Source organism: Diabrotica virgifera, chromosome 5 (genome assembly GCF_917563875.1).
Source record: "Diabrotica virgifera virgifera chromosome 5, PGI_DIABVI_V3a".
Taxonomy (NCBI): domain Eukaryota; kingdom Metazoa; phylum Arthropoda; class Insecta; order Coleoptera; family Chrysomelidae; genus Diabrotica; species Diabrotica virgifera.
This window is the reverse complement of record NC_065447.1, coordinates 216,056,755-216,128,843: the sequence shown is the minus strand read 5'-3', so window position 1 is coordinate 216,128,843 and position 72,089 is coordinate 216,056,755.

Here is a 72,089-nt window from a genome sequence, read left to right as displayed (position 1 = left end):
AAAATAGTAAGGTGTAGTAGGGAGTACGGACTCTCTCTCAATATCAAAAAGACGAAGTTTATGAAAATTAGTAAAAACAACCATTATACTAACGAAATCTTGATAGTAGAGGGCCAGCAGATCGAAAGAGTAAAAAAGTACACTTACCTAGGAACACTTATAACAGAAAATAATGACTACACTGCAGAAATAAAAGTCAGAATCGAAAAAGCACGTTCTAATTTTATAAAAATAAAAAAGGTCCTATGTAGCAAAGATTTAACATTAGCTCTTAAAGTACGCTTAACAAAATGTTACGTCTACAGTGTTCTATACTATGGAGTGGAATCATGGACGTTAAATGTAGAGACAATGAAACGACTTAACGCCTTTGAAATGTGGACCTATAGAAAAATTATGAGGGTTTCCTGGGTAGATAGAGTTACAAACAATGAAGTACTGAGAAGAATAGGTAAAGAAAAGGAAGTTGAACTTACAATTAAAGAAAAGAAGCTACAGTATCTCGGACATGTGATGCGGGGCGAGAAGTATGGTATCCTACGACTCATAATGCAGGGAAAGATAGATGGCAGAAGAAGCATCGGAAGAAGACGAATTTCATGGTTGAAGAACCTGAGAGAGTGGTTTGGATGCAGCTCGAAACAACTATTTAGAGCTACTGCCTCAAAAATTAAAATAGCTATGATGATTGCCAACCTCCGTAGCGGAGATGGCACCTGAAGAAGAAGAAGAAGAGAAATATACAGATTCTGTTTCTCTTAAAAAAGAAGAACCAATATCACACTGAACCCAATATTTCCGGTAGAATCCCACGCGATAAAACATTAGCTCTGTGCTTTACCTTTTCCCCATATCGCTATTGTTATCCTTTTTTAATTTTGGAGGATAGCACTACCTTCCGATTCTGCACAATATTTACAAAAATTATTTTATCTTTGATTCTCTCATCAATTTCCTGGGCATTTTTAAAAATGAGACGCATTTAACACGCAGGAGACAATATTGTTAGACGCATTTAACACGAAGAGAACAAAGGTTGTTGTTAAAAAATACAATGTGTAATATGTTTTCATCAAGTACAAAAGATTTGATAAGTATTACTCGTGGATACAAAATTCAGAAAAGGGAAAACGAGATACACTTTTTTCTTTTTATATTTTTATTTACACATATTCTCTGTATCTCTGTTTGTCTTCAATGTTACCTTTTATTATGTTAAAATATTATCATTCCATCTACCTGTGCTGACGATACAAATATATTAACAGTTAGCAGAAGAAATGGCTATCAAACTCAATGAGACTAAATCATTACATGTAGATTTCACTAACAAAAAATAAATGAAACACCAATAGTATTAAATGGCACTACTGTACCATATGCCAATACAGAAAAATGTCTCGGCATGAATCTAGATTTCACTCTGAAATTGAAAGAATACATAAAAAAGAAAAAAATTGAATTGAGCATCAAAAATCAAAGCTGTAAATACATAATATGCTCATGATATACAAGTACTGATGCCGGTATGGACATACGGCATAAAGCTTTGGGGATATGCCAGTGCGAGTAAGATTAAAATGATAGAAAATTTTTATAATAAAGTACTGAGAGACATTGCAAATGGATCACGATACACAGAGAGCTAGGTGTGGAAACGGTCGCAGATATGATTAAAGTATTTGCAAAGAAGCGTGAGAAAAAACTTCATAACCATGCAAACGTAGAGACTATTTAACTCCTGGATAAGCATGGAATAGTGAGAACACTCAAAAGAACTAAACCTTTCGAGTTAGTGTAAAACCTTTTGAGTTATTGCAAATAGTTTATATCTAAAAGTGATATGCGTGTTGTGAGCTATGTTTAAACCGTTTAAAAAATTAAGGAGTACCATTGGGAAGAAGTCCACAAACATTAGTTTTCAGATTGTTAATAGAGAAAATTGGCTCGTTAGTCTAATCTTTTGTGACTATACTAAATTTACAATCAAGATGCAGTAGAAATAAACAAACTAAGACACGGTAAATGCTACTAGGAGCATTCCCGAATGTATATACATTGTAAATCCCAAATCATGATTTCCAAAGTTTATCATTGTAAATTATGATTCGGGAGTGCTCCTAGTAGCATTTAACGTCTCTTGGTTTATTTATTTCTACTGCATCTTGATTTTAAATTTAGTATAGTTGCAAATAACCAAGGCAAACTCTTATATTTTTTTATAACACAAAATTCATCTCTCTGAAAGTCGACCTGTATTTCCGTCATCATCATCATCCATATCATTAAAACTCTTCTTTATCTGAGTGTCTTTGAACGAGCCTTTGATGATACTCACAGGGCCGCGCCGTCCATAAGGGCGTAGAGGGCCGGTGCCCCCCGGCGCCGAAGTAAAAAGGCGCCGGTAGGTGCCGAAAAAAAAATTTGACAATAATAATAATAATAATAATAATAATGACTTGTAGTATGCAGTTCGGTCTAGACAAGTGCCGTGTTTTGAACATAGTCAGAGGAAAGGTACAGCCCGGTGGATTCGATATGCAAAATGGCCAGAACATCGAGGCTATGGGCGACAACGATATGTACAAATATCTTGGAGTAAAGCAGGCGCGGAAAATTGACCATAAGCAAATGAAAACTGAGATAACTGCTGAGTTTACAAGAAGGGTAAAACAGCTGCTTCGTTCACAGCTTAACAGTAAAAATTTGTTTAAGGCACTAAACACCTACGCTTGTTCCGCGCTTGGCTATTCATTTGGTATTGTTAAGTGGACAAAAACGGATATAGAAAATCTTCAGCGAAAAGTACGAACACACCTCACAAAGGCACAAAAACACCACCCTAAAAGTGCAGTAGAACGAACGACATTACCCCGGTATTTAGGAGGAAGAGGACTTATGGATATAGGTGAGCAATTAGATAAACAAATTGCTAATTTAAGAACTTATTTTCAGATGCAGGCTGAGACATCTACTCTACACCGCGCAATTTGCGCAGTAGATGACACAACACCGATCAAACTGAGGGAACCAGAAATGCGCTTAAACCACCTTACTAAGGACGAAAAACTGCGCGCCTGGATGGGCAAACCTCTGCACGGGCGACATCCCAATGAGGTCAGCCAAGACTATGTCGACAATACAGCGTCGAACTATTGGTTGACATCAGGAAAGATGTTCCCTGAAACGGAGGGTTCATTACTGGCCATTCAGGATCAGGTTATACCAACCAGAAATTACCTGAAATATATCGTCAAAGACCCTCAGGTTCAAAACGACAGATGCCGATATGGATGTCAAGCCCAAGAAACCATCCAACATATTACAGGGGGCTGCCAGGCATTTGCTGCAACTGAATATAAGGAACGGCATGACGCAGTGGGAAAAATCATTCATCAAGAGATAGCTAACAAGTTGGGACTTCTCCAAACGGACCATCTCCCATATTATCAATACGTTCCTGAGAGTATGCTTGAGGATGGCAACTACAAGCTATACTGGGACCGCAGTGTGCTCACAGACCAAACAGTGGCACATAATAGACCGGATCTCGTACTAGTTAATAAATTAACAAGACAAACAACACTAATTGATGTGGCGATACCTAACAACAATAATCTACGTAGTAAATTTACTGAAAAGATCGCCAAGTATAGAGATCTGGAAATTCAAATACGGAGACAATGGAGAATGCAAAGTACCCAGACGATACCTATTGTTATATCTACTGTAACGGTCCACCCGTTATATTATCATTTTTAGCGCTGTAATTATTTTTAAAAAAATAATTATTTTCTCTTGACCTCCCATTTAAATTCTTTAATTTATCGTAAAGGACTTCTCATGTGACGTCACACTGTACGGAACATAGTTGTTGAACCGTTCCTTGTCGTTTAATTCGTGTTCCGTGAGAGTTTGACGTTTTCCTCGCTGACTGTGGGAGGAATGAGAGGCACTTGGCCGGTGGCTGCGAGGTTGACAGGTTGGTGTTGGTGGTTAGTACCGTAAATGGCGGTTAATTTCTTCGAAATTAATTTTTATTTCAACTAAGTTTGGAAGTATAGTAAAAAGTTACCACCACTTGTTTCCTGGAGTACGGGTTTCCTGGAGTAAGGATGGGAGTACCATCAGTGGAAGAGGAATAAAAAATTAACCGGTAAATCGTTTTTTCTACTAATGTTTTTTAGTTAACCTTGAATATATGAAATAGTTGGTTCATTGTTAAATGTTCTTAGCCAGTCCCTTAGGTGAAGGATGTAGATTATTTCGATCTTTATATTATCTTTATATCGATCTTTATATTAATGGGGTTTTTGGTTTTACATAACCAAACATTTTTGAAGTCCTCAAATTAATATTGGAAATAATTACCATTTCTCTGTACGTTTTAAACCGATTGAACATCCAATATATCTATAAATTTTCATGTCCAATATATCTATAAATTGTCATGTAACTATCTTTGTCTGGTTCAATACCATTTCATTAAGGTATATAATACTATCTTAATCTCATGTTATTTCAGATAAGTCATATTTTATATTCCTATTTCAAATGCAATGCCATTATTTGTTCATGTTTTCAAACTCAAAATAGTTCAAGGTTACCTGAGATTAGTTTTTGTTCCATTTTTAATGGTTGTTTTTTTATGTTATTGCTTCAAAAAAGTTTTCCTCGATTATTTCTTCTTCTCTTTACTTTTGTTTACCGGTTTATGTGAGAAATCAAACGAAGTATATGTTTTTAGCCGTTTGGAAGAAAACTAACCCTCATGTGATGTCGTACCCACCTTGACTACCTAGGGAAGCCACCTTGACCTTATTGCAGCTACCGCCAAGTCAAACTGGGAGTATGTTTTGGGAACAAGCTTTTTGGGGGACATTCCAGCTCCTTTTCGTCCTGCCACCTGGGCCTACGGGGGGGCATGGAGGTGCATCATAGTGATGCTCATTTTCTAGGATGCAACCGCAACCTCGTTTGGGGAACATTTAGTGAGGAGTTTGAGTAACTATTGGTTTTTTTTATATTTCAGACTATCTGTTAAATACACTATGTTTTTTTTCCAGATTTAGGTTACCTCTGTTTTTTTTTGACATATGTATTTGTATATTAGATTATTTGGTTCCCAAACTTTGTATCTACGGTAACTTCTTGTGCACAGGAATAAGCCTAGAGAAAATTAGGTTTTTAATACTTTATTATTGCTTTGATATTGGTTTATGTAATTCGGGTAAATTTATTTTGTAACATTACTTGCTTGTTTCCCAAATATTGTATTTATTCGCTTTATTTCGTTTGTTCGGTTACTTCGTCGTTACTTTATTTCATTGCATTTGCTCGGTTAATTTAGGTCATTTTGTCGGTATTTTTCTTAACTTCACTTCTATAACGTTTATTCATTTGTATATTTAATTTTGCTTTATTCAGTATTGTATTTTCTCTTAGTGAGGCTTGGGCCTATTTATTTGTATTATTTTCATCTTCGTCGGTTTCCTTTAGTTGTACGTAGCAGGCGTACTATAACCATTTGGTAGAAGACTTATGTAATTTTGTACCCTATATGTTAGTAAGAGGTACTTATATTTAAGTTTGTAACAGATAACATTATTGTTGTTATCTTTAAAATATATATATCTTCTTGTATAACTTATGTCATTTTAGAGTCACAGCATAATATGAACTTGCTTAACTCAGAGATTGTTAAAAATCTGGTAGTTATTTTTAATAAATATGTTTATTTATTTTGTATATCATTTATTTTTATTATTCCTTTATGTTCATTATTACAGGTTTGATATATTTAATATCTGACAGCAGTATAAGATACCTGGGAGAATGATCGAAGATCATTTTCATGGCGCCCATGATTAGTTAGTTTTATTTATTTTGTTCGTTTTTAGTCATTATTCATCTCCTTCCTTTTCAGTACCTTATTCTTATTTTATTATTTCATCTTCTAGTCATCATTACTATCTATATAGAGCTACTGTTCTTCGACAGGCATGCAAACGAGCCGTATCCATCCTTGAGTGTCAAGTTGCTCTCTTGCATCTATAGCTAGCCAACTCTATTCAGTTTGCCTCTGTCTCTTCCCACGTCTACTTATTATCCCTTCTAATTCCCCTTTCTTCAGTACTACTGCAAAGTAGTATTTTTTATTTTTCCTACTTCGGCTCAACCGCTGAAGCCCCTTCATTTTTATTTTCATAAGAGGCCCCAACTAGTTACCTTAGTCTTTTCTTTTCTTCTTTTTTTTCCTTACTTCTGTTGGAGTATATCTTTCTTTTTACTTTCACTCCAACAGAAGTTTTCTTATTTTTGTTACACTGGCGCCCAACGTGGGGCCAACCGTTTTATGGTTCTAAGACAGTAGTTCTTTTAGTTCAATTTTCTTTTATTGGAATTTTCTGTTTTATTAACTTTTTGATATCTTTGTATATATGTTATTTCTGATTTATTTTTGTCTTTAATTTTTATTAATAATAAACAGGTAGACTTATACTGCTTCTTTTGGTTTTGGTTAGTTTATTTTTGATACCTCATTTTCAGTTATAGTGGTACAGCTCATATTTTAGTTTGAATTTTGTATTTTTATTGGAAACTTATTTGTGTATTTAGACTGAGTATACATATCTGACATATGTTCTTTTATTATGGATTTTTAGTCCTTCTACCAATGGTAGTATGTTTGCACGTACAATTAATTATTGACTATATGCATATATTTTTTTTTTCTAGTGTGGTTATATTTTACACCTAACTAGAAATTATTTTCAGTATTTAGGTATTTTATTTACTTTATTGATTTGATTATTTATATATTTTGCTGGCATTTTGATTTGTTGGTGTGTCGCTAATATTTTCTCCATATGTATATTGTCTTACAAACTTTAGATTATATTTTATATTTGTTATTTTTGATATTTGGGTTGTTTGGTAAGACAGGCACACACCACAAAGCAATATCAGTCCAGAACATTAGCTTCTATACATGATACGTTGAATTCGCATGGTTCGGATGATTACAGATGGTCATCCAAATTATTTTTCTTTAATTGGTAGTGTTAAACATTACAATGATAAATTGTATAGTTAAGTAGTTCCACTATCCATCTCATATTCCAGTTTTGTTAAATTTTGGTAATAATATTATATCAGTGTGGGTACCATAATATAATGCTTATATGAATCAGATACTTTAGGTTGAGATTCAAATATAAATTCTTTATTAGTTAGGAAACATTGATACTACTTTTCTATTAAGTTATAGAACAATCTTCAGAAGAAGATTACCTTAACAGTGTTGTTCAAGCTAATCTCTTCTTCTGTTTGTCTTTAGCTTAGCTCAATCTTTAGTATGGTTATAACTTTTAGTCCAATATTGTTTTTTTATCATATGATAATGCAGGTACCCACATAAACTGCTTGATTTCATCTTTGGCTTAGTTTTGATGACATTTATTTATTACTTATTAATTTAATTATTATGTAGTACTTTATGTATGAGTTTATTTTTTTTATTATTAGGTATGGTGCATTTTAATTATTATTATGAGTCAATATTATTAATTGTTGATCCTGTCAGTAGGATTACACAATTGATAATAACTTCACTTGTATTTTTGTTCAGTTTTTGCACACCTAACCCCTAAGTTAGTAAGGTTGTTAACTTATTATATATTTATATAGTTGGATAGGTAAGCTCATACAAGTACTCTTGTTTAATAATGGATATTATGATGGAACTATGTTAACTACCATATCTCAGGTTACGTGTTATATTATTTTGAATATTTGATTACTTACTAATGTTTTTATTATTTTTGATATATTGTTATTGAATTTGCCATATTGGAAAGATGTGGTTTTTAATTTGTTATTGGGTTACTCTATTAACATTATTTGTCTCCAATATCTTAAACACTTAATAATTTATATCCTTCTATCCTACACACTATGATTCTGGAATTAGTTTGGAATGTTGATGTAAGTATGTATGAATTCTTGAGTCTTTCACATTTCTGCTTATGATTAGTCTGTCAATACTCTGATTTGTGAATGCGTGGGTTCGAAGTTGTTGCTCAGCAACTGATCACTGCTGTTTGACTGGCTTCGTAATCTTTGTCTTTCATGGCAGAGTAGGCAGACGGTTTACCATTATAATATTTCTTGTTAGGAAATGACGGTCGCATGTCCTAACCATTCTTCTGTAATTAGTCCAAGTATTCCAGTTTTTTTTTTACAATTTAATAGGGAAGTATTTAGTTCATATTAGGCCTTTTACTTCATAGTATGTTTGTACTTTGAGTTGATGAGTAAACATGGATAAATATCTTGCGCACTTGTTTATAAATCAATGCTTAGGCCATCCCTATACATAGTAGGTTCGTTAAGTCAGTATTTGGAGTGTTTAGACAGATGAGTTGTTCATTTGAGTATATTCCCACTTCTTTCCTTAGGCATTAGTTTTGTTATTTAGATTTTTGAACATTTCCTGAATAATTCCACGTATGTGAGAGCGCATGAATCTGCAGTTTTAATTAAAATTGGTTGCCCGTTCTCGTCAATTTTTTTTCCTATCACCTATCACATATTTTTTTTCCTATCACTTATCATAGTGTCATAAAACTTATGAGTTCATCATTTATTCTGTTTTCTTTCTTACTTATTCTTATATTAGTACCTTATCTGTGTCTGGTTATTCTCATACATCTGTTGTAGCAACATGCTATAGTTCGCGAATACCAGCATGAATTAAGTTATGTATTTTCTAGAATACTTTAGTCAATACACTTTAGGTATTTATCTTACCTTTGATTTAGTTTGGTTACATCTCTGTTACTTAGTCTGTTGGTAATTTTTTTTTGTGACTTATTTTGATTACTTAGTTTGGATAGGTTCATATTACCGGATGAGGGTGTATGTAGACCTAATTTATTTATTTTGTTCAGTATTAGTTACCATTGGATCCAATAATTTAGTTTATTTAGTATTAGTAAGAATTGGTCCATAAATTTGCCTGATCGTTCTTCTTTGGATATACTCCTATATAAATCTGGTGTCCATTGATAGTCCGATTCTGGATAAGTGTCCGATTCTTCATTTATTTTGTGTATTTAGTTGGATAGGTTCGTATTACCGGATGTGGGTGTACGTAGACCTGATCTGTTATGTGGTTTAGTATTGGTGTGAATTGGTCCATAAATTTGCCTGGTCGTTCTTCTTTGGATATGCCTTTTATGAATCTGGTGTCCACTGATAGTTCGACTTTGGATTAAGTGTCCGATTCCACATTTATTTTGGTTATTGAGTTTTGGATTCCTTTGGTATGTTTATTATTGGTATTATTTGACATTAGTGAGAATTGTTCCATAAATCTTCCTGATTGTTCTTCTCTGGATATACTATTATGAATCTGGTGTCCATTGTTAGTTCAGTTTTGGATAAAGTGTTCAATTCTTTACCTATTTTAGTTACTGATTTTTTTTATTCACTTTGGTACATTTACTTTTGATATGGTTCGAATTGGCTCACACCTTTTCCTGGTTGTTCCGTTCTTGGATATACCCTTTATAAATCTGATGTCCATGGATAGTTCAATTTTGGTTTTAGTGCCCAATTCGACACTCAGTTATTATTATGAACTTAAGTACAATATTTAGTTTTGTTTTGACTTTTGAGCAATATATGTTAATATTTGGTAGCAGAGAGTAACATAGTAACATTTTAGTATGAGTTTGAGTCATGTATTGATTTATTTTTCCTTGACCATTAGTTTATATTTAGAAGTAATCTTGCGAATCAACGTGGATTGTTAGACTATTGTAAATTTAGTTGTTAATATTTTGAAGTTTAAAAAAAAAAAAATTTTTTTTGGTTAAAAAAAATTTTTTTCCCGAGTAGGAGGGGATTGTAACGGTCCACCCGTTATATTATCATTTTTAGCGCTGTAATTATTTTTAAAAAAATAATTATTTTCTCTTGACCTCCCATTTAAATTCTTTAATTTATCGTAAAGGACTTCTCATGTGACGTCACACTGTACGGAACATAGTTGTTGAACCGTTCCTTGTCGTTTAATTCGTGTTCCGTGAGAGTTTGACGTTTTCCTCGCTGACTGTGGGAGGAATGAGAGGCACTTGGCCGGTGGCTGCGAGGTTGACAGGTTGGTGTTGGTGGTTAGTACCGTAAATGGCGGTTAATTTCTTCGAAATTAATTTTTATTTCAACTAAGTTTGGAAGTATAGTAAAAAGTTACCACCACTTGTTTCCTGGAGTACGGGTTTCCTGGAGTAAGGATGGGAGTACCATCAGTGGAAGAGGAATAAAAAATTAACCGGTAAATCGTTTTTTCTACTAATGTTTTTTAGTTAACCTTGAATATATGAAATAGTTGGTTCATTGTTAAATGTTCTTAGCCAGTCCCTTAGGTGAAGGATGTAGATTATTTCGATCTTTATATTATCTTTATATCGATCTTTATATTAATGGGGTTTTTGGTTTTACATAACCAAACATTTTTGAAGTCCTCAAATTAATATTGGAAATAATTACCATTTCTCTGTACGTTTTAAACCGATTGAACATCCAATATATCTATAAATTTTCATGTCCAATATATCTATAAATTGTCATGTAACTATCTTTGTCTGGTTCAATACCATTTCATTAAGGTATATAATACTATCTTAATCTCATGTTATTTCAGATAAGTCATATTTTATATTCCTATTTCAAATGCAATGCCATTATTTGTTCATGTTTTCAAACTCAAAATAGTTCAAGGTTACCTGAGATTAGTTTTTGTTCCATTTTTAATGGTTGTTTTTTTATGTTATTGCTTCAAAAAAGTTTTCCTCGATTATTTCTTCTTCTCTTTACTTTTGTTTACCGGTTTATGTGAGAAATCAAACGAAGTATATGTTTTTAGCCGTTTGGAAGAAAACTAACCCTCATGTGATGTCGTACCCACCTTGACTACCTAGGGAAGCCACCTTGACCTTATTGCAGCTACCGCCAAGTCAAACTGGGAGTATGTTTTGGGAACAAGCTTTTTGGGGGACATTCCAGCTCCTTTTCGTCCTGCCACCTGGGCCTACGGGGGGGCATGGAGGTGCATCATAGTGATGCTCATTTTCTAGGATGCAACCGCAACCTCGTTTGGGGAACATTTAGTGAGGAGTTTGAGTAACTATTGGTTTTTTTTATATTTCAGACTATCTGTTAAATACACTATGTTTTTTTTCCAGATTTAGGTTACCTCTGTTTTTTTTTGACATATGTATTTGTATATTAGATTATTTGGTTCCCAAACTTTGTATCTACGGTAACTTCTTGTGCACAGGAATAAGCCTAGAGAAAATTAGGTTTTTAATACTTTATTATTGCTTTGATATTGGTTTATGTAATTCGGGTAAATTTATTTTGTAACATTACTTGCTTGTTTCCCAAATATTGTATTTATTCGCTTTATTTCGTTTGTTCGGTTACTTCGTCGTTACTTTATTTCATTGCATTTGCTCGGTTAATTTAGGTCATTTTGTCGGTATTTTTCTTAACTTCACTTCTATAACGTTTATTCATTTGTATATTTAATTTTGCTTTATTCAGTATTGTATTTTCTCTTAGTGAGGCTTGGGCCTATTTATTTGTATTATTTTCATCTTCGTCGGTTTCCTTTAGTTGTACGTAGCAGGCGTACTATAACCATTTGGTAGAAGACTTATGTAATTTTGTACCCTATATGTTAGTAAGAGGTACTTATATTTAAGTTTGTAACAGATAACATTATTGTTGTTATCTTTAAAATATATATATCTTCTTGTATAACTTATGTCATTTTAGAGTCACAGCATAATATGAACTTGCTTAACTCAGAGATTGTTAAAAATCTGGTAGTTATTTTTAATAAATATGTTTATTTATTTTGTATATCATTTATTTTTATTATTCCTTTATGTTCATTATTACAGGTTTGATATATTTAATATCTGACAGCAGTATAAGATACCTGGGAGAATGATCGAAGATCATTTTCATGGCGCCCATGATTAGTTAGTTTTATTTATTTTGTTCGTTTTTAGTCATTATTCATCTCCTTCCTTTTCAGTACCTTATTCTTATTTTATTATTTCATCTTCTAGTCATCATTACTATCTATATAGAGCTACTGTTCTTCGACAGGCATGCAAACGAGCCGTATCCATCCTTGAGTGTCAAGTTGCTCTCTTGCATCTATAGCTAGCCAACTCTATTCAGTTTGCCTCTGTCTCTTCCCACGTCTACTTATTATCCCTTCTAATTCCCCTTTCTTCAGTACTACTGCAAAGTAGTATTTTTTATTTTTCCTACTTCGGCTCAACCGCTGAAGCCCCTTCATTTTTATTTTCATAAGAGGCCCCAACTAGTTACCTTAGTCTTTTCTTTTCTTCTTTTTTTTCCTTACTTCTGTTGGAGTATATCTTTCTTTTTACTTTCACTCCAACAGAAGTTTTCTTATTTTTGTTACACTACTACTGGAGTCATTCCGAAGACCCTCCTCGAAAGCATAAAAAAGCTGGGTCTCAATGAACATATTTATAAGACCATGCAGAAAGCTGTACTACTTGCGACGGCCAGAAGTGTACGAAAATTTTTGGGAGATACACCTGCGTTCCAAGTCACCTAGGGCTCGATAACACGGAAAGAGTCCCACCAGAGCTCAATCCTTTTGATACCGTAGGTATCTGGGATGAGTCAATTTTCCCCTTAGAGGGAGTGTGAGCCGTATGGCTAAATCTGGATAATGACTTTATTGCTTTTTTTTTCAAAAAAAAATACAAACTAGACAAACAGTAATAATTATAATAAAGCAAAAGGCGACGTTCGCTCTTAGATGATGTTCCTAGAAACACCAGCTAAGAAGCGCTCTTCCACATAACCGCAATACCGAAATTACCAGAAATATTAATAATATTTTATTATCTTGTAAAATTAAAAATTTACAAATCGTAGGTAGATATAAAAATAGCAGTTATTACCTATTACTTAGGTCCCCTAAGTGTACGAACGGTTATTTCTTTCAAAGGCCAACTGAGCAAAATTAAAAAATTTTGACCCATGTCAAAATTTTCAATGTGTTTTAAATGTATTCATTTTTTTTTCGAATCCTGAGAAAACTAATAACTATTTTTGAAAAATTTAAACGCAGAATGAAAGATTACATTATTACCGAGGGCCAAAAGTCCCTGAAAATTTCTATTACAGGGGTGAAAATAAAAGGAAAAATTTGGTGTGATTTTTAATTGAAAATATTTCATTCAAAAGAAACTGTTTATTTATTCTGAGGGACTTTCGGCCCTCGGTAATCAAGTAGTCTTTCATTATGCATTTAATTTTTTCAAAAATACTTATTAGTTTTCTCAGAATTCGAAAAAAATGAATACATTTAAAACACATTGAAAATTTTGGCATGCGTCAAAATTTCGCATTTTGCTCCGTTCACCTTAAACTGAACTATTACTCCATTCACTCACGGTAAAAGATTGCAAAACCTCTGAATTTTAAAGAACAGCTTGGATTAACATGAAATTTGGAATACACACAGCTAACTAGCTTTTGCCGTAGGAAAAACCACCAACTTTATTTTCAGCGTTACCGGCTTACTTTTGCTACTAGAAACTTTTTTAAAAAACAAAGATAAAGCTTTTTCTAAAAACTTAAAAAAGTTGTAATGATTTTTGCCCGAAAAGTGCTTCATTTTTTGGTTATATCACGTTGAAGTGTTCGATTTCTAAGTTGACGAATAAGAACCCACATTTCTCGAGCTACAACTCTTCCTCTACTAAATCTACTGACTTCATGCGTGCACAAGTTTTTTAAATTTTTTTATAAACTCTATTTTTGCTAAGAACATTTTTTTCAATAAAATACACACTTTTTGTTATATTTGCGAAAAACGGTCTAAAACCGTGGTTTTTATGTTGAAAAACGAACATACTCACTCGCAAATAAATGGAAAAATATTGACTTAGTAGAAAAAACTGTATATTACTATGGAACAAAAGTTGCTTAGAATTAGTCAGATTAGTCAGTTAATCCACTTCCGGACTTAATTTTAACGTATATTTTTTCATCCCCGACGACGCAATATCAATTTGTTTCTTTGTTATAAATTAGCTATGCGTACCTATGCCAAATTTCATGTCAATCCAAAATCCAAGCGGTTCTTGAAAATACGGAGCAAAAACCGTGAGCAAATTATGGAGTATAATAATATGTAATTATATATTTATTTGTTCTCTGACAAAGTAATCGTTGTTTTTTGTAAATACTTATACCTTTACGTAATAACTTATCAGTATATTACTTTCCTGCTGCTGAAAATCTAAGAGCAGAAAATAACGGTTAAGGTACGATTCCAACATCGACGGCAGGCGGCAGACTGCAACTGCAGACGGCAGTTGCAGTTGTCGCCGTGACAGGCGTCACTACTTTGCACTATTAATTTGTATGAGACTGATTCCGATATCTAACTTCAACTGCTGTCCGGCAGAACGTCAGTTGTTAATAATTATACAAATTAATAGTGCAAAATAAATATACCCTATTCCCCGAATATACGACTGTGTTGGATTATTTCGACAACCAATATTTTATTGTGCAAAATATGAAGAACGAAAATAAATTGCAAATTACAATTTTGTTTATTGGAATAATTATTAGAGCCATTTACTTTCGTACTTCTTATGTTGCACACTGAAATATTCGTTGTCGCGATAATCCAAAACAGTCGTATGTTGGTGGAATGAACCATACGTATGTCATGGTAACAACTATAACTACTGCAGTTTGCAGTTGCCGTCTGCCGTCGATGTCGGAATCGTACCTTTAACCAGAGGGCCATGCTAAGAATCACAAGGAGACAGAATACCAAATAATATCAGGCAAAGAACAAAAATCAAAGACATAGTAGAACATGTAGCAAAAAAGAAATGGAGATGTGCAGGTCACGTGGCAAGAACACCGAACAACAGCTAGACTAGAAGATTATTGGAATAGCGACCGCGGGCGGACAATCGGATAAACGAAGCAGATATCGACCACCAACGAGCTGGAGTGACGAAGCGCGATGTAAAGAAAACTGCCCGGAACTGGATAGCTGGTAGCTCAAGATAGGGAGACATGGAGAAATTTAAAGGAGACCTATGTTTAACAGTGGACGATAACGGTTAGATTATGATGATTATGATACTTTCCTAACACATAAAAAATAGTTTGTAGGTATACCGTATAACGATTCACTAAGCTACAAAAATCTACTTAAAAAGGAAGGAGGAAAGGGGCGCCTAAAATTACTTGTCCCGGGGCGCTTGAAAGCCTTGGCGCGGCCCTGGATACTCACACGTTCGTGATTACCGAAACATTTATAAATGTCACATGGATTGCATATGCGTGACATAGTGTTACATTTCCTATTACAGAAAAAGTTAAATAATTTTACAACATCCTAGCAATTTTCTATCATATTCTAAATAAATCATTTATTTTTGAGAGATGTGCAGAGAGATGTGTGAGCTTCTTTAATAAGTTGTTTAGTTTAAACTTTTAGCACAATAACTTCAGCGAGTGACTCAATTTTTTGCTCATATGTGTAAATTGATATACCATTTTACAGAAAATATGGATGATCTTAAATGAATAATTGTACGTGAAGTTTTGTGAAAATGTATGTGAAAGTGTCCTAGTTATTAGTCTACTGATTCTACTGATCCACTAATATGTCCACAAAGGAGCTAGAACTTTAAAGGGGTTTTATTGTTTCATATGGTCGATGGACCCCAAATATGAAAAAACCGAAAAGTGTTACCATTTAAAAAGGTGCGTTTGTGGGAAAGGGGTACATTATTTAAATTTCAGTTATTTATTTTTATCTAAAATTATATGGACTTTACGTACATATACATCTACAGGAAAGTTGTTCGGAATTAAATTTCCTATCGAAATGTTACCTCCTAAGGTCAAAACTATTTTTTCTGTGACAAAAATATATGCAAAAAACAAACCTTGTTCTATAACTGTTACTTACGCAATTTTTGGTATACGCAATGGTCCTCTTAGTATAATAATTAAACATCAGTTATCTTAAATATAATCTACTATAGAAGGCTCTAGGACAGCGGTTCTCAAACTTTTTGAGTCATGTACCACCTACAGTTCTTTTTATTAGTTTTGGTACCACATATACAGGGTTGTTCTGAAGCTATTTCCTTGTGGCATTTTTATGATTAATTATTTATATGGGAAATAAGCCACAATTAAAATGAAAAAAATAATTTTATTAACGTTTCGACGCCCAAATCGGGTGCCGTTGTCAAAATACAAAATATTACTAAAATAAATAAAAGTGTTGTTGCTAAGCAAAAAAAATTCTTCTAATAATTTTTTTAATCTCACTCATTTATATTGGCAATTCAGACATATATTATACATTTTAAAGTAGAAGACTTTAAAATGATATTGCCAATATTTATGAGTTGCGTTCCTGGGACGACTTACTGAAAGATAGTTCATTCGATTACATGAAATTAACCCCAACTCAAGAATATCCGTCATAAAAAATTATAGCATGTGATATGTCTTTAAAAAGACAACCAAATGCAACGACAGTAAAATTCTCGCGTTAGAGACTTCATAGTAAATCACAAGGGAAAACCAGGAAAAAACCCTGTGATACTATCCCGACATCGTAAGTATTTGGTCTTACATTAATTTACTCTCAAAAAATAATACCAAATTCTGACTTGTAACATGTTTAAATTATAAATATTATTAATAATACTAGATATATAAGTAATACTAAAATATAAAATATGTACTAGCTCGATATTATTGACTTACTAATCTTGGTATTTTTTCTTTCTATTGACTTCCTCTTTCAGTATGGGTAACCACATCCTACTGCATTCTACCGAGGAATTTGCGACACAATTGGTTTCATTTAGCATAATTAGAGCCGCTTCTTTGATTTTTCTCTTTTTACTATCTGATTCTTTCAGGACTATACTTGAATCTCTCCACTGAACTCTATGTTCATTATCCCATGCGTGTTGACATATTTGACATATATGCGTCGAAACGTTAATAAAATTATTTTTTTCATTTTAATTGTGGCTTATTTCCCATATAAATAATTAATCATATACAGGGTGTAATAAAAATACAGGTCATAAATTAAATCACATATTTTGGCACCAAAAATAGTTCGATTGAACCTAACTTACCCTAGTACAAATATGCAAACAAAAAAAGTTACAGCCCTTTGAAGTTACAAAATGAAAATCGATTTTTTCCGATATATCGAACTATTGGAGATTTTTTAATGAAAAGGATATGTGGCATGACTATGGCAGGAACATCTTAAAAAGAAATTATAGTGAAGTTTGTGCACCCCCTAAAAATTTTATGGGGGTTTTGTTCCCTTAAACCCCTCCAAACTTTTATGTACGTTCCAATTAAATTATTATTGTGGTACCGAGTTATGGAGATTTTGTGCTTTTATACCCCTCAAATGTTTGTGTACGTTCCAATCAGTGGCGGCTCGTGGTAATTTAAGGAGGGTGTTCAATTAAAGAATGTAATTATACGAACGGTGAATACGCGCCGCAGGCGAAAAATTTTTGGGGCCTCGCCAAAAGATGTTCTGTAAAATGAAACCTATCTTTGACCCGATTAGTCAGGATGTCACACACTTTTTTTGTTTTGTGCAGAATATGATACCTACTGAATGATGGCACTTCTTCGGTGGTGAAGGTGGAGGCAGAAGTTACGAATAATGAAATGGCTTTGTCAAAACTGTTTAAAAATCCGTTTATTTTAACGGTATCCAAAGACCGAGATTGAAATTATAGTTTTATTCTTTGAAAATACTAAACATGGAAAACAAAATAAAGAATGTAGTTTATCACACCCACATAATCACTAAGTTTTTCTATATTGTTCAACTTTAAAACAATGTTTAAACTTTTTGTTTCTTATTGCACATTCTTGTACCAAGTTTATCTCCGGCCAAGTTAGTCCATTCTTTTTATAAGAAGTCGATTTTCAAAACTATTTGCATTTTCTTTTATAAACCTCACTGAATAAGGCTCCACCATCCTAAAAAAAAACTACCTACCAATAGTGTATTTAATAAAATCCCACAACAGAAAATGCCAAACTGTGAATCGAAACGCTTCGCCCCGGTCTCTGTGTGCAGTGCACAAATGGTCAATGTTTTAAGATAGGAGAATCCCTGGTTCACGGATTTAAGAGCTCTCGTTCTTCTATAGGGTTATAGGCCTTGGGCCCGCATATACAAATATTATTTATGACCACACCGTTGAAACTTTTTGTACTTGTTATTTGGATGGAGTCGGACAAATTTTGAGCTTGGCGCATTATGGTAGTGGGGCGTTTGTCTGTCAAGCGGTGACGAAGTTGTCAATTTTATGCAAGAAAAAAATTTATTACCACATTGGTCATTCTATTTTAATCAATGGATTTTATCATATAAACAACGAAAACAATTTTGTCGGACAAAAATATTGGGGCATATGACGCGTCGGACACGCTAAATATGTCAAATTTATGAAAATAATAAATTTATTACCACATCGATAATTTTAACGGTATCTATCATAAAACCTTTTTACAATAATGTGGTAACCTTGTCGGACAATTTTCACGGGGCATATGCGCAGTCGGACGCGCCGAAGATGTCAATTTCCTGAAATTTTTTTATTTACAACCATTTTTCCGACAGCATTAGTAGGTTATAAGTAATTATATTCTTAATCAAAAAAACAAAGCGTCGGACAAAAATATTGGGGCAACTCGACAGTCGGACAAAAAATTTAATTTTTATTAGTAAAGTATACTTTCAAATTATGCTGGGTTCGTGCATCCCTTATCTTTACAACCATTTTTCCGACAAAAGTAGTAGGTTACAAGTAATTATATTCTTAAACAAAAAATGTAATTGTCTGACAAAAATGTTGGGGCAAACGAACAGAAAACTTAATTCTTTTAGGCTATCGACGAGGAGGTATTATCAAAAAAAAATTTTAAAACAGTGTTTCTCGGTTACTTTTGAATCGATTTAGCTGAAAATTGGTACACACACTTAGTAAAGCATTTAAAAGGGTATGACGTAGATCGGAACCCAAAATTTTCCCAAAAAAATTTCGGACAAGAGGGAAAATTTTAGAAAAATTGTGATCTGATATTTGCGTACATACTCCTTGAACAACGACAAACATCGTTCTGTAGTTTTTTTTCTCGAAATAAAAAAAAATTTCCGACACAAGTATCAGGTTATAAGTAGTTATATTCCAAATCAAAAAATCTAAGTGTCCGACAAAAATATTGGGTCAAATCCAAAGTCGGACAAAAAATTTAATTTTTATTAATAAACTGTCTTTTAAACCTTTCTCGGTTCGTGCAACCCTTACCTTTAAAACCATTTTTCCGACAACATTAGTAGGTTATAAGTAATTATATTCTTATCAAAAAATCAAAGTGTCGGACAAAAATATTGGGGCAATTCGACAGCCGGACAAAAAATTTATTTTTATTAGTAAAGTATACTTTCAAATTATGCTGGGTTCGTGCATCCCTTATCTTTACAACCATTTTTCCGACAAAAGTAGTAGGTTACAAGTAATTATATTCTTAAACAAAAAATATAATTGTCTGACAAAAATGTTGGGGCAAACGAACAGAAAACTTAATTCTTTTAGGCTATCGACGAGGAGGTATTATCAAAAAAAAAATTTTAAAACAGTGTTTCTCGGTTACTTTTGAATCGATTTAGCTGAAAATTGGTACACACACCAAGTAAAGCATTTAAAAGGGTATGACGTAGATCGGAACCCAAAATTTTCTTAAAAAATTTTCCGACAAGACGGAAAATTTTAGAAAAATTGTGATCTGATAATTTGTGTACATACTCCTTGAACAACGACAAACATCGTTCTGTAGTTTTTTTTCTCGAAATAAAAAAAAATTTCCGATACAAGTATCAGGTTATAAGTAGTTATATTCCAAATCAAAAAATCTAAGTGTCCGACAAAAATATTGGGTCAAATCCAAAGTAGGACAAAAAATTTAATTTTTATTAATAAACTGTCTTTTGAATCTTACTGGGTTCGTGCAACCCTTACCTTTAAAACCATTTTTCCGACAACATTAGTAGGTTATAAGTAATTATATTCTTAATCAAAAAATCAAAGTGTCGGACAAAAATATTGGGGCAACTCGACAGTCGGACAAAAAATTTATTTTTATTAGTAAAGTATACTTTCAAATTATGCTGGGTTCGTGCATCCCTTATCTTTACAACCATTTTTCCGACAAAAGTAGTAGGTTACAAGTAATTATATTCTTAAACAAAAAATATAATTGTCTGACAAAAATGTTGGGGCAAACGAACAGAAAACTTAATTCTTTTAGGCTATCGACGAGGAGGTATTATCAAAAAAAAAATTTTAAAACAGTGTTTCTCGGTTACTTTTGAATCGATTTAGCTGAAAATTGGTACACACACTAAGTAAAGCATTTAAAAGGGTATGACGCAGATCGGAACCCAAAATTTTCTTAAAAAATTTTCCGACGAGAGGGAAAATTTTAGAAAAATTGTGATCTGATAATTTGTGTACATACTCCTTGAACAACGACAAACATCGTTCTGTATTTTTTTTCTCGAATTAAAAAAAAATTTTCAGCACATGTATCAAGTTATAAGTAGTTATATTTCAAATCAAAAAATCTAAGTGCCCGACATAAATAGTGGGGCACATCCAAAGTCGGACAAAAAATTTAATTTTTATTAATAAACTATACTTTTAAACTATTCTGGGTTCGTGCATCCCTTATCTTTACAACCATTTTTCCGACAAGAGCAGTAGGATAAAAGTAATTATACTCTTAAACAAAAAATGTAATTTTCTGACAAAAATGTTGGGACAAACGAACAGGAAACTTAATTCTTTTAGGCTATGGACGAGGAGGTATTATCCAAAAATATTTTAACACAGATTTTTTCGGATATTTTTGAATCGATTTAGCTGAAAATTGGTACACACACTAAGTAAAACATTTAAAAGGGTATGACGTAGAGCTGTACCCAAAATTTTCCCAAAAAAATTTCGGACAAGAGGGAAAATTTTAGAAAAATTGTGATCTGATATTTGCGTACATACTCCTTGAACAACGACAAACATCGTTCTGTAGTTTTTTTTCTCGAAATAAAAAAAAATTTCCGACACAAGTATCAGGTTATAAGTAGTTATATTCCAAATCAAAAAATCTAAGTGTCCGACAAAAATATTGGGTCAAATCCAAAGTCGGACAAAAAATTTAATTTTTATTAATAAACTGTCTTTTAAACCTTTCTCGGTTCGTGCAACCCTTACCTTTAAAACCATTTTTCCGACAACATTAGTAGGTTATAAGTAATTATATTCTTAATCAAAAAATCAAAGTGTCGGACAAAAATATTGGGGCAATTCGACAGCCGGACAAAAAATTTATTTTTATTAGTAAAGTATACTTTCAAATTATGCTGGGTTCGTGCATCCCTTATCTTTACAACCATTTTTCCGACAAAAGTAGTAGGTTACAAGTAATTATATTCTTAAACAAAAAATATAATTGTCTGACAAAAATGTTGGGGCAAACGAACAGAAAACTTAATTCTTTTAGGCTATCGACGAGGAGGTATTATCAAAAAAAAAATTTTAAAACAGTGTTTCTCGGTTACTTTTGAATCGATTTAGCTGAAAATTGGTACACACACCAAGTAAAGCATTTAAAAGGGTATGGCGTAGATCGGAACCCAAAATTTTCTTAAAAAATTTTCCGACAAGACGGAAAATTTTAGAAAAATTGTGATCTGATAATTTGTGTACATACTCCTTGAACAACGACAAACATCGTTCTGTAGTTTTTTTTCTCGAAATAAAAAAAAATTTCCGATACAAGTATCAGGTTATAAGTAGTTATATTCCAAATCAAAAAATCTAAGTGTCCGACAAAAATATTGGGTCAAATCCAAAGTAGGACAAAAAATTTAATTTTTATTAATAAACTGTCTTTTGAACCTTACTGGGTTCGTGCAACCCTTACCTTTAAAACCATTTTTCCGACAACATTAGTAGGTTATAAGTAATTATATTCTTAATCAAAAAATCAAAGTGTCGGACAAAAATATTGGGGCAACTCGACAGTCGGACAAAAAATTTATTTTTATTAGTAAAGTATACTTTCAAATTATGCTGGGTTCGTGCATCCCTTATCTTTACAACCATTTTTCCGACAAAAGTAGTAGGTTACAAGTAATTATATTCTTAAACAAAAAATATAATTGTCTGACAAAAATGTTGGGGCAAACGAACAGAAAACTTAATTCTTTTAGGCTATCGACGAGGAGGTATTATCAAAAAAAAATTTTAAAACAGTGTTTCTCGGTTACTTTTGAATCGATTTAGCTGAAAATTGGTACACACACTTAGTAAAGCATTTAAAAGGGTATGACGTAGATCGGAACCCAAAATTTTCTTAAAAAATTTTCCGACAGGAGGGAAAATTTTAGAAAAATTGTGATCTGTTAATTTGTGTACATACTCCTTGAACAACGACAAACATCGTTCTGTAGTTTTTTTTCTCGAAATAAAAAAGAATTTCCGACACAAGTATCAGGTTATAAGTAGTTATATTCCAAATCAAAAAATCTAAGTGTCCGACAAAAATATTGGGTCAAATCCAAAGTAAGACAAAAAATTTAATTTTTATTAATAAACTGTCTTTTGAACTTTACTGGGTTCGTGCAACCCTTACCTTTAAAACCATTTATCCGACAACATTAGTAGGTTATAAGTAATTATATTCTTAATCAAAAAATCAAAGTGTCGGACAAAAATATTGGGGCAACTCGACAGTCGGACAATAAATTTATTTTTATTAGTAAAGTATACTTTCAAATTATGCTGGGTTCGTGCATCCCTTATCTTTACAACCATTTTTCCGACAAAAGTAGTAGTTTACAAGTAATTATATTCTTAAACAAAAAATATAATTGTCTGACAAAAATGTTGGGGCAAACGAACAGAAAACTTAATTCTTTTAGGCTATCGACGAGGAGGTATTATCAAAAAAAAAATTTTAAAACAGTGTTTCTCGGTTACTTTTGAATCGATTTAGCTGAAAATTGGTACACACACCAAGTAAAGCATTTAAAAGGGTATGACGTAGATCGGAACCCAAAATTTTCTTAAAAAATTTTCCGACAAGACGGAAAATTTTAGAAAAATTGTGATCTGATAATTTGTGTACATATTCCTTGAACAACGACAAACATCGTTCTGTAGTTTTTTTTCTCGAAATAAAAAAGAATTTCCGACACAAGTATCAGGTTATAAGTAGTTATATTCCAAATCAAAAAATCTAAGTGTCCGACAAAAATATTGGGTCAAATCCAAAGTAAGACAAAAAATTTAATTTTTATTAATAAACTGTCTTTTGAACTTTACTGGGTTCGTGCAACCCTTACCTTTAAAACCATTTATCCGACAACATTAGTAGGTTATAAGTAATTATATTCTTAATCAAAAAATCAAAGTGTCGGACAAAAATATTGGGGCAACTCGACAGTCGGACAATAAATTTATTTTTATTAGTAAAGTATACTTTCAAATTATGCTGGGTTCGTGCATCCCTTATCTTTACAACCATTTTTCCGACAAAAGTAGTAGTTTACAAGTAATTATATTCTTAAACAAAAAATATAATTGTCTGACAAAAATGTTGGGGCAAACGAACAGAAAACTTAATTCTTTTAGGCTATCGACGAGGAGGTATTATCAAAAAAAAAATTTTAAAACAGTGTTTCTCGGTTACTTTTGAATCGATTTAGCTGAAAATTGGTACACACACCAAGTAAAGCATTTAAAAGGGTATGACGTAGATCGGAACCCAAAATTTTCTTAAAAAATTTTCCGACAAGACGGAAAATTTTAGAAAAATTGTGATCTGTTAATTTGTGTACATACTCCTTGAACAACGACAAACATCGTTCTGTAGTTTTTTTTCTCGAAATAAAAAAGAATTTCCGACACAAGTATCAGGTTATAAGTAGTTATATTCCAAATCAAAAAATCTAAGTGTCCGACAAAAATATTGGGTCAAATCCAAAGTAAGACAAAAAATTTAATTTTTATTAATAAACTGTCTTTTGAACTTTACTGGGTTCGTGCAACCCTTACCTTTAAAACCATTTATCCGACAACATTAGTAGGTTATAAGTAATTATATTCTTAATCAAAAAATCAAAGTGTCGGACAAAAATATTGGGGCAACTCGACAGTCGGACAATAAATTTATTTTTATTAGTAAAGTATACTTTCAAATTATGCTGGGTTCGTGCATCCCTTATCTTTACAACCATTTTTCCGACAAAAGTAGTAGTTTACAAGTAATTATATTCTTAAACAAAAAATATAATTGTCTGACAAAAATGTTGGGGCAAACGAACAGAAAACTTAATTCTTTTAGGCTATCGACGAGGAGGTATTATCAAAAAAAAAATTTTAAAACAGTGTTTCTCGGTTACTTTTGAATCGATTTAGCTGAAAATTGGTACACACACCAAGTAAAGCATTTAAAAGGGTATGACGTAGATCGGAACCCAAAATTTTCTTAAAAAATTTTCCGACAAGAGGGAAAATTTTAGAAAAATTGTGATCTGATAATTTGTGTACATACTCCTTGAACAACGACAAACATCGTTCTGTAGTTTTTTTTCTCGAAATAAAAAAGAATTTCCGACACAAGTATCAGGTTATAAGTAGTTATATTCCATATCAAAAAATCTAAGTGTCCGACAAAAATATTGGGTCAAATCCAAAGTAGGACAAAAAATTTAATTTTTATTAATAAACTGTCTTTTGAACCTTACTGGGTTCGTGCAACCCTTACCTTTAAAACCATTTTTCCGACAACATTAGTAGGTTATAAGTAATTATATTCTTAATCAAAAAATCGAAGTGTCGGACAAAAATATTGGGGCAACTCGACAGTCGGACAAAAAATTTATTTTTATTAGTAAAGTATACTTTCAAATTATGCTGGGTTCGTGCATCCCTTATCTTTACAACCATTTTTCCGACAAAAGTAGTAGGTTACAAGTTATTCTTAAACAAAAAATATAATTGTCTGACAAAAATGTTGGGGCAAACTAACAGAAATCTTAATTCTTTTAGGCTATCGACGAAGAGGTATTATCAAAAAAAATTTAAAACAGTGTTTCTCGGTTACTTTTGAATCGATTTAGCTAAAAATTGGTACACACGCTAAGTACTACACTTAAAAGGGCATGACAAAGAATTGTACACAAAATTTTCCAAAAAGATTTTCCGACAAGAGGGAAAATTTCGGAAATTTTTTTTAAAATTTTAGAATGTTCTCTACAAGGCGGAACCCGACATCCGACGCCCTGAAGGGCACTAAGGATTATGAGAAAGAAGAAGAAGAAGGAATGTTCTCTACGTTACGTCCTTATAAATATTATAAGGTGTATTTCTACAAATTTTCAGTTTGATCTATGTAGATCTAACCGAGAAAAATTGTTTATAGTTCGCTTTAGTCTCCTTGATGCTTATTATTTTTTTATATCCCAGAGAACGGCTGTTCCCGTACATGCGACACTATATTATACAAGAAATTTTCGATTTTCTAAATGTGACTGAATTGAAAAAATTGGGCCAAATCCAATCTTAAAATATAGGAAAAGAGATATATGTCCACCATCCATTTTGGTCCAAGGGTGTGGATTTTACGTCCCATTTAGAGTCTGTTTTTCGTTCTCGTCCCCAAAACTCCCAAAAATTTAGAAAATTTAAGTCCGACTTTACAGCTTCCTTTAGTACTGAACATTACCTTTCCAAAGCATGTTTAATTTTGAAAATTCTTCTCTTCTTCTTCTTCTTCTTCTTCTTCTTCCTTTTATATAGACATTACTCTGTCTGTTTTTCAATGTGCCTCCAGTAAGTTGTCATTCCACCTTTTTCGTGGTCTTCCCACTGATCGTCTTCCTATTGGGGAACCTTCTCTGACCGTCCTTACTACTCTATTTGTTGTCATTCGGCTTATGTGGTCGTTCCATTCTACTCTTCTGCTTTTCACCCCATAGGCGTAACCAGGGGGTGGTTTTGGGGGTTATAACCCCCCTTTTGGATGTACTTTGAGCTCTATACGCTTAACACAATTATTATTCCATACCCCCAGAGACCTTCAAGTAGACGTAACTCCCCCTAAGGATCATCCTGGTTACACCTCTGTTTCACCCAGTTATTAATGTTGTCCACCTTGCATCTCCTTCATATATCTGCACTTCTAGCTCTATCCCACAGCGTCTTACCATCGATTTTTCGCAATGTTTTCATCTCTGCTGTTTCTATAGCATTCTTTTTGTCCTTTCTGTATCAGGTTGTGTTTCTGCCGCGTATGTCATTATTGGTCTGATGACTCTTTTGTAAATTCTGCCTTTCACTTCTTTTCTGATGTTTTCATTTCTCTATATTGTTTCATTCAGGCAACCTGCGGCTCTGTTTGCTTTATTCACCTGATCTTCCACTTTTGTTTCGAGCTTTCCGTAGCTGCATAGTGTGATGCCTAGATATTTAAAATCCATGACTTGTTCTATTATTTGACCCTCCAGCTCTAATTTACACCTTATTAGATCTGCTGTTATAACCATGCATTTAGTCTTTTTTAGGGAAATTTACATGTTAAATTTTCTAGCGGTTATATTAAATTCGTGCAGCATACGTTGTAAATCATCTTCACTTTGAGAGATTAGTATTGCGTCGTCTGCATAGCTGATTATTTTAAGTGGTTTTTCTCCCATTTGGTATTCTTTTTTTGTTCTTACTTTTTTTATTATTTCGTCCATGATCAGGTTGAACAACAGAGGACTCAGGGAATCTCCCTGTCTTATCCCATTGTAATTTTGAAAATTGTATATACCATTCAAAAGTTACCGATCTCAGAAATTTTATTCAATTTCTATTTAAAAAGGGAAAAATGTTTTTTCTCAAAGTTCGCATCACCCCGTGGAATATTCTAGCATCTATAAAATACTAAAATTAATACCTAACTATAGCCTCATTCCTTCTCAACATTCAGTTTTTTCATTCATTCGTTTATGTTGGATAATAAAAAAGTTAAGGACTTTAATAACTAGCCATGTTTTTCATAGACAAAGTGTGTTTTTAAATGGCAAACTTTAAGGAGTAATTGTGCATGACAGAATAAAGTCAGTTTGCTTTACGAGAAAAACGTATGTCCACAAATGCATCGTTTCCGAGATAGGGGGTGTTGAAGTTTTTCTGACAAACTGACGATTTATTTATTGCTTTAAAACCAGTTGAGATATGCAAATGAAATTTGGTGGGTTTTAAGAGGTAGTTATTGCACATTTTTAACTACAGTTAAGAATTTAATATTCACCATTGGCGCGCATACGGGTAATATGAGCCGAAAAATACGTAATTTAATATGAAGTCAAAAATGTATAAAAATTAATTTTTTTTAATTTGTACCAAAACGCCCCATTATTTTTGTCCGACAAGTGATCCAATATGCATTACACATGTAAAAAAACAGTACAAAATAAAAATAACATCTGTGGTAATAAATAAAAAAATTTCAGGAGATTGACATTTTCGGCGGGTCCGACTGCGCATATGCCCCGTGAAAATTGTCCGACAAGGTTACCACATTATTGTAAAAAGGTTTTATGGTAGATACCGTTAAAATTATCCATGTGGTAATAAATTTATTATTTTCATAAATTTTAAGTTATTTTTCGGGTGTAACTTCAATGATATTATGCTAAAAATGATGGTGTATCGCATATTTAAAATGCGTTTATCTCGAAAACGGTTGAGTTTAGGAAGATGAAAGAAGTATACCTTTATTAAGTAAAACTAATAGGAAAATAAAAATTTTAATGTCAAAATTATACAGAGTGAGGGATAAAAAAAATTGAACGTAATAAATGAGTGCTGAAAGGCATATGTGGCGCCCTCTGGGCAATGCATAATTTTTGGTAAGGAATTTAGATTTCTCGACCCAAGAAACCTCCAAATATAAAATTTCATGTTGTTATCTCATACCTATCAGGAAATATTAAATAATAAATAAAAAAAAAGTTTAACTTTGACACCCTGTATCTCGGCTATTATAAACTTTGTACTAAGGTAAGTTAGCTTAAATCGGCCTATTTTAACCTCAGGAACCTGAGGTTAAGCTATGGCCCATTCTTTACCAAACACCCTGTATGCATAAAAATTACTTCTTCTTTTAATTGTACCAAAACGCCCCATTATTTTTGTCCGACAAGTGATCCAATATGCATTACACATGTAAAAGAACAGTACAAAATAAAAATGACATCTGTGGTAATAAATAAAAAATTTTCAGGAAATTGACATCTTCGGTGCGTCCGACTGCGCATATGCCCCGTGAAAATTGTCCGACAAGGTTACCACATTATTGTAAAAAGGTTTTATGATAGATACCGTTAAAAGTACCGATGTGGTAATAAATTTATTATTTTCATAAATTTGACATATTTAGCGTGTCCGACGCGTCATATGCCCCAATATTTTTGTCCGACAAAATTGTTTTCGTTGTTTATATGATAAAATCCATTGATTAAAATAGAATGACCAATGTGGTAATAAATTTTTTTCTTGCATAAAATTGACAACTTCGTCACCGCTTGACAGACAAACGCCCCACTACCATAATGCGCCAAGCTCAAAATTTGTCCGACTCCACCCAAATAACAAGTACAAAAAGTTTCAACGGTGTGGTCATAAATAATAATTGTATATGCGGGCCCAAGGCCTATTACTGTATAGTGGCTGGGTTCAATTTGAATTCTGCACTTACCACGTGCATCTAGCGTAGCGGTGTTGTGTAAACAAATTATGTGATTAATAAATACAGTTATATTTTAATGATACTATGATATTTATGAGATTTAAGAAAAAATATTTTAATGATATTTATGAGATTTTTAAAAATATGTATTTTAATGAAATTTCATTGGGTGTTCACTGCACAAGTGAACCAATGGAGAAACCGCCCTTGGTTCCAATTACACTATTATTGCGGTACCATTAGTTGAACACAGTGTTTTTAAAACTTTTTTGCCTCTTAGTATTTTTCAGATAAGGCATCTTTTATCCAGATGTGGCTTCTTTTTTAATATGGTTCAAAATATACTTATAAAATCTGTAATTTATAAATAAATTTCCATATTATTATAGGGTCTCTATAATCGTACTTAACCCGGCACCTGCCACGTGGGGATCTACCAGCACCCCATAACATATTTTTATCAAATATTTGGTATTTCAAGTTTGGTAAGCGAGCTGTGCGTCATAGTAGCTTTCTATAATATTATATAGTATATATGTGTGGTTAGTAAAGTGGTTATTTAGTGTCATTCTGAACTTATAGCTCTACAGTCGAATTGGGGTGTCATCATCTGGCACTTTATGTTTTAAATTTTTTTGTATTTTTGATATAAACAGGTCAAATTTACATTTTGTATTGAAATAACTGATTTAAATTATTAATATAGACTCTATACTCACTATATCTTAATTTTTTTAGATATTTTACTTGACTTCATTTATTATGGTTTGGTACTTGCTAATTTGCTTATAACACCTTTTTCATTTTATTTTTCAACTTTTATAACATATTAGTGGCTAATAAGTTAATAAAACATGTTTATTTATATTCTTGTGTTACTCAACACATTATTTTATTTTTTAAACAAGTGGATCACAGAAAATTGTTAAGGGGTGCTGTGAGATCCCCACGTGGCAGTTGGCGCCTTGCAAAGCCATGTGGCAGGTGCCGGGTTAACAGTATACAAATATGTGGTGGATTTGACAAATATTCAAAATATCTCGAAAAAAACTAGTTAGAAAAATTACTACGAAGCAAAAAAGTTTTAATAACATTGTGTTTAACTAATGGTACCACAATGATAATTTAATTGGAACGTACACAAAAGTTTGGGGGGTTTAAAGGAACAAAACCCCCATAAAATTTTTATGAGCTGCAGAATTTTTTTTAAGATTTTCCTGTCCTAATAATGCCACGACATGTCCGTTTTCAATAAGAAAACTCAAATAGTTTTCGACATATTGGAAAAAATCGATTTTTATTTTGTAACTTCAAAGGGCTGTAACTTTTTTTGTGTGCTTATTTGTACTAGGGTAAGTTAGGTTCAATCGAACTATTTATGGTTTCAGAATATGTGATTTAGTTTATGACCTGTATTTTTGTTACACTCTGTATTTTTAGAGTGTATTATCAAGACTTACTAAGTACCACTATTTTAATTTTTTTGTCTTTTGTGTACCACCGCAAGTAATGAATTGTACCACCAGTGGTACATGTACCACAGATTGAGAATCGCTGCTCTAGGACTAATTTTAAGCAAGATATGGTTCTTTAAAACCCTCTACTTTTGACGATTTGTGCTAACTTATGCAGTATTTTTTAAAGTACCTTGGATAATATATGGATCTTAAATACAGCTACCGAATGTCATTTTGAAGAGGAAGAAATAGAAGTTTTTTTCTGCAAAGCAATGTGTATAGTGAGAATTTCGATGGGAATCGAATTTAGAATCGAAGTTCAGTAGGAAATTTAATTTTGGATAATTTTTTTTGTAGATGTATATGTACTAAAAGTGCATATAACTTAAGTTAAAAATAAAAATAAAACTTAAAATGGACCAATTCACCCCTTTCTCAAAAACGCCACTTTAAATGGTAGCACTCCTCGGATTTTTTCATATTTGGGGGTTAATTGACCATATGAAACAATAAAGCCCTCTTTTTCTGGACATAATTAACAGCCTGTAAGTAGAATACTTAACTTAATTTTGTTGGTTGAAACATTTTCTAATCAGAATGATTTATCTAATCAAAATTTGATTACGAAAAAACGATACCGATTAACATGTTGTCCTGTAAGAAAGTAGGTACCTAATGACATAAAACAATAAAACGTGGTTACCAGGGTAGGCTTGATATATAAGGACTTTTATTGTTTTTAATTTTATACAATAATTACATGAATTACACAATGTGAGTTTATATGACTAGATTGAATCAATCGATAAGAGTAAAAACCAAATATATAAAAAGAAACATATGAAGAATAAGAATAGATCGAATAGATAACAGATAGAATAAAATGAACATACGATACACGTATGCTGAAAGGGCTTAATTCGAAAATGGGGATCCAAGCCACGTCAAACAAGCAAATGACTACGATTGAAGACAAATCGAATGAAGAACAAAACATCCAACAGATAAGGTACATAAATAATTCTAACTGTAACGTAAAAACATTAACTGCAGATAAATTAATCAAGAAAAATCATGGATGAGAAATAAGAACTTGAAGCTGATGAACGAAAAAAGAAAAGCCAAGTATGAGCGGTAAATATGACAATAAGAAAGAAAATCAGAGAGGCGAAATAAAACGAAGCTATGGTAAGATGTGAAGAGATTGAAACTCTGCACTTGAAATCCAATAGCCACAATGTACATAGCAAAGATAAAGAACTCATAAGTAGACTAAGATGGAGACAGAACGTAAATCTAACTGATACTGAGAAAAACATTATCTTAACAGATAAAATAAGAACAGGGCAGGGTAAAATAAGAACTTAGAAAAATACCTAAAGAAATTATTTAAATACCAAAGAAATTTCACTTTTGAGCTAGAAGAGTAGGTAAATGATGGACCAAGAATATTGCAGTAGTAAGTTCATTCTGCAATAACACAGCTAAAAGATTGTAAAGCAGCATGCCCAGCAGTAAAATTATTCTAAATGTTTAAAATGGCAATAATACAGTATACAGTATCAAATTAAGCTGCCAGATGAGCTTGATATGACTAGCTTCGTCTTGCAAAAAATGTTATAAGGAAAATCCAAAGTGGACCTGCACTCTGACAACTGAAAACAAAGAAGGGTTATTAGCACACCGACTCGACGCTGACTCCGAAAAGACTACTTGGACGTACCCTAACTGGTATAATATGGCCATTATGAACGCTGGTTTTCCGCGCCGACAGTGTACAGCGTTGACTGATCAGTGTAATATGGAATACTCATCTGCGTCATACCTGAAACCAGAATGGGTTCATCCTGGTAAAAGTCTGAGTCAGACTACCAGCGCATGTGTACATTTTGGCCAGGCCCGCCTAAATACGATGGTTTCTCTCTCTATTATTCGCACATCGGCTGTCTGACTCCGAAATCAAGCGTTTTTCTTGACGTACCCTTACAATTGAACATTAAAAGTTTTTTGTAGCTTCCCTGTACAATTTAAATTACCCTTATGGTACGGGAGCCCAAGCGGGGATTTTTTCAGTAACTGGAGCGCGTCAGATTATCATATGGGGAGAAACCTGGTACCCTGTAGATGTACCTCTACCATATATTGGCTCTAAACACAGGGGCGTTCGTTAAGGGGGGGGGGCGAAAAAAAATCTATGCTTAGAAAAACTCGAAATCGTCAGATTAAGATAAGGTAAGTTAAGTATATGCAAAACAGTGTATATTTCAAAAATCTGACGATTTCAAAAATCTGACGAAAAAGCTAATATTTCGTGAAATGAACGATAGATTTAAAAACTAAAAAATGCGTGCTCAATATTTGTCAAAAATCTATCGAATGATAACAAAGACAACTCCCACGGAGAGGGGTGGGTGGTAAATTTAAAGTTTTAAATATGAATCCCGCGATATTTCGCGAAATGAACGTCAGATTGAAAAACAGAAAAATGCACTTATTCAATATATTTGGAAAATCTATCGAATGGCACCAAACGACCCGCACGGAGGTGGGGTGGGGGTTACTTTAAAGTTTTAAATAGGAGCCCCCATTTTTTATTGCAGATTCGGATTATTTACGTAAAAATAAGTAACTTTTATTTAAAACATTTTTTCGAATTATGGATAAATGGCGCTATAATCGGATAAAACGATTGTTGGAAATGGAAAATTAAATTAAAAGTGGAAAGTCCCCACTAAAATGGAAAACTTTACTTAACTTTTTTTGGTTTTAGAACCTACTCTTCACAACCCAATAGCACTCGAGTGCACTGCACATTTAGCATACTTTCCTCCCCTACTATTAATAAATATTAAGCCTACAATATAATGACCTAATATATCTACTCAAACATTTAGTTTTTGAGTGAATTGTGTGTGACCTTCCTAAAATAATATGGAGTTTTTATCAGACCGGTATCTAATTTTTGCGGATAAACGTCATCATTTAGGATTCTATGCAATATTATTTGTCATGGTTTCGCAGTATTTTGATTTCGCAGTATGTTTTGCATTTTTATTTTATAAGGGTGGAATTTAGCTTCTTTTAGGATCTCTAAAACTACTTTCTGATCTACTTCACAAACGTCAGCAACAGTTTTAGTATAAGTAGACTGACGAACTATGGTAGGGGAGCCCAAGCGGGGATTTTTGCAGTTACTCGAGCGCGTCAGATTATCATATGGAGAGAAACCTGGTGCCCTATAGATGTACCTCTACCATATATTGGCTCTTAACACAGGGGAGTCCGTTAAGGGGGGCCCGAAGAAAAAATCTTTCCTTAAAAATATTCGAAATTGTCAGATTAAGATAAAGTAAGTTAAGGACATGCAAAACAGTGTATATTTCGAAAATCTGACGATTTGAGCGGGGCGAGGAAATGGACGAATTAAAAAGTTTCACAAAAAAGCGAATAATTCGCAAAATGAACGTTAGATCGAAAAACTAAAAAATACGTGTTCAATATTTTTCAAAAATCTATCGAATGAGACCAAGCATGACCCCCACGGAGAGGGGTGGGGGGTAAATTTATAATTTTAAATACAAATCCCGCGATATTTCGCAAAATAAACATTAGATCGAAAAACTGCAAAATACACTTAAACAATATTTTTGAAAAATCTATCGAATGGTACCAAACAATACCCCCACGGAGCTGGGGTAGGGGGTTACTTTAAAATCTTAAATAGGAGCCCCAAAATTTTATTCCAGATTTGGATTCTTTACGTAAAAATAAGCAACTTTTATTCGAAACATTTTTTCAAATTATGGATAGATGGCGCTTTAATCGGAAAAAACGATTGTTGGAAATGGAAAATTAAATTAAAAATGGAAAGTCCCCACTAAAATGGAAAACTTTACTTAACTTTTTTTGGTTTTAGGACCTACTCTTCACAACACAATAGGTCGCCAAAGCGCTCGGGTGACTGCACATTTAGCATACCATTTTAAATCACCCAATATAAATATAATTTGTTGCTCAACATTTTTAATTTTCCTGATTCTTATATCATGGATTCCCTATAGGTAGATATTCACAAAAATCCATTTGAAAAAATTTTGTAAGCCATATTTTTTATTTGGCAGCCATTTTTAAAAGACGGCTTGGTGAATTTAATGAAAAAACGGGGTTTGCGGAAAATTTAATTGCCAAGTCATTTTTAAAGATATCAGCATAATCTAAACACCAGTGTGTTCAGCATGAAATTCCCTTCAAAAATATGTTATTTAAATTTCTCTATCATTAAAGAAAGTCAATAAAACTTTCTCCAAAACTTCGGAAAAAATTTAGCAAAATCGTTCATTTTTAAGACCATTAATTCTTAGGAAGGAGAAGTATCTCACAAATAATAATTTATTTCTGTGTTAAATACTCAAAATACTACCAGCAGCAGAAGTTGTAGTCTTGAGAATCAACTCCTTTTTTCCCTACAGTTTTTCAAAAATGGTCGAAAGCACGTTAATGCCAATTTTCAAAGGTCAATATCTGAAAAGGGACTGAATAAAAACAAGTGAAATTTTTATTAAATGTTCTTTATACTAATAAGAATATCTCACAAAAAAATTATGACTGAGCCTCAACTAAGTTTTGAGTTATAGTATTGTGAATTCCAATAAAAACGCTAACTTTTTAATACACTCGTGCAATGCTAAATTAGCAACTCAAGACTAAAATTATCTTAATTTTCAAAATTAAATGATGCTTAAATCTATATATTATTATTAGAGTTTTAAAATAACACCTGCACCTACATGTCTCTGCAAGGGGAGAAATGAACCCCCCCCCCATCACTCAATCTCCATTGCTTTGGTACTGATGAGGCTCAGTTGGTGATAGTTATTTGACTAGTGAACATGTCCTGTTAGTGCAGTTTTGGAATTGTATCACTACATTGATGTGCACACACACACACATGCTCGTATCAACCCCAGCCCCGGGGAACATGTGTGTTCCAATGGAAAAGTGGAACCCACATGTCCGAAGATCAAACCGGTCACACCCCGTAATGGAGTGGTACCTATCTGACCCCCAAGCTATACCTCCACCCCTCCCCATCGAAGGACATACCGAATGGGGAGGCGTTGATCTTAATGTTACTTTGGATGCCCTGGGTAATGGGACATCCTTTGTATTACTTCATGTGGTTAAGCCACCTGGTTTTAGGGGTAGCTAGAAGAGCTTTTCTCCCTATTAATGACTAAGTTAATTTTTTACTTTACTTTGGACTTGTGTCCTAAAAAAAATGTGTTCCGGACATCAAGACACCAATCTAAATCGGTGTCTTGCTGTCCAGACCGTGTGTGCTCGGTCACTCAGCCGGCGAATTGGCAAAATAAATTTTGTTCTCCTCTACGGCTGAGCGCCCGAAAGGTGTGGCCTTTCGTGTGGCCTTAATTGATGTGCTTAATTAAATTTACTTATATTAGTAATGTTATTTAATTGATTGTTTAATTATTCAGTATGAGTTGTTTTGTGGGTGAACTAATAAGTGAACAGTGTCATAAACAACACTACAAGAAAGAAGTGTCTTAAAATTTTATTAGTGTAAGTGACTTGCCAACTGAAGAACAATGTTTGCTCAAATTAAGAATTTCAAATGAAATTACCAATATCTGCCATTACCACAGAGATAAATATTTAGACAAGTACATACAACCACATTTTTTCGTTGTAACCCATTTAGTTGTCATAAAAGGCCAATTAAAATGTTTGCGTAAAATTCTAATTGAACACCTTTCCAAGAGTAAAAATGTGGGCGTTAAACTAATTCCTGGACAGTCTCTATGTCCAACCTGTGCAACAAATATATTTGTAGAAAAATTGCCCAAAAATGAGACAAAAAATGTTGAAAATGATCCTGAATTTCTTCCTGGCCCTTTTGAATTAGTACAGGAGAATCCGTTGCATCAAGTGGAATCCATTTATGAAACTTCGGGATTGTCTCCTTTATGTAAAATAACAAAGCTTAACAAAGAACAACGACTGTCAGCTTTGCAAAGAAAAACTGACAAAATTACAAGCACGGTCAAGGGAAAGTTGGAAGAATCATTCTACAATGACTTAGAAACTCAGAATTTAAATGCTGTAGAAACTTCAATTAGTGAGTATGACATACTCATTACTAAACTGAAAGAAAAATTTAAAGTGTCTAGTAAAGATGATAAAATTAAGATAATTAGTCTATTACCAAGCTCATGGTCAAAGAAAAAAATAGTTGAGGACTTTGGTGCATCTGAACACATGGTAAAGTTAACTAGGCAACTAGTAAAGGATCAAGGTGTCTTACCACATCTTTCAAAAAGACAGGTCAATAAACTAGTGAAGCTATTTTTAACTGTCTTAAAGAGTTTTACGAAGATGACCAAAATAGTCGCTTATGCCCTGGTAAAAAGGAATATGTTTCAACTGTGATTGACAATGTCAAGGTGCACAAACAGAAAAGGTTAATTCTTCTCTCACTAAATGAACTCTACAGCATATATAAACAGAAATATTCAGATCACAAAATTGGTTGCTCTATGTTTTGCGCTCTACGACCTAAGTGGTGTGTTCTTCCGGGTTCATCAGGAACTCATATTGTATGTTCCATTTTTTTTTTGAAAAAAAGAAGTAATTAAAAGTGTATTGGTAACTTAGTGATTTCAGCATAATTTAACTTTGTCAATTAAGATAATTTTAAGCCTACAGTTGCTAATTTAGCATTGCACGAGTGTATTAAAAAGATAGCGTTTTTATTGGAATTCACAACTCTATAACTCAAAACTTAGTTAAGTCTCAGTCATAATTTTTTTGTGAGATATTCTTATCAGTATAAAAAACATTTAATAAAATTTTCACTTGTTTTCATTCAGTCCCTTTTCAGATATTGACCTTTGAAAATTGGCATTAACGTGCTTTCGGCCATTTTTGAAAAGTTGTAGGGAAAAAAGGAGTTGATTCTCAAGACTAAAACTTATGCTGCTGGTGGTATTTTGAGTATTCAACACAGAAATAAATTATTATTTGTGAGATACTTCTCCTTCCTAAGAATTAATGGTCTTAAAAATGAACGATTTCGCTAAATTCTTTCCGAAGTTTTGGAGGAAGTTTTATTGACTTTCTTTAATGATAGAGAAATTTAAATAACATATTTTTGAAGGGAATTTTATGCTGAACACACTGGTGTTTAGATTATGCTGATATCTTTAAAAATGACTTGGCAATTAAATTTTCCGCAAACCCCGTTTTTTCCTTAAATTCGCCGAGCCGTCATTTTGGTAGGGGAGCAAAGTATGCTAAATGTGCAGTCACTCGAGCGCTTTGGGGACCTATTGGGTTGTGAAGAGTAGGTTCTAAAACCAAAAAAAGTTAAGTAAATTTTTCCATTTTAGTGGGCGCTTGCCATTTTTTAATTTAATTTTCCATTTCCAACAATCGTTTTTTCTGATTATAACGCCATCTATCCATAATTCGAAAAAATATTTCGAATAAAAGTTACTTATTTTTACGTAAGGAATCCAAATCTGCAATAAAAAGTGAGGGTTCCCATTTAAGATTTTAAAGTAACCCCCCATCCCACCTTCGTGGGGGGTCGTGTTTGATGCCATTCGATAGATTTTTCAAAAATATTGAATAAGTGTATTTTACAGTTTTTCGATCTGATGTTCATTTCGCGAAATATCGTGGGATTCGTATTTAAAATATTAAATTTACCCCCACCCCTCTCCGTGGGAAGTCGTGTTTGATATCATTCGATAGATTTTTAAAAAATATTGAGCAGATATTTTTTAGTTTTTCGATATGTCATTCATTTCGCGAAATATTCGCATTTTTCTTGTGAAATTTTGGGACTCGCTTATTTCCTTACGCCCGGCTCAAATCGTCAGATTTTTGAAATATACACTCTTTTGCATGTACTTAAATTACCTTATCTTAATCTGACAATTTCGAGTTTTTTTAAGGATAGAATTTTTTTTTCGGGCTCCCCTTAACGAACTCCCCTGTGTTAAGAGCCAATACATGGTAGACGTACATCTACAGGGTACCAGGTTTCTCCCCATATGATAATCTGACGCGCTCGAGTAACTGCAAAAATCCCCGCTTGGGCTCCCCTACCATTTTAAAAATGGCTGCCAAATAAAAAATATGGCTTACAAAATTTTTTCAAATGGATTTTTGTGAATATCTACCTATAGGGAATCCATGATAAAAGAATCAGGAAAATTAAAAATGTTGAGCAACACTGACTGGGTGATCTGATATGGATTGACCCTAAAACTTCGCTCCCCTCTACTACTATAAACTCATTTAACTCTGAAATATAATATAATAGAAATATAATAGAAATATTTCTATCTTCAGAATGAAGCTTTTTCCTGTCCGTTTCTTATTTTGAACACCTTCTTCTTACCCGTCGCTGTTCCTTACCATTCTTCACCACTGATTCCTGTCCATCAAGTACTCTTCATTTAAACCGTTATCTCTCGAATCCTCTATCAGCTAGTACTTCCATCTCTTCACCTCGGTTTTCTTCTACGTTTCTCCTAACTTCTAACAACTCTATCGTACCTTTCGTTCTTATTTTGAACACCTCAAATTAATTACAGTAGGAAAAATTAATGTAGGTCAAGATTAACTAGTGCTGAAATTTCCAGTAGTTGAATACGTAGATGATTTTAAATACCTTGGAACTGGCTGAACACTAACAGTGAGTTTTAGGAAAACCATATTGTAATGTATCAGAAATAATCCTTTGCATATTAGCAAAAAACTCTATCCTTGGTGAGTAATGCTATATTATATGTATATGTGAGACCTATAAGAACCAAGATGTCAATTCAAAAAAACCAGAATGTACCTCAACCTTGCACAATAAACGGGCAATTTTAGAAGAGGTCATTAAATTTAAGTACCTGGGGTGTTGGATCAACAGCAGCCTATAAATTCTGATCTACAAATAATATCGAGAATATAACAGGCCAGAAAATCTGTCGAAAAATTCAATAGACTGCTACGTGATTCTCGAATAAAACTAGAAATTCGACTACGTATATCAAAATGTATGTATTTACTAAAAAGCTTCTCAACAAACAGTATACTGAGGCAATACATGTAACTGATGACCGCGACCAGTGGAGAAATATTATCAATCAAACTGTCCGAGCTGCTGAAGCCCAATTATGAACCACAACACATCTACTAAGATGTTAATGACTATGATGATGATGATGATATCAAAATGCTACATCTGGTCGACTCTCCTTTATGTAGTTGAAATGTAAACCCTTAAAACAGTAACCGTAAATAAATTATAGGCCTTTGAAATGTGAATCTTCTAGAGAATCCTTAAAATTTCTTGGACATACCTCGAAGAGTGCTGCATATAATAGGCAAAAACGAGAACTTTTCAACACAGTGAAAGTTAAAATAACGTCATACCTAGGTCAAATATTGTAAAAAACAACAACTAGCAATATATTCAACTAATAGTGACAGAAAAGATCGAGAGAAAGTGAGGACTAGGAAGGAAAAGACTATCGTGGCTGAGAAACATTCGACAATGGACAGGGCTAAATAGGGAACTTGCACAATTTTTTTTATTACATAATAATGTTCAGTTTTGTTTAAAAATGAGATTTCCAAAATTTCACGCTTCAAAAACTCGTAACAGCTTAGAAATACGTATTTAAAGTCTTCAGCGGTATAAAATAGTTCAAACAACCCGTGACGTCACATAGTTTTACATTAGTTGTTATTATGGTTATATTTCGCTGTGTCTAGGTACACGCTAACGTGTACGCAAATAAAAAAGTCAGGTATGTACACGCGAATTAACCTTCATCAAGCCAGTGACGTCATTATTTAGCGTGCGCAGTGACTGTATATTTTGGTACATGCTATTTTGATATGTTTAGCGTGAGTTTGATAGAAAAATATTTGTTAAAGGAAGGGAAGCAGAACTATTCAGATGTTTCAAACTTAATTCTAATAAATCAATGTATATATAAAAGTATATATTTAGGTTAGCAAAATAAATATATGTATTTAGTTGACATGACACGTACAAAATATGTATTGTTAAAATAATTTTTATACGTAAGTTAATTATTATAATCAACTATTCTAAATGGGAAATAAGTCACAATTTAACTAAAAAAATGATTTTATTAACGTTTCGACGTCCAAATCGGATGTCATTGTCAAAATACAAAAAATTAGTCAGATTAAATAAATTATTAGAAAAATTTTTTTACTAAGCAACAACATTTTTGTTTAATTTAATAATATTTTTTATTTTGACAACGACGTCCGATTTAGACGTCGAAACGTTAATAAAATCATTTTTTTGGTTAAATTTTGGCTTAGTTCCCATTTAGAATAGTTGATTACAAAAATGCCACAAGGATAATAGCTTCAGAACAAGTTACTTATTATAGTGAAAGCTTTAGGTCTTCCTTTTATTTTAATCTTTTACGGTAATACTATTTCCTTTATAACTAAAAAAAATATATATTAATTTATAGTCTCTTATCTTTTTCGTACTGTTTTAAAATGTTCTTAAACTCATTAAAAGAACTAAATAATTGTCCACACTCCGTAGTCAATTTAAAAACAAACACTAAACAAATAAAAAATAAGAAATCACTGACACTCTAACTTTTTTATTTGCGTACACGTTAGCGTATACCTAGACACAACCTTATATTTAGGTATATTCTTCTTCTCCTTCTTTAGTTTATTGGCCTCCACCTACTTGGGTATTTGGCAAGCTCATCGTCGTGGAATAAGTCAAAAATATTTATATTCTAATGACATTTATCGTATGTCATTGTAATAATATATACCAGTTTGTTAAAATTGTAGTTTTATACTGTTTTTGAACGAAAGGAACGAAGGTTTACTATTGAAAATAAAACCATTTTGTAAAAGTACAAATTTTTCTATGAATAGTTCAAACGATCAAAAACACTTGTAACGTCACATAAATGTATTTTCTACTGACGTTTATAACGTCTAATTTAAAATTATGTTTACTTTATTGGAAAAATGTAAATGTAAAACCACGTGACGTCACGAAGCGTTTTGGACCACCTGTTTTAATTTGAATTTTTAATCGTCTTTAGGGGCCAAACGAAAGACAAACAAAACTTTTTTATCTTTGATACATGATTTAAATTATGTTCTGTTGTGATTTATAACATTTTTTTCGAATTTAAAAATTTATGCAAGTTCCCTATTTTGAAAAGCTAATAAGCATAGCTGAAGACAGACAAGCTGTAGTAGCCCCCCTCCATTGAGGAGAGGGCACTTTAAGAAGAAGAAGAGACATGTACTTTAATTACCAGTACCACTACCAGGAGGGTCATTTGAAATTTTGTTTGGGGGGGCAAGCACCATATAGACAATACATTATTTATTATAATGTTATGATGAATATTGATGTATTTTCTGTAAATTTCAGTCATTTTCAGGGCCAGGGGGCAAATGGCCCCCTGGACGCCCAAATGACGCCCCTGAGCACTACCAACTGGATGGTGCTTAAAATGATCAAAAAAAGAGTTTGCTAAATACAATTAAACGAAGGAAAACTTTGATCATACATATATGTATTTAGAGGGCCAAAATATCACCAACTATGATCCATTATTCAGAAAAACATCAAAGGAAGACGATGGATTGAGCATAAAAACTATTGAGGTTCTGAAACTTTTCTTGTGGCTTGTTTAACTTAAATATTGTTTTACAACATCGGATTAAACGGCAATAGATTGCAACGAAATTTACATTTATCTACTCTATGTCATATTATGTATAAGTTTTTAGTTTGTGAAAACTGTCGTTATAGATAGCAGTGCGTGAAGGGTTTAAAGTGTGCGTGAAGTAACAATGTATTTTAAATGGAATTTACTTTTTCGCACACTTTCAGTGGGTTTTTGGCACACTTTCATATAATCAAATATCCTTAGAAAATACATCACAACTATAACACGTCTTCGTTTTGGTCACGCCTGTTATCCCACACACCTGCATAAAATTCGTGTTCTCGAAAATGATCGATGTCAAAATTGTGATAAAAAAGGTGATTAGATCATATTTTTTTTTAATGCCAAAAATACAAGAATGAAACAGATCGATTTATTCAGCAGCTACATAGACTTAAGATACCAGCTCCGTTTAATATCGTTAGTATCTTAGCCAATGGACAAGAGAGTATGTATAATGCGTTGGTGATATTTCTATCAAGTACCAAAATAGTTTTGTAGTGTCAAGTATTAAAAGTATATGTGTGTACATGTGTATGTATGTATGTATATGTATATAGAGAAAATATGTTGAGAAACTTGGACAGTCCATAGCAAGGCGGCTTTCGAATTGAGTAGGGAGCCGCGGAAGATAAAAACAAAGAAAAAAACTTGCTATGGAACTTTGAGGACCGTATCGTCTTGTTTATTATTATTCTTATTTTATTATTCTTATCTTATTGTTATTGTTATTAAATTTTTGCAGATCGTTTTTGAACCAATGAACTGTCAACACCGATGGAATGGGCAAGAAGTGAATTTAATGACGCCAGGATGAGATAGCGCTAGTCAGGGAAGGAGGGAAGATAATGGCCATCTTTTGTAAACAAAAAATTTATAGTGGTAGTCAGCGTTGCCGGCTTGGGGTATTTTTCCATAATTTTGGAGTAATTTGAAAGCGTCTAGAGGAATTTTTCTAAGCAGAAATGGTTGGGGAGGGACAATTATGAGATATTTTAAGGGGTCATGGTAAATTAAATTTGCGTATATACGTAGAACTGTATAATTATACTCTCATATAATCGAAGACGATAGGACCTATGAATTATTTCCAGGGCCTTCTGTTGATAAGTAGTATAATTGTGGTTTACTGTTCTCTACATTTGCCTACTAATTTATTAAAATGCGGCAAAAATTTAAATTTAGGGGGTTTGAGCTTCAATTTGAGGGAATTTCAGTTTCTAAGTGGGGATTTATAAAATCACATCTGGCAACTCTGGTCATTATGATAATATCCAACCAATGAAGAAGTCAAAATTTCCCTGACAAGCTCTGTCTGTCTCTAGGACCTCTCACTTGTATGTTGGCCGCAATCTCGCTTCACTGTTTGAATGGGATGGAGCCATTCCATCCGTGTTGACAGTTCATTGTTTTGAACACACCTATGATGTTGAAAGGAGGCTATAATTAGCTTACCTTAGCTTAGTACCATCTCTTTATTTCAGTACATAAATTACCTCTCAACAGCTGTTGAACTAATTTTTCTTCGTTATTGATATTTTATGGACTTACGGTCTTTAAATATTTAATCTTCTTGATATAGTAGTCATGTTGTGACTGGCTGATTGACATAAAATCCATGCCATTAAAAACAAAACAAAAATTTCGCGTTGTCATGGTGATGAAAATATGAGCAATGACTTACAACAAAATTTTTGACAGTTTTGTGGTTTGAAAGTAGTTAGGATTTTTAAATGTCAAAGTTCTAAAAATTGTAGAATAGAAATGAATTCCAGTGACGAAGAGTTGCAGTTTTTTTATTTGTTTATCGTAGATAAAATATTGTATGAAACTGTGCGTGAAGTACTTTTTGCTTACTTACGCGATGTTGCTCGCTCCGTTGTCGCTCGTGCTCTAAAAATCGCGTGCGTTCGCAAAAAGCATTCTTTACGAACTGTTTCATAAATAAGTATTTACATTTGTTTACATTTACAATCGAGAAATTGTTTTCAAAAAATTTTATAAGTTAAGAAAAAAATTATTAGTGTTGACATGTAAAAGTAAAAGTTTATCAATTTTGCGCTGTGTGGCAACCAATTTGATAGTTGACTTACTTGATTTCGATCTTATAGGCAAATAGCCATATTTTAAGCCAAATTCTTAACCTAATGTATCCTCGGATTGAATTCTGATATTTTTGGGCTTATAAAGGAAGGTTTTCAGAATGATATTTGGCCCTCAACGAGATAATTTGACAGGAGATTGGAGAAGGTGACGCAATGCTGAGTTGGTGATTTTTAGGCCGCGGTTATATGTAAGTTACATATTTTTACATATATTACATATTTATAAATTTTTTGAAAAAAGTGCATATTTACGTGATAAATTTACATATTTTCGTCATTTTACTCTGCGATGGAAAACCCGAAAACCATTAAAATGTAATTATGCAGGGCCTGTCCGTTTATTTCTAGCATTAGCTGAATAGTTTTCAATCAATGTTTCTAGGTACTATTTACCTGAGATCTTAACAAATCTTTAATCTCCGCAAATTGAGTTGATCGACTTGGATGTGGGACCTGGCATTAACTAGAAATGGTCATAAAATCAACTATTATTTATTTTTCATTTATAATTTGAATAAACTTATAGCTCCCGGAACGAATCAGTATTGCTTTCTTGGACTTCAGTTCAGCGCTGCTTTTAGTTGAATGTAAACGTGTTTAATAAAGTGTTAAGAAAATTCCCAAAGTGAAATCTAATGTGCTGTGGATTAAACCGTACGCAGAACTTCAAATGGGAGGTGAAAATGTGTTCTGCACGTCATGTTCAAAAATTATAAGTAACTTTTAATGAAACAAAAGTTTGCATTTCGTTTATTTTTAATTCGCGTATTTATTAACCATATATCACTCTAAATATTTATTCAATTTCACCTTGCTTCAGATTAACGTCGATACAAAATTTCACGTGCATCAGCATGTCAAAACAGCCAAACATACTGCAAATATAAAAAGGATTAGAAATGGGAAAAAAAGTGAAAAATCGTTGAAAAAGATCTGTGCAAGGCAATGGTTGCTTCTAACATTCCATTAAAAAAATTGAATAGGTAACGTTAATCTAAGATCATTTTTGGAAAAATATTGAAAGTTTAATAACCTGAATGAATCCACGTTGAGGAAATCAAGTGTCGACTCTATATATAAATCAACAATGATCCAAATACGGGAAGTCATACGTGATAATTACTTTTATGTTATTGTGGACGAAACTACAGATGCCTGTGGAAGATATATTGTTCATTTGCTAATTGGCTCACTAGAGGAACATGGTCCAGGAAACTCATTTTTAATTTCTTCAAAACAACTTGAAAAAGCCAACAATTTGACCGTTACACGATTCATTCAAGACACTTTGACAAACTTCTTTTTGCCAGATGCCATTCAATTAAATAAATTTGTGATTTTCTTATCAGATGCTGCCCCATATATGGTTAAGGTGGGGCAGAATTTAAAAATATTTTATCAGAATCTTTTCATATTACTTGTTTAGCACATGGAGTTAACAGAGTTGCAGAGATTATCAGAACCCAGTTTCCTCTTGTGAACGAATTAATTAGCAATGTAAAGAAGGTGTTCCTTAAGGCTCCTTTGCGAGTTCAAATATACAGGGTGTTTCATTAATAATTGTCCATACAGTAACTGGAGAATCCTTAGCACAAAATACGAAGATTGAACCTAAAACACTTAAATAAAATGTGGTTCCTTACTGAGTTACAGGGTGTTTTATCTGAAAATTTAAAAACTATTTTTGCTCAGCATTTTAAAACTATCCGACGTATCCTTTTCATACTTGGCAGGAAGTATAGGTATTGTACAAACTACTAAATTATGTTAAACAAACGTTTCTGTCTATTACCAGAGGCGTACGACGGGGGAAAGTGAATGGTTGACCCTTTCCAAATTCTACGCCACTGGCGCAATTGCTATTTTAGTTCAATTTTTGGATTCTCCAATACTTTCCCTGAAAATAATATACTCTTCATTCGTAACGATAAAGTCATTAGTTTTCGAGATCTTTGAAGTTAAAAATGAAAAGACACGGTTATTTTGATTAATGTATTGTGTCCCTTCATTTTTAATTTCAAATATCTCGAAAACTAATCATTTTATCGTTACGAATGAGAAGTACATTATTACATAAAAAGTATTGAAAAATCCAAAAATAACACTAAAATAGCAATTTCGTCAGTGGTGTAGAATTTGGGAAGGGTCAACCAGCCACTATCCCCTGTCGTACGCCTCTGGTAGTAGCTATAAACGTATATTTATCTTAATTTAGTAGGGTGTACAGTACCTACACTTTCTGGAAAGTATTATAAGGATACGCCAAATAGTTTTAGAATACTGGGTACAAATAATTTTTAAATTTTAATCATATCAATCATATCATAAAATTAATCAAAATAACTGTGCCGTTTCAATTTAACTTCAAATATCTAGAAAACTAATGACTTTATCGTTACCAATGTGGAGTATATTATTTACGTAGAAAGTATTGGAGAATCTAAAAATGGCACTAAAATAGTAATTCCACCAGTGGCGTAGAATTTGAGAAGGGTCAACCATTTACTATCCCTTGTCGTACGCCTCTGGTAGTAGCTAGAAACGTTGGTTTATCATAATTTAGTAGGGTGTATAGTAGTCACACTTTCTGCCAAGTATGAAAAGGATAAGTCGAATAGTTTTAAAATTCTGAGCAAAAATAGTTTTTAAATTTTTAGATAAAACACCCTGTAACTCAGTAAGGAACCACATTTTATTTAAGGGTTTTGGGTTAAATCTTCATATTTTGTGCTAATGTTTCTCCAGTTACTATATGGACAATTATTAATGAAACACCCTGTATAAAGAGAGGCTTCGTGACGTACCGCTACCTCCCCAACCTGTATTAACTCGATGGGGGACTTGGCTAAGTGCAGCTATTTTTTACGCTGAAAATTATGATAGGACGTAATAAACGACATATCAGACTCTTCACAGGCTGTCACATCATCAAAAGCAGTTTTCGATAATAAGGAGGTGCATAAAAGTCTGATATTTATTAAGACGAATAGTTTTATCCCGGAAACAATTACGTTACTAGAAAAGAAGTCGCAACTTCTAGTTGATTCTGTGGAACTAATTGAAAATTTTCAGAAGGAATGTCAAAAAGTAAAAGACGGCATTGGTACAAAAGTTTTGGGGAAGCTTAAGCAGGTTTTAGAAAATAATGAAGGCATCAAAATTATTCAGAGAGTGTCATACATTTTTAGAGGCCATTTTGATATAGAAACGTGTATTGATGGAAACCTGTTGCCAAAATTAAAATATGCCCCTATTATGCATAGTATAATACGCAAAGCAGTGTCCATATTCGGAAATAATGTTAACTGTTTTTCATGAATGATTTTCAGATACTCCAAAAGTGTATTTCTCGGAGGCTTGGTATTCTTGTTGTCATGAGGTTCTCTTTTTTCATCAAATATTTGTACCTTCAACAAAGTCTTTGAACTGTACACACGCTTCTTCAATGTCACCATCTATGTCGATTCGATACTTTTAGTCAAAATAGAAACTTTTACCCTGATTTCTTCATTGGAGATTGACGATAAGTTGTTTAAAAATCCAAATTCTTTATTAAGACTGAAATAAACTTAGGACCTTTCATTCAATTCTGAATAAAGCGTGTTAATTACAACATTGAATGTATTAATCTTTAAGTTTTCTGTGCCATTAAAGTGGGGTTCAGTGGATTCATTTTCTTTGTCTTAGCCTGGGAGAGCTTTTCTTTTCGGGCGTCTTTTTATTTCAAGAATATAGGTTTCATTTTTAGACAACTCTTTCTCTCTTTTTTCATAGGAATCAAAGTTACCTCTCAGACTCAATGCGTACTCCTTTAGAGATTTGTATGTTGCAAGTCACATTCAAGTCTGTAGCAGTTTTTGCAATGTTTTACTACTCTTGCCAAAACGTTGTAAAATATCGTAGGTACCACGGATTTAGTAAAATAGCTATTCTATTATTTGAAAATTTTTGTACTGATTTCAATTCAATTAGTAAAAGATTTTTTACCAAAAAGTTTTTTTTTACAAAACGTTGCGGCCCCCTTTTGCTTGCGGCCCTAGGCCGCGGCCTAGTCGGCTTAATGGTAAATCCGGCACTGGCGAAGACTCACCCCGATTTGTAAAGCCAGTCAAGAAGAAGAAATACTAACATAAGTTATTAAAATTAGTACAATATGCAGGGCCCCCGTAAGGGTTACTGGCGCATGTGTGCAAAAAAGGATTTGGCGCCCCTTAATGCATTTTGGATCATGTCTTTTTATTCATTTTTTTTTTTGAAGGTAGGTAGGTGCTTGAAATAAAGCAAGAAACTGAACTTTAGAAGTCATATTTATAGTCAATTCACTCACGGTAAAATATTACAAAACCTCCGAATTTTAAAGAACCGCTTGGATCGATAGTAAATTTGGCATATACATCATAGTTAACATGTCAAATAAAAAAGTGATATTGTGCCGTAGTGTACTTAGTGTGGGGTTGTTGTTGAAAAATGAGCATGTGTATTGTGCATGTGCATTGAATTCACTCGCAAATAACTCGAAAAGTATTGACTTGGTGAAAAATTCTATAGAACCAAAGTTGCGTAAAAGTCATTTTATCCAATTCCGGATTTATTTTGAACGTATGTTTTAAATCGAGAAGGGGTGAAACTCACCCCAGGGGAAAGGCACACATCGACACAATATCACTTTTTTTTCATTGACATGTTAGTTATAGTGTAGGAAACAGAGGTTGAACCTTGCAAAATGGACACAAGTCCGGTTTTATTTTTTTTCTGGCATATCAAGGGGTGCTTATTATAAGACTAACTTTTTCTGAAAAAATTTCGCCCCGGAACCCCCCTTTTCACCCCTTTAAAGGGGGTAATTTATGGTTTTTGCAGAACGTAGCCCTTCCTGTACCTTTTACAAAAAATTTCTTTTACAGAAATATGAAGAGGACTATATTTTCTACGATTTATTTCCGACAGCATCTCTCTATCATCCGACGTTTAGCAAGGGTGGCGCCCCAAAGTTGACAAGTTTTTAAAAAAGATGTTTTTAAAAAAAATATATTTTTCCCTAACTGTAACGGAAATTAAAAAGAAATGCTGCGGAGATTATTCACAAATAGATGATTGATTTTTTGGTATAGGTTTCACTTAAGGGTAATTGCCCTTTTTTTAATTACAGGGTGTTACATTTTAAAAAACCCCTTTTTATACCATCTGAACCGTTTATGCTAGAGTAAAAAGACTTTTAGCGATTACCCATGTACTGGTGTTATTTACAAATTTGTATAATGCACCCCCATTTTTCCCCGGAACCACCCAAACAAAAAGAAGAATTAATAAATAAAGTGATTTTCTTGGAATCCTTCACACACAATGCCCTTCATTAATATGCTTCATATATCATTTTGTGCAAGTTATTATTACCCATGCATGGACACTAAAAGCGATTTCCTAGTGCAACCCCTGTAGCCAAAAACAATAAATAAAATGGGGGGTTGAAAATTTTTTTTTGTTTTTTGCTTTTTGATCCATATGGGCATATGCTTCATCAATAGTGCTTTTCAAAAACATATATGGTTATTGCAACATCCCTGCGCAAACCACCCCTATCCTTGAAAATATACTGCAGAAACTACCCCTATACCTTATCCAGCATGTTTTTACGATTTTCTCATTACCTATTCATTTTTTTTAAACAAAACTTATACAAGGTTAAAGAACACTATTTACTCTAAAAATTAGGTCCTATTCATTTTTTTCGTTTAAGCAACCGTTACGGCACAGTGGCGCCGTAAACCTCATATATGCTCTGACGGGCTCCAGTTTTTGTTTATTTTTTCGTCATCTGTTTGTTTTATTGATAAAGTACTTATGTAAAATAAAACAACACAGTGTAACCTACAAATCATGACCTATGCACATTTTACATTCTTTGCTCCCCAAAGCTACAGTGGTGGCCCAAAATAAATTTTTTCATATTTTCGCCACCTACACGCATTTTATTGCGTTAATGCTACCTTAATAGCACAATATTCACCCCTAAGTGGTCGCTAAGCAGTGGCGGATCCAGGGAGGGGTGATGGGGGCGATCACCCCCACCGCTCTCAAACCAAGTGATATTATATTTGAAGATTATAAAAATATTCATTTATTTTTATAGAAATACTTATATTATATTAATATTATTTTTATAAGAATGACTTTTTATGCTTTAGCGACAGTGGCGGATCCAGCATCGTTAAGAGGGGGGTGAAAATTGGTTAAATTTCTATAAAAATAAATGAATATTTTTATAATATTTGAATATAATATCACTTGGTTTGAGAGGGGGGGAGGTGATCACCCCCATCACCCCTCCCTGGATCCGTCACTGCGTAGCGACCACCTAAGGGTAAATATTGTGCTGTTAAGGTAGCATTAATGCAATAAAATGCATATAGGTGGCGAAAATATGCAAAAATTTATTTTGGGCCACCACTGTGGCTTTGGGGAGCAAAGAATGTAAAATGTGCATAAGTCATAATTGGTAGGTTACACTGTGTTCTTTTATTTTACATAAGTACTTTAGCAATAAAACGAACAGATGATGAAATAAAAAACAAAAACTGGAGCCCGCCACAGCATATATGAGGTTTACGGCGCCACTGTGCCGTAACGGTTGCTTATACGAAAAAATGAATAGGACATAATTTTTAGAGTAAATAGTGGTCTTTAACCCTGTATAAGTTTTGTTTAAAAAGAACACATAGGTAATGAGAAAATCGTAAAAACATGCTCGCCAAGGGATAGGGGTAGTTTCTGCAGTATATTTTCAAGGATAGGGGTGGTTTTCGCAGAGATGTTGCAATAACCATATATATTTTTGAAAAGCACTATTGATGAAGCATGTGCCCATATGGATCAAAAAGCAAAAAACAAAAAAAAAATTTCAACCCCCCATTTTATTTATTTTTTTTTGCTACAAGGGTTGCACTAGGAAATTGCTTTTGGTGTCCATGCATGGGTAATAATAACGTCCACAAAATGATATATGAAGCATATTAATAAAGGGCATTGTGTGTGAAGGATTCCAAGAAAATCAATTTATTTATTAATTCTTCTTTTTTTTTGGGTGGTTCCAGGGAAAAAATGAAGGTGCATTATACAAATTTGTAAATAGCACCAGTACATGGGTAATCTCTGAAAGTCTTTTTACTCTAGCATAAACGGTTCAGATGGTATAAAAAGAGGTTTTTTAAAATGTAACACCCTGTAATTAAAAAAAGGGCAATTACCCTTAAGTAAAACCTATACCAAAAAATCAGTCAATTATTTGTGAATAATCGCCGCAGGATTTCTTCTTAATTTCCGTTACAATTAGGGAAAAATATATTTTTTTTAAAAACATCTTTTTTAAAAACTTGTCAACTTTGGGGCGCCACTCCCGCTAAACGGTGGATGATAGACAGATGCTGTCGGGAAGTAAATCGTAGAAAATATAGTGCTCTTCATATTTCTATAAAAGAAATTTTTTGTAAAAGTTACAGGAAGGGCTACGTTCCGCAAAAACCACAAATTACCCCCTTTAAAGGGGTGAAAAGGGAGGTTCCGGGGCGAAATTTTTTCAGAAAAAGTTAGTCTTATAATAAGCACCCCTTGATATACCAGAAAAAAAATAAAACCGGACTTGTGTCCATTTTGCAAGGTTCAACCTTTGTTTCCTACACTATTATGTGTATGCCAAATTTCATGTCAATATAAGCGGTTCGTTAAAATTCACAGCAAAAACCGTTAGTAAATGAAATGAATGAATTCTTTGTAGACTAAAATATCAAAATGAAACAAACAGAACAAAATCATAACAAAGTAAATTAAAATGCCTGACTTCTGATATGTTCTAGCACATAAGAATCAGCAGTAACTGGATGATATTATACTAATAATAGACAAGGCGAAAACGGCGGGTTCGAAGGGAAAAATATTCCCATGAGATTTTTTTGCATAATCACATTCGTGAGATATCCCAGAATAAGGTTCAAGAAGTCGCCTACGTGAAAAGTGGGCCAATTTTTTTTAACAATTTTTTTTTAATCAAATTGCAAGAATCAATATTCTTGGCCCGAACAATTTTTTCTTTAATTTTTTGGACCATTCTGGACAAAAAAGGTCTGTTATAATTTTTCTCTAAAGTTGATCGTTTTCGACTTATAAGCAATTTAAAATTGAAAAAAACGAAAAATGGCGATTTTCAAGGCTTAATAACTCGGTTAAAAGTTATTATTATGAAAGTCAATATATCAATAAATCAGAGTTTAAAGCCCCTCTACAAGATCCTGAAGAAATTTTTGTCATTATTTTATTACTCAGCTGTTATTTTTAAGTAATAATAATCAGCACCATGCACGTGTGCGGCCTCTGTAAATTCTGAGTGCGAGAGAGAAGCCATTCCAGCAGTCCAATTGTGCATCTTACTCGCACTCATATTTACAGCGGCGTCAATACGATCTAACCGCTCATTGTTATTAATTAAAAATAACAGCTTAGTAGTAAATAAATGACACAGATTTCTTCAGGATCATGTAGCGGCGACTTTAAACTTTGATTTAGTCACTTTCTGACTTTCATAATAATAATTTTTAACCGAGTTATTAAGTCTTAAAAATGGCCATTTTCGCGTTTTTCAAATTTTAAATTGCTTATAACTCGAAAAAGATCAACTTTAGAGAAAAATTATAAGAGAGCTTTTTTGTCCAGAATGGTCCAAAAAAACCTAAAAAAAAAATAGTCCGGGGAAAAAATATAGATTTTTGCAATTTGATTAAAAAAAATTGTTAAATAAAAATTAGCCCACTTTTCACGTTGGCGACTTCTTGAACCTTATTCTGGGATGTCTCACGAATGTGATTATGCAAAAATATCTCATGGGAATATTTTTCCCAACGAACCCGCCGTTTCCGCCTTGTCTATAAAATGTCGTGTGTATTTATACCTTCTTCTTATTTAGGTACCGTGTCCGGATTCAGAGGTTGACCGTCATTATGTTTACAAGTTCCTGAAACCCTTCTCTATCGGCTGCAGAGCAAAATAATTCTTCTACTGTGGTTCCACACCATTGTCTAATATTACGCCACCATGAAAGTTTCTTTCGACAACTCCATCACTTTCCCTCACCTTTTCCTTGTATTATAAAGCGAAGAAGATGGTATTTAGGTCCTCTAATCACATCGCCGAAGTATTCTGTTTTTCTCCTCTTTTTCTCCTATTTATACCTATCCTATTTATATTTCTCAACTTTCATTTTAAAATTAATTTTTGGTTTCTTTGTTTGTTTTTTTGCAATTTTTGACCCCGGGTTTTGGCGCCCCTAAAGGATGGCGCCCGTGTGCATTACACACTTTGCACATATGGTACAGAGACCCTGACAATATGCCTCTAAATTATCGAAAAACTGATCAAAAGAAAAATAAATTGTAGTTCTTTATTATCCTTGTGAAACAAACTAAATACAACACTGTTCATAGATAAATTGATTTGTGAACTCTGTCTTCCTGCCGACCTTAGATATTTTTGGAGATTTAACCTTGTAAGAGATGGAGATATGATTGTAGCTATTGGTATTGAATTTGCTTTTTTCCCTTTTCTTTCCTGACATATTATTATTTTTGTTCACAAAAAAATCACTTTTTGGTCCTTTAGACAATATATTTACAATTATAACAAAAACAATTTGTTTTACCAGTATCTTTCGGTCATAAGGAAACCCAAAATAACAACTGATATTAAATAACACCTTAATACTACCATAAAAAAATGCAAGACACACAGTTTGGATTCATAAATACTCCAGGGAAATAAACAAAATTTAAGTGGGTTCAGGTATAACCTAAAACCGGTAAATCGGGTTATTTTATTGTTCCGGTTATAACCGGTTTTCAACGAAAACTTTTCGTTTATAAATTTGCAAAAGTCTGTGTGTTATTGCGTTGCCGCTCCTGCAATACTTATAGCAGATGTATCGATGGATTCTTATGTAGTTTTGTCTTCTGAATCCAAATCTGAAAACGGCATTTCGATATATCTAACCGTCTTCGAGATAATCGACCTCAAAATCTAAAATGTGACGTCACAATCCGGTTATTTCATACCACGCACGAAACGTCAGCTGAAATCTTTGATTAGGAAGTAGGCTACTTTTTCTAATCTGAATTTGTTAAGCAAAGCTAATGTTATTATTTACATTTGAGTTTGACACTTCGTGAATGTCAAACTAAATTTTAAATTATTTAGCTATTAATAAAATATAAATGACATTTTATAGTGAATTTAATTATTATATAAAATAATATGTGTAATAAATGTATAAAAATACAATTTGAGTATATTTTGAAAGCAGTAATGTATAACTTTCAAAAGGTTTGTACGAGTAAGTATACGGCCTCCCCTTTAATGATAAATAGATTGTTCCATAAGTACTACTACAGTTCATCAGTAAAAAGTATCTTTATGTATTATGTATTTCACAATATTTGAAAATTGTTCTTAAAATGTTGTTTGGAATAAAAAATTATAATACAGTCGAACCCGCTTATTGGAATAGCCTTTGTGCCAAGCAAAAGTATTCCTATAACCGGGATATTCTAATAACCGATCATTGGTTGCTACTATAAATGTTTCAGGACCTCAAATTTCTATTCCTTAAACCGGGATATTCCTTTAAGAGGTATTCTAATAAGCGGGTTCGACTGTATTTGACGAATTTTCTCAAATTATGGATACCAACATCATTTTCATTTATAAATCTTGTATTTTTAATTTGACGAAGAAAAGTTATTCTTCATAAAAAGCTCTTCTTGGTCTAAGATTTATGATGCAACTATCACGATTCAAATTTTATTAATTTTTTACGAGGTATATAAAAAATATGAATTTCGAGTAAAGTATCTTTATACACTGCGCGTCATAGAAAACGGGCACCCCAAAAAATGGGTCATGTTTGATGTCAAGTGTCTCCTAAACCTGTCGTCTAATTTAAGTAATTTTTTCAATATCTTATAGCTTTATTCTTTAACAATTTCGCTGTAATAATATTGTTGCTAAACACGTAAATTTTGATTGTATACCGGGTGTACGAATCAAACTGTGTCTTTTCCTCAAAGTTTGCAACACCCTGTGGCATATTCTAACATTTATAAAATACTGAAATTAAAATACAACTATAACCTCAGGTTCTCTTAACATTCTGTTTATTGATACATTCGCTTATATTGGATAATACAAAAGTTAGGTACTTTAACAACAAGCCATGTTCTTCATCAGTACAGGGTGTTTCTAAATAAGTACGACAAACTTTAAGGGGTAATTCTGCATGAAAAAATAATGACCATTTGCTTTATAAACATATGTCCGCAAGTGCTTCGCCTCTGGGATGTTGAATTTTTTCTTACAAACCGACTATTTATTTATTGCATTAAAACCGGTTGGGATATGCAAATGAAATTTGATGGATTTTAAGAAATAGTTATTGAGCATTTTTTGACATGCAATTAAGAATTTTATATTCACGTATGCAGGCCAATGGTGAATATAAAATTTTTAATTGTATGTCAAAAAATGTGCAATAACTACGTCATGAAACCCACCAAATTTTATTTGCATATCTCAACCAATTTTTAAGCAATAAATAAATCGTCAATTTGTAAGAAAAAATTCAACATCCCGTATCTCGGCAACGAAGTATTTGCGGGCATACGATTGTAGAGCAAACTGTCATTATTTTTTAATGCAGAATTACCCCTTAAAGTTGGTCGCACTGGTTCTCGCATTTAGAAACACCCTGTACTGATAAAGACCATGCCTAATTATTAAAGTACCTAATAAATTTTGTACTATCCAACATAAGCGAATGAATCATGAAACAGAATGTTAAGAAAACCTGAGGCTATTGTAGGGCTTTAATTTCAGTGTTTTATAAATACTAGAATATTTCACAGGGTGTTGCAAATTTTAAGGAAAAAACACAGTTTGATTGGTACATCCGGTAGGTATACAATGAAAATTTACCTGTTTAGCAACAACATTATTACTATATACAGCGATATTGTTAAAGAATAAAGCCATAAGATATTGAAAAAATTAATTAAAGCGAACCACAGGTTTACGAGATACGAGACATGAAAAATGACCCATTTTTTGGAGTGCCCGTTTTCTATGACGCGCAGTGTAGTTCACAACATTTAAATTAGAATGATATATTTGCACATTAAAACATAACTTTTAATTCTAAACAACTTTTCGTAATAGCAATTTTCCATATTATGAATTTAAATACGTATATAAACAAAGTTTTCGTTATGATAATGCTCGCATTTTCAGCTTGTTTCTTTTTAAAGCAATAACCGGTGAAATACCGGATAAGTTGCCTCTGGAAAAATAATTAATTCAGAGAAAAATGGGGAAGTTTTTTTTATATTTTGAGAGGGCCCGTATCCCATATGTATTAATTTACCCTAATATATTTACAAAGAAACGTCTATTAACTGATACAATGATACAAATGCATCTATTATAAACTAGACAGCTAGTACATATAATATCCTTCAAACCTACTGCTTTTCATCAATATACCAAAATTGTGAATTATTGTATATATAGAAGATATGTAAAAGATATCAGAAGATCAAATCTATATCAATCAAACCCTAGTAGAAAGAGGGATGAACTACAGCTACCTCGTCATCATAACGAGTGAAGAATGGACCAAAAACCAGAATAGTCTTCGTGTAATCTTTTTGTAGTCTTCGTCCTTTTCATTACTTTAAGGGCGCAGGCGCAAAATTTCGGCTCCAATGCTTTTTAAATGCCACTCATATTTTTAGAATCATGAGAAAACCAATAAACATTTTTAAAAATTTAAACGCACAATGAAAGATTACATTATTACCTAGAGCTGAAAGTTCCTTAGAATAACCAAAAAGTTTCTTTTGAATGAGATATTTAAAATTAAAAGTCACACTCAATTTTCTCTCTTTTTTTCACAACTGTACATTATTAAAATAAACATTATATAAGTTTTCAGGAACTTACGGCCCTCGGTAATAACGTAATCTTTCTATCTCTTAAAATACTTATTATTTTTCTCAGGATTCGAAAAAAAAATGAATGCATTTAAAAAGCGTTAGAGCCGAAATTTTGCGTCAACCCTCTTAATTGGGGTTTGGTGATGGAAAACGTATTAAATTGTGAGATAAAAAGAAATAAAACTAGTAGAGATGTTAACTTTAGCGATAGTAACATATAAACTGACATTACATTGATTGTTTCCCACCTTTAGACGTATCAGATAGTATTTCAACTAAAACTGTCACTGTGACAGTGGCATTTCTCAAACTCGTCCGATACGTCTAAAGGTGGGAAACAATAAATATAATGTTAGTTTATAAGTTACTAACGCTAAATTTAACACCTCTAGTAGGTTCATCTCTTTTTATCTCACAACTTAATATGTTTTCCATCTTTTGCGTTATTTTGCCGGTTATTAGTGTGCTCATCACTGTATACATTGAAAATGCTCTATAAGCGGACTATTCGAATTTTTCGAAAAAAAAATCCTTTTATAAACATAGCTCCTTTAGTCTAGGCGCCAAATAGAGGTCACCGTGTCATTTTCAATTCTGATGGACAAACTCAACGGTTTCTTATGGATTTTGGGCTGCTGATTACGAATTTCGAGGGGGGATTTCGATCCGAGTGGTCAAAAAATTGTTATAAACAATTTAATTGTTTATAAATTGTTTATAAGGCTCTGGCTCATAAACTAAAAGAGAAAAAAAAAAGTTTCAAACAAAATTTGTTCCCTAATAAAAAACGAGGAAACAACCGTTTACTAAACTTAAATCCGACAATTAGAACTCAAGATATTGTAAAATTAGTGCACAATGCAAATTGCAAATTGCAAAATAAGTATTTTTCGAAGCTTTACCGATCGTAACTCGGCTTCTACGCATGCAAATGAGCCTTATAAGGTGTCCTTTTAAAGCTTAATTAAGAGGCTTCCAAACAAAGTTTGTTAAATTATTTGATCTTCATTTGTTTTAAAGTTATACCCGTTTGAAGTTATAATTTTCTTAAAGAAATTGTACATTAATTTGTTTATAAAGGTTTCAAGCAAACTTGAGCTATAAACATTTATACTTTAATTAACAATAATGATAAAACAACTCAAAAGGAACAATTTGAGCTTACGAAAATGTTCGTAAGTTTATTTTTGGCTAAGATGTCGATATTTTAATGGCGCGCTATGAGGCGCAAGATTGGCTCACAGTCAAGTAAGTATGTATTCTTCGACGCTTTATCGATCGTAACTCGGCTTCTACGCATCATCATTGCATATAAAACGAGCATTTATGATGTGGCGGCACAATTGACGGGGCTTGATGATGCTGCAAAAGAACTAGATCCACTTTATATGGATATCACATAGATAATTAGACTCTGAAGCCTCAAAAAGTTTTAGTTTTACTGCCTACAAGAACAGACTTGTACCACCATGTAACTGTTAAAATTTCGCTAACTTATGCAGATGTAAAAAAGCTGATATTCCCTGTATATCTCTATGCAGATTTGCAGATGCATGAAAAAAATGGTTGTAAAAATAGTAATAATAAACAATATTAACTTACTTTTTAGTTATAATTCTGAAATATTAGTTTTTAATGTTTTTTTTTCTCATTTAGTGCAAAAAATAGAAGACAATGTAAATAGAATGAAAGGTGATACGAGGTACAGTATGATGATTTAATTATAAGAATTATATGATGAAATTTTATTAGGATCTTCAAAAATGAAAAATGAAGATAACGTATGTAAACATAGAAATTATAATTTGCATCGAGAAGTTAGCGCGTGAACCTTTACGCGGTGAGCCTCATAGCTCGGGCCATTCAAATATCGACATCTTGGCCAAAAATAAACTTATGAACATTTTCGTAACCTCAAATTGTTCCTTTTGAGTTTTTCTATCATTATTGTTCATTAAGGTATAAATGTTTATAGCTCAAATTTGCTTGGAACCCTTATAAACAAATGAATGTACAATATTTTTAAGAAAATTGTAACTTCAAACGGGTATAACTTTAAAACAAATGAAGATCAAGTAATTTAACAAACTTTGTTTAGAAGCTTGTTAATTAAGTTTTAAAACGACGCCGTCTAAGACTTATTTGCATGCGTAGAAGCCGAGTTACGATCGATAAAGCTTCGAAAAATACTTATTTTGCAATTTGCAATTTGCATTGTGCACTAATTTTACAATATCTTGAGTTCTAATTATTAGATTTAAGTTTAGTAAACGGTTTTTTCTTCGTTTTTTATTAAGGAACAAATTTTATTTGAAACATTTTTTTTATCTCTTTTAGTTTATGAGCCAGAGCCTTATAAACAATTTATAAACAATTAAATTGTTTATAACAATTTTTTGACCACTCGGATCGAAATCCCCCCTCGAAATTCGTAATCAGCAGCCAAAAATCCATAAGAAACCGTTGAGTTTGTCCATCAGAATTGAATATGACACGGTGACCCCTCTGGCGACTAGACTACTTTATTTTTGGCGATAAAAAGTTTTTTCAAAAATGATTTTGTAGGATTTTTGAAGAGCTATAAGACTATTTAAATTCCGTAAGATACCTTAGTTTTTAATTGGGGTGGGTTTAAAGGGCTCGATAAGGGGGTGTTTGCTCGTAAATAGAGGTTTTAAACAGCTATATCTCGCTAACTATTCACTGTAATGAAAATCTATGCACAAGAAAATTTGGGCCAAAGTATGATACCTGGGGAAATCGGAGAAAAGAGGATATGGGACTACTGATGACGAGGAAAAACCTCCGAAACCGGTATAGACTCTTCCTGCACTCTCCGATTTAACCAGAGTATTATGCAGCTGCTGCATTTTCGTGTTGCAAAGAAATTGAAAATGTTTATGACCAATATTTTTACTTTTTCGAAAATTTTGGGGGGAGGTCTACCGATTTCCCCCAAATTTTAGTATGTTGTTGTCCTACAAGAAAAATTGCTCTCTGAATTTTTTCAGATTTTTTTGAGCTCAGGCGGCCATTTTGTGAGCCTTAAAAAAACCAAAAAATAACAATTTTAACACTTTTTGAAGAATTTTTTTCAAGGGTTTCTCTTCACAGAAAATGATTTTAAAGCGTCATACTTTATTTACTGATGTCTACTTTTAACTTGAATTTTTTCAACTCTTGTCAAACGTCAAGGCGCCATTTTGGTAAAAATTAAAATAGACCCACCTTGTAGCCATAGAGGTATATATTAACATAGAGGGAGCCTACCTTCCGCGCTTCCTGACGACAAGATCTCAGGGACTGGTTTGCTGCATCTCCTTCTAACACATTGTATCGAGAATCTATAATGACATTCAGTGTGAATATAGGCACGGAAGAGGAGGACAACTGTAGCAGCTTTACTATGCGTAAGAGTGAAACAGCACTAATCCAAATAAAAAAGATGGTGTCGTCACTTCGCTCTGAATGACACTCTCTCTATGCTAATATTTAACTCTATGCTTGTAGCCAAAATGACCATATTCAAACAGCTATAAAACAGCTTTTAAGTAACGCAGCTATACTTAGGTAGTAACTAGTCAAAAGATCTAAAAAACGTCTATAATTTTGTTTTTAAAGTTTTTTGCGTGCTTCACAACTTTTCAAGCTACGGTCGTTTAAAAAGTGCTCTTTTTACAAAAAACGCGTATTTTCGCATTTTCAAAGAGGTGCAACTTTTTTCTGCCAACTTCGAATTGCACAAAAATTTGTTTGACGGTACTTTTTAACATATATTATAAGGTCCCAAAGGAATTTCTTTGGCTATTTGCTTTTAAATCCTTCATCTGAACCTCTAAAAAATCGCGAATTTTGATACCTTTGTGAGCTAATATACCTTAACCTGTTGACCTACCCCGCTAAAGCAGGGGCTATTTATCCCCTCCATACATCATGAATTATGGAAGTAAAAAAAAAACACCTTTATTTTAAGCTCTGAAAGAAGTCCCTACCGTTTACGAAAGCAAAGTTATGACAATTTTAAGATTTAATTAAGTATAGTCGATATTGTGAGACCGTTCCTGTATGAAAAAATTGATAACTGCTTTTGGCTCCAAAAATATTTTCTTAGATTTTTTGGATCATTCTAAACAAAAAAGGTCTCTTCTCATTTTTCTCTAAAGTTGATAGTTTTCGAGTTAAAAGTGGTGTAAAACTGAAAAATGCGAAAATACGCATTTTCTAGGCTTGAAAATTCATAATGTACATTGCATTTTTTTAGGTTGCTAACTGCCTACATTGAAGTTTAAATACTTAGTTTTAAGATTCTGGTGAGAAATCTGGCCTTGTTTTAATATAGACCGTTGTTTTTTAATTATTTATTATTATGAGAATGGGAGCGGCGGCTTAATATACGAGGAGACGCGAATAATTAAAAATTAAAAAACAACGCTCTGTATTTAAATAGGCCTCCATTTTTTACCAGAATCTTAAAACTGAATATTTAGGTAGGTCAACCTCAAAAATGATAACTTACTTATATAAGTTTCCAAGCCTCGAAAATACAAATTTTCGCTTTTTTTAGAATTAAATCTATTTTTAGAGGTTCAGTCGAAGGATCTAAAAGCAAATAGCCAAAGAAATTTCCTTAGAAGCTTATAATATATCTTAAAAACTACCGTCAAAAAAATTTTTGTGCAATTCGAAGTTGGCAGAAAAAAGTTGCACCTCTTTGAAAATGCGAAAATACGCGTTTTTTGTAAAAAGATCACTTTTTAAACGACCGTAGCTTGAAAAATTGTGAAGCACGAAAAAAACTTTATAAAACAAAATTGTAGACGTTTTTTAGATCTTTCGGCTAGTGACTACCTAAGTATAGCTGCGTTACTTAAAAGCTGTTTTATAGCTGTTTGAATATGGTAATTTTTGCTAAAAGGTGGGTCTACTTTAATTTTTACCAAAATGGCGCCTTGACGTTTGACAAGAGTTGAAAAAATTCAAGTTAAAAGTAGACATCAGTAGATAAAGTATGACGTTTTCAAAATCATTTTCTGTGAAAAGGGACCCTTGAAAATAATTCTTCAAAAAGTGTTAAAATTGTTATTTTTTGGTTTTTTTAAGGCTCACAAAATGGCCGCCTGAGGTCAAAAAAATCTGAAAAAATTCAGAGAGCCATTTTTCTTGTAGGAAAACAACATACTAAAATTTGGGAGAAACCGGTAGACCTCCCCCAAAATTTTCGAAAAAGTAAAAACATTGCTCTTATACATTTTAAAATTTATGTTTTTATATTGTAAAAATAATTCTTTATATGAATTGCATCTCGCACCTACGACAGAAAATAAATAAACATTATTTGCGACTAAGCTAAAGCAACATTATCAATGAAAGGTACTATCTCCCAAACTGCCGGAGACGGTTCATCCGGTTGGCTCATTCAGATTTGAAAATAAACTAATTGATAATGGTACATATCAAAATATTTGCAAACTTACAAATTTATATTTTTGTGTATTCGAATGACCACTATTTACTATCTATAAAAAAATTTAGAACCGCTTTGCTTGTGTGTTGTATGGAAAGAGTTGTATACTAGGGTGGGTCGAAAATAAAATATTTCATTTTTTAATCGCTATACCGCGGAAAACTTGCCTTTGGGGTATATAAGTAAAATGCAAAGTAAAATAAAGTTATATATTGAACCCCCAGCTAGCGCATCGTACTTAAAATTTAGTTTTTTTCAAAAATCAAGACATTTTTCAATTATTTTTACAATCTTTAGCCAATAATATTTGAACGTGCTATAGTGAAAACTGACAATATCTTTTAATTTGCAGTAGCGCAGAATACTCAAAAATTGGTAAAATGCACATATTAGCACCTTAAAAGAAGGTGTGGTCTAGTATGTTGTGTTGGGTGTTAATAGCACAATACATTTTTTTTTTCTTTTACTTTACACTCCATTTAATTGGAATAGAATTATTATAGTGTGTTTAAAGTTATAAGGGATATAAATAAAACAACTTATAATTTAATAACATGTTTAATTGAAACAAAAAGAAACCAAATTGTAGCCAAACAATGTCAACAAATTAAATGAAATTTTGACTTTAGAAAGAGTCTTTTACTCACTATTTCTGAGTGGGTACGTTAAAGCTGCGCTTGCTGTCAAACTTTGGCATCGAAGCTCTGGATGCTACGGTAGATCTCATGGTACAAAGACGCCAGGTACGATAGCCGGAATATCCGAAATTCGGATGAGTTCGCGCATGACGTCACAATGAGTGATTTTAAATATTCCCCATTTAAAAAATTAGCGCTCGGAGCACAATTAGGCTTAAATTGGTCATAAAGGGTCATTTTAATAGGTTAATATAATTTCTGTTTAACTATTTAGGATTTATTGAAATGTAGGTGTTTTACTATTTTGATTTAAAAAATTAATTAACAACACAATGAACTAAAATAATTTTGTGATGTATATTCAAAATTTTTTTTGTATTCGTCGCTTTTTAAATAAATTTTACGAGCTTGTTTTTGATTGGCTTGTCTTATTTGGGGCCAGTGTTACGGAGGGTATCGAGCCATGGGCGTACCTATTAAAATTTTGTGGGGGGCTAGACTTGAAGATGTTACACATTACATTTTGTATACTTTGTATGACAATATAGTTTAAAGCACCCAAAAAGCCATGGGGGGTCACGGCCCCCCTACCCATATGTATGGGCGCCTATGAATCGAGCCTTCATTTAGTTGCACGTAAACAGATGAAAATAATTGATTATTAATGGTGTGAAACAAAATCACAAAACAAATAAAACACAAGACTAAGTTACAATTTTCTTTAATTTTATCTTATTTCTCATATTTTCTTTAAGTGTTAAGTTTAATTTCTTAATCCTACAATACATGCACGGCCGAAAAAAACAGGTGTTTGGTTTTGTAATCACATTCAAATTTTTCAGACAAATCAATAAGTCTTTGCAAATAATTTTTCCCTGACTTTAACTGAAGTCCAGACCCATTAAAATTATTAAATATAGTATCCAGTTGATGCAATTTTAGCACCAATTCTTCTAGAGGTTTCTTTAGGCCCCTACGGAGACTTGGTCAATCCACGTGTAAGTGGAAGATATTTAATTACCCTATTTTACCTGTAGCGATTTAAACGAAAAAACTGCCATTTTTTGACCCCTATTTGTTAATAACTAAATTTCTCGTCCGAGCTGTGACGGACATTTTTGTATTTATAATGTATTAGGTATATATAGTATCCAAAAAACCCATTTGCAACCTGGCTGCTCAAGTGTCCGGACAAAAATCTTATTTCTCTGGACTAAAATGGCAGTAAGTATATACATGTGACAGTATCTAAGTAGGTAACCTTTTTTATTGCCCAATGTCCAGCCGGGGTTGAGTCACTGTAAGATGATATTTATTTTTTATCTAATAACGTCCAGTCGGCACTATTGATAATACTGATATGTATTTATGTCAAAATTTTGTTAGGGCAAAATTTGATGAATAAATAATTATTATTTGGTCTTCAATATAAAATACTTACCACAGCAATTTTGAAATTTGAACTATTTAGCATAGGAAAAATATTGAGTACGTATATACCGACATATATAGCGTAAAGTGTAATTAAGAACATTGGATATAATTTATATAGTATATCAAATAATCAATATTTACATTATACATATAGTTATCCATCTTTAAATTTCAATAATTTCTGTAAAATTCAATAATTTGTCGACCGATTGAAATTTCAAAAATAATTTGTACATTATTTATTTTTATTAACGGCATCCATTTACAAAAGTTTTAAGAAAGCTTTACTTTATAAACAATAAATTTTAAACTATCAAAACTCTCAGAATAATATACTACAACAAACTTATTTTAAGATACCCTTCAGTTGTTTTTTAAATAAACTAATTTTGGAGACAATACATTAAGGAGTAAATAATAATTCTTTCACACTAACAAGCCTACTAATCAACTTAAATCTCACAAAAATCTCATCAAAAGCTAAAAAATCGATAAAACTCCCATATAAACATATGTATTCCAACAGCGGCTACTCTCATTGTGACGTCGACAGAACGCGATCAGCTGATAGTCGCATGCGCAATATCGTACCTGGCGTCTTTGTACCATGGGTAGATCTTATGAAACCATCTCATTACTTAGCACCGACGACTTTTTTAGATGCTTCAGTCACTAACTTGACGCAGCGTTCCACGGCTTGAGTATGACATGGAAATTTTCCAAAGTTCCATTCCTGGGGTGTTTCACCAGCAGTGATTTTAGCCCAAACTTCATCATCAGAGACTCTCCGTAACAGTGATGGTGGTGTAATTTCAGTGGTGTTCCAATCAATTAATTCAGTATAGTCAGTCGCATGAAAGTTGATTTTTGGAGGTCGAAAAACTCTAATTGTTTCTGTTTCTGTAGCTAACATCCTTGCTTTGATTATTCTTCGGAATCCTAATTCTCTTATGTGCTTCCTTTTATCCACTATCATCCTCAGTAGCAAATTTTCTGGGTGGGAAAAATGCATTTCTTTCGATTACAGGATCAACTACTTTATAATCAAATTCTCTGGTAGAGATCTGGTTGATTTGATAGCCTCAAAAACGTGTTCAGATCCATCTGTTATGTATTTGCTGTACTTTATTTTGAACCATACAGGCATGTATGATTTAAGAATGAAGGATACTAACAATTATTTATGTTCAACTGAAGGCGTTTCCACACTTACATACTGTCTCAAAACTCTGTTAGCTGTAGTCAACCATCGAGAGTGGGAAAGTGGACTCGGTTCTCGAACATATAAGTCCACAGGGCAGTTGCCTGACTTTATCGCACAACTTATCTCTAGAGAAGATACTATTCATCTTTACTCAAAAGATTGCGATTAACTAGTCCTCCTAGGGGTTAGGAACGAGATGGTTTCATAAGATCTGCCGTAGCATCCAGAGCTTCGATGCCAAAGTATGACAGCAAGCGCAGCTTCAACGTACCCACTCAGAAATAGTTAGTAAAAGACTCTTTCTAAAGTCAAAATTTCATTTAATTTGTTGACATTGTTTGGCTACAATTTGGTTTCTTTTTTGTTTGAATTAAACATGTTATTAAAATTATAAATTGTTTTATTTATATCCTTTATAACTTTAAACACACTATAATAATTCTATTCCAATTAAATGGGGTGTAAAATAAAAGAACAAAAAATGGATTGTGCTATTAACACCCAACACAACATACTAGACTAAACCTTTTTTTAAGGTGCTAATATGTGAATTTTAACACTTTTTGAGTATTTTGCGCTACCGAAAATTAAAAGATATTGTCTGTTTCAAATTTATTTCCTATTTTTTATTAAACTATTAACTAAACAGTTTTCACTATAACACGTTCAAATATTATTGGCTAAAGATTGTAAAAAAATTGAAAAATGTCTTGATTTCTGAAAAAAAAAACTAAATTTTAAGTATGATGCGCTAGCTGGGGGTTCAATATATAACTTTATTTTACTTTGCATTTTACTTATATACCCCAAAGGCAAGTTTTCCGCGGTATAGCGATTAAAAAATGAAACATTATTTTTTTTCGACCCACCCTATTGTATACTAAATAAAACGGGATAATACCCGAAGGTTGGCTGTATACCATCTAGTTAAATAAAATTTAACGTGAAGTAAAACACTCCCAGGTGTAGTTGGTATATTTTAATAAAAATTTAAATTTTTTTTAATCCAAAAGGATTACTTATGTTCAAAACGTTTTCGGACTTATCAGTCCATCATCAGTGAACCTAAATTTACTTACTTACTTTTAGGTTCACTGATGATGGACTGATAAGTCCGAAAACGTTTTAAACGTAATCCTTTTGTATTCTTAAAAATTTTTAATTTTTATTAAAATATAGGTACCAACTACACCAGGGAGTGTACTTCACGTTAAATTTTAGTTGTATACTACTGTCGATAGCAAAATGCAAAATTATCGGGTCATTAAATATAAAATTTAGAGCACTATACTTTACTATTCTTTTTTCTATATCTGTTAACACCAATCCTCCAAATGATTTTGCAAGTTTCACCTAACACCAGTTTTTTATCGCTTACTTTCTCCATAATCCAATCAGTGGCGTAGCTGACAGGCCCGCAGGGCCCGCAAGGCGGGGGGACCCCGACGTTGGGAGGGGAACCTTAAAGCCTTCATGCTAAATACTACTACATTCTTTAAATTGGGGACCAAAACATATTTTCCTAATAAGCATCAAAATAGGAAATTTGGAAGGAAGTAATGAAGCGGGTAATAGACCTAACACTAACTATTTCCGCTTGCAATTTAGCGTTTCGTGGACATGTTGGTAGTTTATATGAAAGTGAATCACAAAAAGGTAATTTTTGTAGGAGGTTTATTTACTAGCTAAATATGATCCGGATTTGAGCCCCCAAATTCAAAACGAAGTTATAAATTTGCTGGCTCAAGGAACTGAAAACAAATTGATTAATTTAATTAAAAAAGTTGTTTTTATTCAATAATTCTTGATACCACTCAAGATGTTTCAAAACACGATCAGCTTAGTTTTGTTTTCCGGTATGTAAAAATAACTTGCGATAAAAATAATTCACCTTCCAACAAGAAGTTGTGGAAAGTTTTTTGTGATTTATTCGCATATTGGACCAAAGTGCAGAAGGTCTTGTAAATAAACTTTTAAAATTTATACAATCAAAGCACCTTTCCATACACAACTGTAGAGGAAAGGGGTATGATCGGGCAACCGTTATGAGTGGTGTATATTCAGGCGTACAAAGGCGCATAACTGACATTGAAAAAACAGCTTTCTATGTTTATTGTATTACATCCCATAATCTAAACTTATTTTTGAATGATGCCGTTGCTGGTGTACAGAAGTTGTTTTTTTACGATATAATTAAGAGATTATATGTTTTTTAGTGCCAGTATTAGAAGATGAGATGTACTATGTAGTTGTAGTATTATATCTTTATATTCATCGCGTTTGCCAACACTTAGAGATTATGTGGAACCCGGTGGTCATCCAGACCAGACATGATGCTGTTATGGCTTTGCGCCGAGCTTTTCATTGGTATCTAAAAGCGATCAAAAATTAGAAGTTAATGCATTATTACAGCATATGAATAATTTTGAATTTGCTGTTAAAATTACTATTCAATCTAAAATACTTAACTTCATTAATCTAACATCAAAACTTTTTCAATCTGAAACGGCGGAGGTAACGGTCACCCTTCACCTTTTTGGAAAAACTCGTGATAATCTTCGAGAAATTCGTTTTCCGAAACTTTAGCAGTAGCAGCAGGAATAGCAGAATAGTGGGGTATTATATCGAAATTTAAAAAGAAACGGATAAAGTGTATAAAAAAATTTTACGATGAGCTCAGTTGCGACGAAAAAATAACTTATAGAAAAAAAAGTTTTGATGTTAATGTTTTCAATGTAAAATAAAATGTTACAACAACTTACTAATAGGTTTGTCGGATTAAGAGACATGTATAATAGGTTTTCATGTCTATTCCCAAAAAAATCTATTAAGACTAACTGATGTAGACTTATTAAAAATAAAGGCCAAATAGTGCCATTTACATATATTTTAGTAATTATACTGTTATTAGTTGTCGTTATGTTTATAATACGGGGCCCCACAAAAATTGCCGCGGGAGGGCCCCCAATCTTCAGCTACGCCACTGGATCCAATCCGTTATCACTTTGTAAAGTTCTCCCGAATCTTCTACCATTTCTCCCGCATGTTCCGGTCTGGCTCTGTATCCCTTGTAGAATAATCTGATCAGGTTGATATAATTCATCGGTAGTCCATTTAGTTTTAGAGTATTTCACATTTGTTCATTGTTTATAAGTACTACGGAAGGCCTTTTCGGAGTCAATAAACATTAAACTTATATTTCTTTGCCATTGGCTAGATTGTTCCAAGATAATTGTTAGAGTTCAAATGTGTTACTTTGTTCTTGTCTAGCTCTGGCTTCACTTTGTTTAATATCTCCCTTTTTGGTAGCTTGATGATTACATTCTCGTTCCATTCCTTTTTTAAAATTCCAATCAGTCTTGTTAAACTTCCAACGGGATCTAGGTACGGATGTAATTATTAGAATTTCCAGCCCCATTTTTAGGGAACAGGTTGGTGGTGTGGGTGAGGGCATGGCGAGGAAACTTGTTATGGACTTTTTCCAAGCAGGATTTTGTCTTGATTATTTCGGCTTACAAAACATAAATCAAAATTTGTATCTTTCCCCAGACAGCTGATTAAAATGCCTAAATCCTTTGCATCACAGGCTAGTTGGAGTTTATTGAGTTGAGGCCATTCATTTAGGGAGTTGCCTGAGTCGTTATTAATTAGTGGCGTAGTTCCAACCTTCACGGCGGTTGTTAAAGTCTTCAATATGTATACAGAAGGGAGATCAGCTACTCGTTAGGATTTTTGTAGATATTAATAATTGTTAGCCCCCTTGAAGCGTTGCAGTAAACTGAAAAAGATATTATACTAAACATCACCAGATATAACATCACCTGACAACATCAGATATAAAGATGACACCATAGTATTTTCGGACAGCCTAAAAGACCCACAAAGCCCTTATGCACAAAATCAATTACAGTCAACAATATTATGGACTCAATATAAATGTAAAGAAGACAAAGCTTATTATCATTAGCAAGAAAAAGACAGAGCTGGGCCGGGTACTGGTAAATTGTACTCGGGTACAGAGTACCGGGTACTTTTTATATTTGAGGAACGAGTACAGAGTACAGAGTTTAATACTTAAAGTGCCATTACCCGAATTTCTCGGGTACTTATTTCGAGTACATTTGAATATAGAACCCGAAAAAGGTAACAAGGTAATAATTATCTCTGCCTCTCTAAACATATTTATTTATGAGTCATGAAAACATAAAATAACGTACAATTCCGACTTAAATAAAAAAATAAGAATTTTGAAAATTGATCATTTATTACAGTAAAACCTGTCAGTAACGGCCACTAAAATGAAGGAACTATTGGCCGATATAGAAAGGTGGCCGGTATTTCCAGATTTTTAGTCCACAAATGCATAAAAGATAATTGCAACTTTGTTTATTTTGTTAATAAAAGCAAATATAATTCTATACATAAACGGAAACTACTAAAACTACTTTAATATCCTATTATAGAACAAAACTAGGTAGGTACATACCAGTGGCGGCCGGTCAGGGTCGGCAGGGTCGGCAGTGCCGACCCACACATTTATACATATAATTTTTTTTTAATATTTGTATCTGTGAAGTAAAAAAAATCTGTCAGATAATACAGACTAAATTTTATTCATGGTTTTTAAAAGGATTTGATCAATCCAAGCGTTAAGTGATCCCTGCGCATAACAGACTTCTCAAAAAATGAATGATCCGAACCATTCATCTGACTTTTCGGCTAGCCGTACCCAACTCATCCGTAGCTTGACGATTTACACGTAAAACTCAACGAAATAATAAGTCGATGAGCAAGCGAAGGCGAACATAGATACATTCTCTCCTTGGGCATTAAGCGGCCAGGTACGGCACATTTAAATCTGCCGGTCGGTGTTTCATTTTGAGCATCCCATCGGCAGAAATTGTCAAAAATAATCACGCCGTTTTACGTCGTTTGATATTGTAATTTTTTTAAGTTGTCAGGAATTATCATTTAGTGGACATGATGGATCGAAGCATTTATTAAAAATCAAAGTAATTATAGAGAATTAATAAAATTGTTTTAGAAATATTTACTTTCTGAAAGTGTATTCGTAACACAGAATGAACTAATCCATATAATCAAATAGTTACATTTTGAATAACGTTATTGAATCTGAGATTTAGAAAACCATTATTTGCTTTTCGCTGGAAGTAGATGAAACTTCTGATTATCATGTCATTCACAATTATCCGTTATTGTTGTTCGATACGCGTTACGTGGTAATATTTATGAGAGGTTTTTATGTTTTAGAGAAGTGAGTAAAAGCAATAAGGCAGAATATATTTTTGGTATTTAAAAGAACAGATTAAAATTTTTTGATATCTAAAATAAATTGGTAGGGCAAACTGGGGCAATCCTATGACGGCGCGGCGTTGCTGTGATGTGTGGTGAATTGAATGGTCTCCAGGCAAAAGTTAAAACTATTGTATCGCAAGCTTTATTTACTCACTATACTATGATGCGCATATAATGAATATAGTTTTGCACGATACGTTTAAAAAAATAAAGAATATCGTCTTTTCCTGACAGTTTAGCTCACGGATTACTGCTTTAGAACAAATTTGTTTCGAAAAAACAGCGAACAGTTTGTCAGACGCGATGAAATTTTAAATCTCGGTTAGTTTTATCTAAGCAGATTATCTCTAGTAGTTTTAGTAACTGTAGCAGATTTTCGTGAACGGCTTTTGAAAGTTTTTGATTTTATTATCGAAGGCGACGATTTTGAAAGCGGCCATACCTCGATCCGTGAAGCAATCGGTTTGATAACTTTATTAAATGATTACTCTTTTAATATTCTTTTAAATATTTTTAAGACAGAGTTGGCCCAAGATATTCATTGTTGTTCAAAATCAGTTAACTGACATTATTAATTCCAAAAATAGAATACGAAAGCTGGTGCAAAATCTCAGAGATTTCTGTAATGATAGTAGTTTCCAATATATATGCAGTGACGTTTTGGATTCGCTTGATATTTTCGAACCATCGCAAAAAAGACACCGACA